This window comes from Nicotiana sylvestris, chromosome 1 (assembly GCF_000393655.2).
Source record: "Nicotiana sylvestris chromosome 1, ASM39365v2, whole genome shotgun sequence".
Taxonomy (NCBI): Eukaryota; Viridiplantae; Streptophyta; class Magnoliopsida; order Solanales; family Solanaceae; genus Nicotiana; species Nicotiana sylvestris.
In genome coordinates this window covers 1,632,718-1,690,193 of record NC_091057.1, presented here as the reverse complement: position 1 = coordinate 1,690,193, position 57,476 = coordinate 1,632,718, and the positions used below count along the sequence as shown (strand labels likewise).

General features: G+C 38.3%; 4 protein-coding genes across 6 annotated transcripts; 2 read left to right on the top strand and 2 right to left on the bottom strand.

Annotated features, from left to right (window-relative positions):
* The first annotated feature begins 21,549 nt into the window (after window positions 1-21,549).
* Window positions 21,550-21,942, top strand: LOC138886560 (uncharacterized). Its single transcript, XM_070168505.1, has one exon. It carries the CDS (start codon window positions 21,550-21,552, stop codon window positions 21,940-21,942), a length of 393 nt encoding a protein of 130 aa, XP_070024606.1.
* A 171-nt stretch (window positions 21,943-22,113) lies between these two features.
* LOC104225398 (uncharacterized) lies at window positions 22,114-25,093 on the top strand. The gene is made up of 4 exons (XM_009777177.2): window positions 22,114-22,626; window positions 22,675-22,744; window positions 22,906-23,545; window positions 24,286-25,093. The coding sequence occupies exons 1-4, from the start codon at window positions 22,114-22,116 to the stop codon at window positions 25,091-25,093; spliced, it is 2,031 nt and encodes a 676-aa protein (XP_009775479.2).
* Window positions 25,094-26,308: 1,215 nt separating this feature from the next.
* Window positions 26,309-30,192, bottom strand: LOC138885505 (uncharacterized mitochondrial protein AtMg00860-like). Its single transcript, XM_070166471.1, has 3 exons — window positions 29,854-30,192; window positions 26,488-26,604; window positions 26,309-26,347 (listed from the first exon to the last, which is right to left on the bottom strand). Exons 1-3 carry the CDS (start codon window positions 30,190-30,192, stop codon window positions 26,309-26,311), a joined length of 495 nt encoding a protein of 164 aa, XP_070022572.1.
* A 6,218-nt stretch (window positions 30,193-36,410) lies between these two features.
* On the bottom strand, window positions 36,411-43,493 carry LOC104225397 (uncharacterized WD repeat-containing protein C2A9.03-like). 3 transcript variants are annotated; one of them, XM_009777174.2, is made up of 11 exons: window positions 43,305-43,435; window positions 43,118-43,182; window positions 41,986-42,110; window positions 41,423-41,590; window positions 41,225-41,311; window positions 39,531-39,665; window positions 39,094-39,204; window positions 38,826-38,917; window positions 38,640-38,745; window positions 37,609-37,695; window positions 36,411-37,177 (listed from the first exon to the last, which is right to left on the bottom strand). In XM_009777174.2, exons 3-11 carry the CDS (start codon window positions 42,106-42,108, stop codon window positions 36,764-36,766), a joined length of 1,323 nt encoding a protein of 440 aa, XP_009775476.1. In that variant the 5' UTR covers window positions 42,109-42,110; window positions 43,118-43,182; window positions 43,305-43,435; the 3' UTR covers window positions 36,411-36,763. The 3 variants fall into 3 exon arrangements, with proteins under 3 accessions (XP_009775476.1, XP_009775478.1, XP_009775477.1); XM_009777176.2 differs by lacking the exon at window positions 43,118-43,182 and having other exon boundaries at window positions 43,305-43,493; XM_009777175.2 differs by lacking the exons at window positions 43,118-43,182; window positions 43,305-43,435 and adding an exon at window positions 42,892-43,024.
* Window positions 43,494-57,476: the final 13,983 nt, after the last annotated feature.

Sequence of the window (57,476 nt, the reverse complement as noted above, 5' to 3'; positions counted from 1 at the left end):
TGGAGCAGTATAGGGAGAGGAAAAAAGACTTCAACATGATGTTCATTGGCCTTGAGAAGGCCTATGACAAAGTCCCGAGGGAGGTGCTATGGAGATGATGGGAGGTTAGCAGTGTCCCGATAGCGTATATTAGGGAGATTAAGGACATGTACGAGGGAGTTAAGACTTGGACGAGGACTGCATGTGGAGACTCATGTGCGAGGGAGTTAAGACTTGGGTGAAGACTGCATGTGGAGACTTGGAACATTTTCCAGTGGAGATGGGGTTGCAACAGGGATCGGTCCTTAGCCCGTTTTTGTTTGCCCTAGCATTGGATGTGCTGACCTGACACATACAAGAGGGGTGCCATGGTTTATGCTATTTGTTGATGACATAGTACTGATTGACGAGACGCGAGGTGGTGTTAACGCTAGGTTGGATGTTTGGAGACAGACGCTGGAGTCTAAAGGTTTCAAGTTGAGTAGGTCGAAACTGAATACTTGGAGTGCAAGTTCAGTAATGGGAAGCATGAAGCAGAAGTGGAAGTGAAGATTGATACCCAAGTCATTCCTAAAGAGATAGTTTCAACTATCTTGGATCTCTAATTCAAGGCAACAGGGAGATTGATGAGGATGTTTCTCATTGCATTGAAGCGGGGTGAATGAGATGGAGGCTAGCTTCCGGGGATTCTGTGCGATAAGAATGTGCCTCCTAGACTTAAGGGCAAGTTCTATAGGGTGGTGGTTAGAACGACTATATTACATGGAGCTCAGTGTTGGCCGATGAAGAAGTATCATGTCCAAAAGATGAAAGTAGTTGAAATGAGGATGTTAAGATGGCTGTGCGGGCATACCAGGAAAGACAAGATCATGAATGAAGTTATTAGGGATAAGGTGGGAGTGACCTCTATGGAGGACAAGTTGCGGGAATCGAGGATGCGATGGTTCGGGCATGCGAAGAGGAGAGACATAGATGCCCCGGTTAGGAGATGTGAGAGGTTGACCATGGCGGGCTTGCGGAAGGGCATGGGTAGGCAAAAGAACTACATTATTGTTGTTATTGCTTGTTGCTTTATTTTTATTGTTCCTTAAGTCGAGGTTTATCAACAACCTCTATGCCTTTATACGGTAGGGGTAAGGTTGCGTACACACTACCCTCCTCAGACCCCATATATGGGATTAAGCCGAGTTTTTTTGTTGTTGTAAAATACTAGAATTATTTCAGACAAAAAATAAATAACTAGAGAATGATATATTTAATAGTGTTTTAGGGTAATAGGAAATCTATGGATTGATATAATTAAGGGAATCTTAAGGAAATGTCCCAAATAAGCTCTAACTTACCAACCTCAAGCCATTAATTATAGACTTACCAAAACTAGCCAAGCATATACAAAAAATGAAAATCAAATAAATAAGGATTCTTTCTCCAAGAATCACACGCAAAGATCTCATTTCGTATTTTTAAGTGTGATCGTCAATATTAGATTCAAGACGGAAAGGAAATTTCATGGATGGGGTAAGGTGATGAAATACAAAAAAATGTATAAGATTCCAAAAATCCAAGCAAAATTGGACCCTTTTTCAAAGGGTATGGTTAAATTCATTTAAAACATATAGATGAGTCAATATACAAAATTTGAAGAAGATTGGAGGTGATTTGGACTGATTTGGTATCAAACTTTGTAGTTAAAATCAAGTAAAAAAAAATTTCCTGCGACACTTGTATCAAGCATGTTCTCACATGTATACATGGATATACATATGATACACATTTGATACAAATATGATACATATGTGATACACAGTGTGATACATATGTCTTTTTTTCATGTTCATCTTCTACTTCGAATTTTCAATTCAAACCATCCTCAAGCTCCACCAAATAATCCCAAAATTGAAATTTATGCTCTTTAAGATGTACCCAATCTATTCTAATAATACCCGCTCAAAAGAAAGCAAAAAATTTAACCTTTCTTGACTTTAAATAGCTAATTGGCTAATATTGATAATATTTTATGAATTGACCAATTTTTGTAATAAGCTATTTATAGATTGACATAGTTGGTAATTTCCCTATAATTAATACCGTGTTGTATGGAAAGAGGGAATTTCGGATGCAACGTGATTGGGTTAGTTGGAGTCCATTATGGAATGTAAAATTTTTGTTACCATGTTTTGTTAATTGATCATTGCTGCTAGGTTTATATAATTGTTCTTTAAATCTTGCACAATTATGTTTTTTCCCTCTCCCAAGCTGAGAAAAAAAAATATAGAAAAAATAATATTATATAACCGTTCTCAAAATATATAGTTAAACGGTCACCTTCATTAGTTACTTTATTTAAAAAAAAAAGAGAGTTAAAAAAAGACAATTTAAGTATTTAGCTAAACGAATCTCCTATGGCATCATGGATCACATGGAAACATGCTTGAGTTACTCAAGGGTGAGGCTATTAAAGCCTTTGCTTTAGGCTTCTAAAATTTGAGACCCCAAAAAGTATCAATGAATACACAATAATATTTTAACTCAGATAATATTGAAGTTTGTAAAAAAAAAAAGTACAAATTTTGTGTAAAAAAGAAAAAAATATGTTTTATATAGAAATATATTAGAACTTTGAATTAAATTACTCAAATCTCATATTAGCAAATAAAGTTTCTTACAACAGGATCCAAGGTGATGTTGCAAAACATGATTAACATATTATTCAGTCGAATTAACCATTGATAATATAAATAATAATTTTACTATTTGAAGTTAAAAGTCATATATCTTGTAAGAATAGTATAGCATAGATAAGTAAGCAGAAAATGAAAGACAATATTATTTTTTTCGCATATACTTGTATAGGAGTATAAAATTTAGAACCTCTGTGAGTGCAAGTACATGTATTGTAACCAAGTGGCATTGAACAATAAACAATTAAAAACTCTATTTTTCCAACAAATGTTATTTAAAAAAAGAAATGACTAGTCTCTATAGTTCACTTGGTAGATTCCCAAGATTTGACTTTTATACTAACAACACAAACTGTACTTTCTTTGTGCACATCATGATGCTCGAAGTTTAGGGTTCATATTGAAAGGTCATGTCATAAAACTTCATTTCCTAGACCAAAATGAAAGTAACACTGAAGAAGGGACACCCAAATCCAATTGTATTCTTTGTTTTGTAAAAACAAAATAACAAAAGAATGGTAACATCTCAGTAACAAGGAAAAATAGTTACTTTAGCAGGGGAAAGGCCCTGTAAACAGCAAGAACAAGAAAGCTTGTTACAATCACAATTTATTATGTCATGAAATTATATAATTAGACAACAATATATTTGCCTCGTAAGATAAAACTCAAGAGTTAATCGTTTCTTTATATATTTCAGCGAAGCAGAATCTCAATTGCATGATTGTAATATTCTTAACAATCGTAACAATGTATCATGCCACAATATACAAGTCAACCAATTCAGCAATCACACAACAAAATAAATTTAATGGAATATTAAATTGATATTCAACATTAGGGAAATACTCCAACTACAGTTGTGAATCTGAAGCAACAAATACTCTTCTAGGAACAGAATATAAGCAACAAACGAGTATAAGTGTACTCTAGCTAACTGAGATCGATCCAACACAACTCAATAATATCAATTGACACTTCAACCAACATATCTGAAAATGGTAGGCAAACGAGAGCTTAGAATTCGATCTATTCCATGAAAGAACCATCACTAGGATTTAGATATGAGAGTTGGTAATAAGGAGTGGTTGTGCATGCACGAGTAGGTTTTAGGTGGTTGTACGTAGTATTCTTATGATCCTAAAATGCCAAAAATAAAGTTAGTCATAATGAGTATTGCTCACAAGACCATATCTGATTGATTCACCAAATTTTAGTCCAATCGGAGTCTGTTAACCAAATCCAGGAAAATCATCATGTATATAATCACATGAAAAAATGGACATAATAATTAATTCCTGTTTCACGACTCCAAAATGACAAAAATGATGTTAGTCGTAGTGGATATTGCTCACAAGACCATATATGATGGATCCAGAATTTTCTAGGCTAATCAAATTCCATCAACCAAAGTCATGTATGTAACCACATGAAAAATGGACATAACCATTAATTTCTTTTCATGATCCCAAAATGCCAAAAAATAATATAAGTCATGGTGAGTATTGCTCATAAGACTGTTTTCAATCGACCCACCAAATTTTAGGTCAATCGGAGTTTGGCGAATATTTCAGCACCGATACTATCTAAGTGGCCATGCATAGAACGAATAGGTTCCACGTGGCCATCATAATATTTTTATGATCCCGAAATACCAAAAAATGATATTAGTCATGGTGAGTATTTCTCACAAGGCCGTATTCTATGGATCCACCAAATTTTAGGTCAATCAGAGTCTGTCAACCAAATTCATGAAAATCATGTATATAAACACACAAAATATGGACATAATCACTAATTTATATTTTACGAACCCAAATTACCAAAAAATGATGTTAGTCATGACGAATGTTGCTCACTAGGCCGTTTTCGATGGACCATCTAAATTACAAGTCAATCAGAGTCCGTCAACTTTTTGATCACTGGTAGGATCCAAGTAGCCGTACATATTTCTAAACGCCAAAATACAATGTTAGTCATGGTGAGTATTGCTCAGAATATCGTATCTGATAGATCCACCAAATTTTATGCTAATCGGAGTCCGTCAACCAAATTCAGAAAAATAATCATATATATAAACACAAGAAAATAAATATAATAATAATGTTAGTTATGGCGAGTATTTCTCACAAGACCGTTATCGGCGGACCCACCAAATTACAAGTTAATTGGACTTCATCAACTTTTTGAGCACCGATAGGATTCAATTTGTCACGCATAACACGGGTAGATTCCATATGACCGTGCAAAGTATTCTTATGACCTCGAAACGCCGGAACACAATGTTAATCACAATGAACATTTCTCACAAGGCCGTATCTGATGTATCTACAAAATTTTAGGGCAATCAGAGTCTGTTGATCAAATTTAGGAAAATTATCATGTAGCTAAACACAGGAAAAAATGGACATAAACATTAGTTCCTGTTTCATGACCTTAAAATTCCAAAAAATAATGTTAGTCATGGCAAAATAAAAATGAGCGTTAGTCATTATTATTCATTAGGTCGTGTCTGATGGGCCCACAAAATTTTAGGTGATTCGGAGCTCGTCGTTCGAATTCATGAAGATTCTGTGGACATTAGTACATAAAAAAATTGAAATCGTCCTAAATTCTTGTATTATGGCCCTAAAACAACAAAAAATAAGGAGCGGTTCATGGTGAAGCAATAATTATTGTTCATTAGGCTGTTTCTGATGCGCCCATAAAAGTTCAGGCGATTCAGAGTTCGCTGCCTGAATTCATGAAGATTGCGTGGAGATCAACACATGAAAAATTGAAAATCGTCCCGAATTCTTATGTTATGACCCTAAAATAGCAAAAATCAAGGAACGGTCATGCGATGTAATTATTATTATTTATTAGGTCATTTATGATGGGCCTAGAAAATTTTAGGCGATTCGGAGCCCGTCGCCCGAATTCTTAAAGATGACGCGGATATCAGCACATGAAAAAATGGAAAACGTCCTGAATTCATATTTTATGGTCGTAAAATGCCAAAACACGAGGAACGGTTAAGTCAAAACTATGACTATTTCTCATTATATCTTTTATGTATGGCCCACAAAATTTTAGACGATTTAGAGCCTGTGACCCGAATTCATGAAGAAGGCATAGATATTAGTACACAAATAATTGGAAATCGTTCGGAATTCTTGTTTTATGGCTCTAAAACGCTAAAAAAAAGAGGAACAGTCTTGGAAAAGAAATGATTATTGTTAATTATGTAGTTTCTGATGGGACAAAATATTTTAGGCGAATCGAAGCTCGTCGCCAGAATTCAGGAAGATGGCATTGGTATTAACACATGAAAAATTTGAAATTGTCCTAAATTTCTGTTTTATTGCCAAACAATGCCTAAAAATGTGAAACAATAATGCCAGAGCAATGACTATTATTCATTATGTTATTTATGATGGGCCCTCAAAAGTTTAGGCGATTTGGAGCCCGTCGCCCGAATTCATGTAGGTGGCGTGGACTATTGCATACGAAATCTAGGAATTGTCTTGAATTCCTATTTTAACGCACTAAAATGCCAAAAAACGAGGAATGGTCATGGAGAAGTGGGTCATTTTTATGGGCACACAAAATTTTAGGAGATTCGGGGCTAGTCGCTCGAATTCATGTAGGTGACGTGGACTATAGCATAAAAAAATCTGGAAATCATTCTGAATTCCTATTTTATGACCCTAAAAGGCCAAAAATATGGAATGGTCATGGCAAAGCGATGACTATTGTTCATTAGGTTGTTTCTGATGAGCCAAAAAAAATTAGGCAATTCAGAGCCCGCCGCTTGAATTCATGAAGATGGCGGGGACATTAACATACAATAAATTGGAAATTGTCTTGAATTTCTATTTTATGGCCCTATGGTAGAGCAATGACTATTATTCATTAGGTTGTTTCTAATAGGCTCTCAAAATATTAGGGGATTTGGAGTCCGTCGTTCGAATTCATATAGCTGGCGTGGATGATTGCAATGAAAAATTTGGGAATCGTCTTGAATTCATGTTTTATGGCCCTAAAATGTCAAAAACGAGGAACAATCATGTCGATACAATGACTATTGTTATTAGGTCGTTTTCGATGTGCCCAACCTTTTTTAGGAGATTCAGGTTGGTCGCCTAAATTCATGCAGATGGCATGGACTATATCACATGAAAATCTGGGAATCGTCGTGAATTCCTAGTTTATGGCCCTAAAACACCAAAAATGTGGAATGGTCATGAATAAGTAGCACTAAAATAGTAACAATAGGGAAATACGATAACTGGAACGAACTAAACAACATGACGTAATATAAATATGAGAATAAGAAAGTATATGTGTGCTAAGGGGGGAAAATCTCAGCTACCTATTAATATTCTATACTAATCCTCGATCTCCACACTCTCCTATCAAGGGTCATATCCTCAGCAAGTTGAAGCCGCGCCATGTCCTGCCTAATCTCCTCTCCCCAGTGCTTCTTAGGTCTGTTTCTACCTCTTCTCAATCCCGACATGACAACCTCTCACACCTCCTAGCGAGCGTCAATGCTTCTCCTCTTCACATGCCCGAACCATCTCAGCCTCAACTCTCGCATCTTGTCTTCCACGGAGGCCACCCTCACTTTGTCCCGACTAACTTCATTCTTAATCTTATTTCTTCTAGTACACCCACACATCCATCTCATCATCTTTATTTCTGCTACTTCTATCTTCTGCACATAAGAGCTCTTGACTGGCCAACACTCAGCCCTATACAACAGGATTGGTCGAACCACCACTCAGTAAAATTTACCCTTAAGTTTTGGTAGGACATTCTTATCACATAGAACACTGGATGCAAGCCTCCACTTCATCCATCTCGCTCCAGTACAATGTGGTACATACTCGTCAATCTCCCCATTACCCTGAATAGTAGATCCAAGATACTTGAAACTACTTCTCTTGGGGATGACTTGAGTATCGAGCTTTACATCCATGCCTGCTTCAAGATTCCCGTTACTGAATTTGCACTCCAAGTAGTCTGTTTTGGCCCTGCTCAATTTGAAACCTTTACACTCCAAGGTTTGTCTCCAAACCTCCAACCTTGTGTTATCTGTCTCGTGTCTCGTCGATCAACACTATATAATGGGCAAATAACATGCACCATGGAACCTCCCCTTGGATGTGCCTCTTCAGCACGACCATCGCTAGGGCAAATAGGAACGGGCTAAGAGTCGATCGCTAGTGCAATCACATAAAAACTGGAAAGTGTATTGAGTCTCCTCATACAGTCCTCACCCGAGTCTTAACACCATCGTAAATATCCTTAATCATCCTAATGTACGCTACCGGGATGCCACTAACCTCCAAGCACCTCCACGGAACCTTCGTTTCGACTTTATGTACGCCTTTTCAAGGTCAATGAACATCATATGCAAATCCTTCTTTCTCTCCCTAATCTCCTCAACAAATGGATAGATTTCTTCATCGAACGTCCCGGCATGAAGCCGAACTGGTTCTCGGAAATAGACACGCTCCTCCCCACCCTGGCTTCCACCACTCTTTGCCAAACTTTCGTAGAGTGACTCAACATCTTTAAACCCCTGTAGTAGTTGCTGTTTTGGATATCACTCTTGTTCTTGTACAGTGGAACCATCATACTCCACCTCCATTCTTCGGGCTTCCTCTTTGCTTAAAAATAACAATAAACAACCCAGTAAGCCACTCCAAGCCAGCTCGACCCTCATTCTTCTAAAATTCCATTGGGATTTCATCTGGTCTCGTCACTTTGCCCCTACTCATCTTACACATCTCTCTCCCCACTTTATCTACCTTAATACGCTTATAATACCCAAAATCATGTTGACTCTCGGAGTGCTCCAACTCACCCAACACGATGCTTTTGTTCCCATTGTTCATCAATTTATGGAAATATGTTTGCCATCTTCGTCTAATATATGCCTCATTCATCAATACTTTACTATCCTCGTCTTTAATGCACTTCATGTGGTTCAAGTCTCAGGCCTTTCTCTCCCTCACTTTGGCCAGCCGGTATAGCTTCTTGTCCCCGCCCTTGCCCCCGAGTTCCTCGTACAGACGTCCAATCGGTCTTGGCCGACATAGCTTCCAACTTCGCCTCTTTCTTTGCCTTCTTATAACACTCCCGATATGTCCTTTTCTCCTCCTCGTCTTACTCTCCACAAGCTTCAAATAAGCCGCTTTCTTGGTTTCCACCTTACCTTAGACCTCTCTATGCCATAACTGGTCCCCGTTATGACCCTAAGAATAACATTTCGTGACCCCTAAAATTTCTCTAGTAGCTTCCCTAATGCAATCTGCTGTTGTGGTCCACATCCTAGTCACGTCTCCCCTACTCCTCCATGATCTCATAGCTAACAACCTCTCCCCCAACTCTTGAGATTTGTCCTTAGTCAGGTTACCCCACTTGATCGTATGTTGCCTGCACACCGTCCTCTTCTTTCTGCTCATATTGATCACCAGGTCCTTAACCAAGAGCCTATGTTGGGTCGTGAGGTTCTCACTTGGATGACCTTGCAATCAATGCATAGACCTTTACCGCATTTCCCTGGCTATCAACAATGCAGTCTTCTAAAATTTTAGCAGGTTCAAAAGATCTTCAACTTCGCAGTCTTGCTAGAGAATTCTTCCCATGAGTTGTAGATGCCTCTCCATAGTCTTGAACCATATGGTATCTTGGTATCTGGAGAGGGGAGCTTTTTTGTACTCCAAAACCAATATTACAAGATGAAAAACAAGATAGAGATACAAGTATTAGCAATTAAAGAGAGATATTAGATTGGGAAGAGCAGAAAGTAGAAGAAAGAGGTTAATTCAACAATTAAATATTCATTTAATCACTAGATTAAGCCGTTGAAGAAGAGAATGAACTCATACAATGGAATTCTAACCAAGAATCCAAGAAGGGTTCATGGAGAGGTAGAAGGGAAAACCCTAAGCTCACCAATAGTATACAATGTCCAAACAAAGGAAGAAACCTTAAGTGTCATTATTTGTAGCCTGGTTATTACAAAGACGGCCACAAAAGCCTCCTATTACAGAAATAACTACATAGCTATAAAAATTGCATCGTTCTTGCAAATTTAATTTTCATCCTTGATCCTTTAAAGCACTTGACAAGAGGGGTTGCTCTCATGGTAAGCAACCTGCACTTCCAACCAAGAGGTTGTGAGTTCGAGTCTCCCCAACAGCAAGGTGGGAAGTTCTTGGAGGGAAGAATGTCGGGGGTCTATTTGGAAACAGCCTAGCCTCTCTACCCCAGGGTAGGGGTAAGGTCTGCGTACACACTACCCTTCTCAGACCCCACTAAATGAGATTATATTGGGTTGTTATTGTTGTTTGTTGTATCCTTTAAAGCACTTCATCAGTGGAAAGCTTCTCCTGCTTGGTGGCAAAATGTGCATGTCTTACTCATGATAATGTTCAGAAAAGGGTAATTAGCATATGCAACAGGTGCTTGCTTTGTGGAAAACAAATTGAAGATATCAATCACCTATTTCTCCATTGTTATGGAACCTTTTTCTCAACAATTTTGGGAAACAAAGGAGTTACTGCAGTGTTGGTATTTAAGAGGTTTAGTAAAGGCAAAAGGGAAAACTTGGAACACCATCTTTAATTTTCAGAGTTTTGGTGGATTATATAGAAAGAAAGGAATGCGAGAGTTTTTGAAAGCAAATCAAAATCTGTAATTAGCATTAAAAACAAAATGTATATCTTCTCTTTTTTCCTGGTGTAACATGGCTATTGCAAATGACATTGACACCATTGTTGACTTTTTGAGCTCATTACACAATTCGTAATGCAGCCCCCTCTTGTAATTATTCCACAGCACTTGATGTGGAAATCAATATACTACTTTTGACAATTAAAAAAAAGAAGCACTCCTCACTCTTCTTCTCTTTCTTTTTGGTGCAACATGGCTATTGCAAATGAGTTTGATCCATGGTTGACTTTTTGAGCTCATTACACAATTCGTAATGCAACCCCTTCTTGTAATTATTCCACAACACTTACTTGATGCTGAAAATAATATACTACTTTTAGCAATAAAAAAAAACACTCCTCACTCTTGATATCGACGTTGGTATCTTTAGTTTATCATTCTCTCCTCCTGAAAAGAATTCGTCCTCGAATTCAATCCTTGCAAAATAAAGAAGGAACGACAACTAGACAAAGATTATCACAGTTTTCCAAGTATAAGTACTTTTATGATATAGCCAAGCATCATCACTAAGTTGATGTTAACAAAATACATCATTAAAGTAATCAAACAAGTCACAAACCCTGTCAACTAGTGACTTTCATGTTCAAGTTGATCGTCATGAACATTTTCAATAAAGTCACAATCTTTCAATGCAAACGTTCTATTATCAAGTGAATTCTCAAAACTATCATCAATAACAAGAATATTCTTTTGACATAAATAAAATTCAAATTAAAAATTATCATTCTTGCCAAAGAATCACTCTTCAACTATAAGTAGATTAAGGACTTGGAAATCTTCCTGTTCCACCTCCCATAATTATGGACAGCTACACCTATTTTGATACCGTTAATATATATGCAACAATTGTTACCTTCTAAAACAAAATTACTCTTCAACTCTTCAATTCCAACACAAGTTTCAACACTAGTTGCAAACACATTATACTCAAAAGAATCATCAGCATAATATGCACAAGACAGTGCTAACACCATATCTATAGTAAGGTGCCTTTTTAATCCAATCTTCTACTTGATTTCGGATAGTCAAATATAAAGATTCCTTGTTAACTGTTCGTGACTCCTCAACTTTCACAATAAAGGATATTCATTAAGTTCAAAGGAAGAATGACTTTCACCTAAATTGGATTTTTCAAGCACTTGAAGGAAATGAAGTACTAGGATTAGTCATTTTACCTTGAAATGCTTCTAATATTCCCCTATTTACCTTATTTACCTTTTTCTTTTTTACTGAAGCTCATGTGACCATTTCGATAAAGATCTAAGGGTTTATAACCCCGAACCCTAAACCAATCCTCGGACTAATCATTCAAACGAAGTCTTCCATAAATAAAGACAATGTTAAATCCAGCATAAACCAAAGACAAGATAAGAGTTTCCCTAGTATTTCCAAAAGATGATTACAGGAAATATTTACACAAGGGAGGTTTACAAGGAAACAAAATAAAGTAACCTAAAACTACTTCGGGGTCACATCCTTAGCAGCTGCATCTTCAGGAGTCGCATCTTCAAGAGCCTTACCCTCAGGGACTTCATCCCCGTCTCCTTCATTCTCAGATACACCGGCTAAATCATCCTCATCGGAAAGCAGTCGGCTGCCTCTTCTTCCAAAATCTTCTCCGCTTCAATATCGGCTGGAAGATCAAAGTCGCGAGCATCTATCTCCTTGAGGGTTATCCTCCGGGATTGTCGCCTAGCATGGTCAAAGGTACTTGATAACTTAGCCTCCGTCGTAGAAGAGATCTCCCTTGCCCTAGAATTTGCTGCTTCGGCATCGGCTAGATACAAAGCCATAATTGTCGCAATATCAGATTTGGCCTTGGCCAGCTCAGCAGCAGATCTGGCTTTAAGCTCCTCGATTTCGAGGCCCCGATCTAGGCTCTCCTCCTTCACACCTCGAAGCTGGTGTTCGAGCAAAGCCAACTGCTCTCTTAGAGTTTCCTTCTCAGAGGCAAGATTGTCCATGCCTTGCCTCCACCCTAGGGTCTCTGCTTCTTTCATCTTAAGCTTCTCCTAAAGTTGCGCCTCCAAGTCGTCCTTCTGATGAAACTGCAAAATTAAAAGTGTCAGTCGCTAAAACAAACAAGTAAGTAACCGACCTTCAAGATCTATGTTACCTTCTCAACATACTCGGCTCGACCTTGGCATGCCTGCATCAGCTCAACTCGAAGATTGTAGATCTCCATCTCTTTCTTAGCATAGAGGGCTTTGACGACGTCCCTCTCATCCAAAGTCTACTTAAGCTCAGACTCGCATCGAGCAAGATCAACTTGGGACTGGGAAAATGCCATTTTATGGAGCACCACAGCCTTCATGAAAAAGGAAAAAAGATAGATTCAGAATAGCTAAAAATAAAGGCACAGGCATAAAAATAGAAAACTCACCTGTTTAAAGAGGCTACGAGCCTCATCAAAAATTAAAGAGGCACTACGGTCGGGACCATCTTCAAGCCCTGCGAGACATTCTCGAAAGATGTCATGCCCTTCGTGGCTTGCTTCCACTTCAGAACACCTCATATTATGGGCATCTCGGATTTGTCCCTCGGAGAAAGGCGAATCATCCATATCGATCACCTCAAGTGATCCACTTAGGGAATTTTCTCTTATCTGAAGAGGCTCGGGGTCAGGTTGTTCGGCCTTGCCCTCCAAATGATCTCCTAGGCGAGGTGCCTTCTTTCTAGATGATGGTTCGGGGACTTTGTTTGAACATTCCTCGGAAATTTCTTCGGCTATGGATTGAGCCACATCAACCGCCACCAGCTCGATAGGCTTCGAAGCATTGACATTTTTTTTTTCGCGGTTTACCAGCAGGCAGTCATCATTTTCTTCTTCCTCCTGATCCCGTAGGCATTGGGCCATTTTCGGAGATAAGGCCGTTGTATCGGCCTTAGGCCTTCGAGCCACGCTCTTCTTTGGCTTAGGGGGATTTTCAAATGTCTCTCTTCTTTTTTTTCTTTCTTTGGAAGGTTTCAGAACCTCCACTTCACCAGCCGGGGCCGGCCGCAAATCAATGGTGTCTCTAAGATCTACATGAAACCGAGGTCAGTATCCCGTAGTAGAAGCACAAGAAACAAATAAAAGATACTCACCATGGTTTTCGGCCTCCTATCAACCCTTGGCTAGATCTCGCCAGCAACGCTCTGAGTAAGAGGAGGCGGAGGCCAGCTTTCGGACCCAGCTCTCGAGGTTCGGGACCCCACCAGGAAACCAAGCAGCAATTGCACCATCGTAAAGGGATTAGACCAATGAAAAATATAAAGCCAGGGCAAAGAAAATAAAGCAGGGTATAAACCTGGTGCGTACTCACATTTCATGGTCCACTCCTCGGGGAACAACATCCAATCGGCAGGAATCAGATCGGAGGTCCTGACCCTGACAAACTGGCTCATCCACCCACTATTTTTGTTCTCATCGATACTAACAAAGAGAGATTTTAAGGATCGGCGTTGCAATTTTATCAAGAGCCCACGATAAAGTTGGGGACTGTACAGTCTGATCAGATGATCGAGGGTAAAGGACATCCCCTCGATTTGGCTTGAAAAGAACCTGATTAAGTAAACGATTCGCCAGAAGGAGGGGTAGATCTGGCCAAGCATAACTCGGTATCATTGGCAAAATTCAAGAATAACTGGATCTATGGGACCCTGAGCTGGAATTGCAGGGCCCAACATAAATGGGTAGGTGTATACGCTTAGCTACCCCGCTTTATACATGGTGATGTCCTCTTCGGAGGAAGAAATCACTATTTCTTTATCGTCACATTTACAGTCCTCATTTACTTTCTTAAGCTCAACCTTGGTCACCAAACAAACATATCAAGACGTGGGCTCGCATTGGCCAGGTGTCGAAATAGGTTTCTCAATTTTAAAATCGGATGTTATTTCACATGGCAGGGGAATACACTCCTCGATACAAGGAGGCACTACCGGTTTACCCTTAGTCGATTGAGAAGATGATGGAGCTTTTTCCTTTTGGGAAACCGGTTTAGAGGTTTTAGACATCGCAATACGAAAGATCCAAGAAAATGAAGAGTGTTGATAGTGAAGAGAAGAGAGAGCTCAAAGAGATTGAAGAAAGGGTAATGTGACTTTGAAAATAATATGGGAATAAAGTTTGTAAGGTTGTGGAATCTGTCTATTTATAAAGGTCATTTAAGCATGATGAAGAAGCCAAAAGGCCGACCATCAGACACCTCCAATTAATGATTTTGGAAATTATACAAAAAGCAACTTCTCAGTCGCTTCAACCGTTGACGTTACGATATTTGCGGCAGGACCAAGGCATCAAGGATTAATTCACCAAAAATCATAAAGGGCAGCCTATAAGTCAAATTCGAAGAGGGTATCCATTTGATCACTAAGCCCAAGGTCTATCCGAGTTTGAGGAATCACTCACTCAAAGACTGTGAAAAGGCCTAAGGGCTATCCTTATTACAAGTTCGAGCAAATGCCCACTCGACTGTAAAATCCTAAGGGCTAACCGAGGTGGAGAAATTTCCCACCCGGGGACTGCAATGAAATCTAAGGATTTACTTCATCTCGAGATCTTGCTCTCACTTAACTCGGGCTCGAGAATCCCGATGTTCCGAGTTCCATTCGAGCTGGCTTGAGGGTTAACGAAAACCTCGAGGTGTATTGTATTGATCAATTAATAACCTAAGGGTTTATTATGTCCTAAGCTCGATATTTGGAATAGTCATTGAAATAAAAAAAAATCGAGTCTTTTACGAATAAAGACAGAATAAAATTTAGCATGGGCCGAAAGGGATACAAAAAGATCCTTTTATACTTCCAAAAAATGATTACAAAGTATAACTATGGCATCCACGAAGGATACTTACAGAGGAATAAAGAAGCAAAAAACAAAAGCCTAAGGTCCTAATCCATTTTTAAGGCCGCGACCTCGAAAGCAGCATCTCCGAAAATCCTCTTCTCGGGGGCACCATTTTCGATTTTTGGAAACGTTTGGCAGAAAGCCTTCGATAAATGCAATTATATCTACGGTAGCCAAGATTGATAATTCAGTTGAAATTCTGGGCCATAATATATTAATAAATAACAAGCAAAAGGAAAAAAACAAAAGGGGTTGCAAGTTGCACGAGCAACAATCCAAGAGTGTTCATCCTCGGAACTCTGTTCCGGTGTGGGATGCAAAAGTTAGTAGATGATAGTGCCACCTCATTCCATGGAAAGGAAAAGTAATAAAGCTCTACACTAGGTTGAAGTTAAGAGAGATGAGCAGCAATGCAAAGTTCGCATATCCTCTGATACGGGAAGGATTTGGTGCCCTTCTCTCGTTGTCTCGAGCCAAAGCTTTGAAAAAGGAAGCCTTGGCATAGCTGGTAAAGTTGCTGCCATTTGACCTTGTGGTCACAGATTTGAACCATAGAAATAGGTGATTAGAGGAAGAGATAAAGTAAGGAAAGGGCTAAAAGTAGATGAAGAAGGAAGGAGTGTAGTTTTTGTTCAGCCAAGTAACCCCTTATTTATAGAAAGCCGACGACGGAACCGACGGCGCAAGTGGCCGACAAAGCTGAAACATATTTGCTATTTTGGGGAAGCATGCTGACATGACATTTTCGATCACTTCAATTGCCTACGTCAAGAGCATAACGTCATCACAAGAGGCTCGGGAAAGTCGAGGTTCAAATCGTTTCTTATCATCTTATTCTAAGAAACGCGGGGATTATATGTATACGGTCAAAATCAAGGAGCCCGATTTCGAAGTTTTGAATTGGGCTATGAGTTCGAGTTTGGGCGACTCGAAGTAGGGGTTGGACCCGACTGAGGGACATATCTCGAGGAAGCGAATCGAAGGCCCGGCACGACCGACATCGAGGACAGTACAATCTTAAAGACACTCAAGAAAGAGTGGGAATTTCTCAAGGCACGTGGGTTAGGGCATAAATTAAAGGAAAAGATTTGTACGAAATAGTACAGGTCTGTACTAGGTTATTGTACACCTGTACCAATAGAATTCTTTATTACAATTAGGAATGTACTTTATTGGATTTTCTCCTCCTATACAAAGGGGGCCTCAATCATTTTGTAACGATCATCTCATATTATTCACTGCAATAGAATATTCTACTCTGCTTTTCTTGTTTACCGTGCTCAACAAGTATTTTTTAGCTTTATTATTTTTACTTTATTATTCATACTTCATTGCTCTTAGCTGACCTCGAGGCCACCAAAAAAGTCGAGCTCGAGGTCCTCGTTGTTGTAGCAACACTAGTTTGGTTCATCAATTCTTCTTATTCAAACTCGATATTACTTGTATATTCACTAGTATTAGAATAAATCACATATCTTTAAAATCACAAATTATCTTTAATTGTTACCCCATTTTTAGAGGTAAACAAGTTCCATAGTCCATTAACTCCATAACCATCATCTCCATAGTAGCTCTCGTCATCATAGCTATAATCTTCAAAGTTCTTCATCCGAAGGTATGGGAGACATCCAATTAGCATTAAAGAGAAAAGGACCTCACTAAATTCACTCCCTCAAATGTATCACTCAACACTCGTGTTTGCACTCTTGGTCAAAAGCTTTTGTGACCACTCTCAAACAGACTCGCCACTCTTGCCTTCTTCCACACATGGGATTTTCCTTTAACCTCTTCATTGACCAACAACTTGAATTTCCAATTAAGTATCGGTTTGGAATGGAGTTGATAGTTAAGCAAAGATGGACTTTGCTTTGTGCACTTCCAGTAATTAGTCCAACTACAGATATTAAAAAAGTATATTTCTGGGACAAAAAAAAGCAACAGATTCAAAGAACCCAATTAACCAATAATGGCGACTCCTCCTTTCTTCATTTGCAGCTCACAAACCCGGACCAAATAGCCCCAAAATTGAAATAAAACTCCAAAAGTCAGCTTTGTACAAGTATTCACAAAAATAGTCTACACCACTCAGTCGAAGGTTGAGCACCAAATTTTCAGATCTGCAAGCTTGAGTTCATCAATGGCCATTTCGAATTTGATTCCACCTATTACTAATTTGAACCCGCAAGCGTGAGAAAAATAAAGTAAAGTTGATTTTGTGGAAAAATATAGAATTCTCTAGAATGTCCTAGTGTAGTATCTTTGATATTTATTTAGTAAACATATCTAGATGTTCTAGAATGTTGTGGGAAGATAAGACATATCTGGATATTCTAGAGTGTTGTTAGAAGATAAGATTGCTAGAATCTTCTTTGTACATTATCTAGAATCATCATAGGCTAGTATAAATAGGGGGTGTCTTGTTCATTTGTAATGAAGCTAAAATCAAGAAAGCCTTCTTTCCAAAACAAGTTCTCCTATCTAAAATTTATCTTCTCTTTTCAAGCTTCCTCTTCTTTAATTGAATCCTCCAATCTTAGTTAACGATCTTGGGCTAGCAGAAGGTCTCCAAATAATACTTTTCTTCTACTATTCTTTACATGGTATCAGAGTCATAAGTCGGCTTCTGGATTTCAAGGTCGGGCTAGTGGTTGATTCAATTGGTTTCTCTAAATGGATCTGGGTGGTCGTGCTAATGGACTGGGGATGGAGTTATTGAACCAGTCTAACTACAAGGTATGGAAGACTTGTATGGAGTCATACCTTGTTGGTGAGGATTTGTGGGAAGTTGTCAATGGGAGTAACACAAATACTCCTGATGACGCACCGGAAAACAGCAATGCACGTAAGAAGTGGAAGCAGATTAATTCTAAGGCGGAGTTTATCCTAAAGAGGTCTATCTGACCTAATTTATTTGATCATATTATAAGGAGTAAATCAGCTTATGAAATATGGAGGACCTTCGATCGGTTGTTCAACAAGAAAGATGAAGCTCGACTGTAGATTTTAGAGAATGAGTTAACTAATACCACTCAAGGTAATCTCTCTATCGCCGAGTATTTTTTAAAGGTTAACAATCTGTGTTTCGAAATTTCTCTATTGAATCCGGATGAAGCTATCTCTGAAACACGAATAAGAAGAATTATTATTCGTAGTTTAAAGCCAGAATATATTCCCTTTGAAACATCAATTCAAGGATGGGTTCAACAACCATCATTGGAAGAATTTGAGAATTTGTTGTCGTCACAAGAGCTATTAGCCAAACATATGGCTGGTGTATCTATCAAAGAAGGGGAAGGAAATGCTCTTCTCGCCGATAAGAGGAATTTTAAAGGAAAATTAAGAGATAGCATGCACTTTCGATCCTCAAGTGGTTCAAGCTCGCCAAGAAAGAAGGGGGAGTCTTTCAGTAACGGTAAAAAGCTTTTAAAATATTACCGTTGTGGCAAAGTTGGACACATAAAAAGATATTTTCGAGCCATAGAGATCAACATGGCTCAAACCAAGGAAGTTGCTGAACAAGAAGAAAAAGAAGAAGATTGGGGAAAGTGCTTCGCAGCGGAGACTCGAGCAATAAATGTCATGGCTTCCATAAATTTTGAAAGAGATTGGATCGTAGATTCAGGATGTGGGCACCATCTTACTGGAGATCAATCCAAATTCTCCACCTTTCGCGAATACAACGGACGTGATGTCATTGTTAAAGCTAATAATACAGTACATAATGTTGAGAAAGAATGCACTGTTATGATCAACGAGAAGCAAAAAGACACTATCACCCTCAATAGTGTCTTTCATGTTCCAGGAATGAAGAAAAATCTATTCTCAGTTGCAAATGCTGTAAATGCTGAAAACTATTTGCTATTTGGCCCACGTTATGTGAAGTTCCTCCACAATATCAAGGTGCTCAAGGCAGATATCGTTCACTCAGGTAAAAGAGTTAACGATTTATATGTCTTATCTACCTCTAATTCATATATTGAGAAGATGAGTAGCAATGATAATGCACATCTTTGGCATGCTAGACTTGGACATCTAAGCATGGATAAATTAAAATCCATGGTAAAGTTGAATCTAGTAAAAGGTTTGCCTAACTTAAAAAATTTTGGTGGAGGAGAGGTTTGTGAAGGATGTCAATATGGAAGGCACATCATATTCCATTCAACAGATCATGTTCAAGGTACAATGCCCCACAAGAACTTATTCACAGTGACTTGATGGGGCCAACGATAACTTCTTCATTTTCAGGCTATTCTTATATGCTGATTTTCATTGATGATTTTACTAGATTCACTTGGGTTTATTTTGTGAAGCACAAGTCAGAAGTTTTCAGTAAGTTTGTAGAGTTCAAAGAAACAGTTGAAGGTGAACTCGATTCCAGAATAAGGCGGCTGCAAATTGATAATGGCGGTGAGTTCACATCATATGAGTTTCTTTCCTTTTGTCGTCAGCATGGCATTAAACGAGAGCTGACATGTGCTGATACGCTAGAAAAAACTCATCTCTTCATTGTTTCAAGGGATGTCATATTTTATGAAGTCTCTTTGTATTATGGAGTTGCAGAAGAATGGGCAGGTTCTAAACCCGTGAACCTTGAAGCATCAAATCTGCTCATCATAGGTACTTTCTTAGATAATGCAATTATCGAGGAGCTAAGAGACAGGGGGAGACCGAGATCTCAAAAAAATGAAACTCAGCAAGGAGATGATTCAAGTATTTTAGGAAGACCAAAAAGAATTATTGTAAAGCCAGCTCGTTTCAGAGATAAAAATTTTGGAGCACATACTCATGTCTCTTTGCAGGACCAACTAAAGAACTTTCAATTTTTGGGGAAGCAAGAGGAGCCAGAAAAATAGTGCTGAGATCTTCACAAAGACATGTCCTAAAGCATCGGTTGAGTTCTTCCGCGACAAGCGTGGGGTAGCTTCTAAAAAATCACTTTAAGGGGGAGTGTGAGAAAACTAAAGTAAAGTTGATTTTTTGGAAAAATATAGAATTCTCTATAATGTCCTAGAGTAGTATCCTTGATATTTATCTAGTAGACATATTTAGATGTTCTAGAATATTGTGGGAAGATAAGACATATCTAGATATTCTAAAGTGTTGTTAGAAGATAAGGTTGCTAGAATCTTCTTTGTACATTATCTAGAATCATCCATAGGCTAGTATAAATAGGGGTGTCTTGTTCATTTGTAATGAAGCCAAAATCAAGAAAGTCTTCTTTCCTAAACAAGTTCTCCTATCTAAAATCTATCTTCTCTTTTCAAGTTTTCTCTTCTTTAGTTGAATCCTCCAATCTTAGTTAACGATCTTGGGCTAGCAGAAGGTCTCCGAAAAATACTCTTCTTCTGCTATTCTTTACAATAAGAACACAACTCCAATCTAACTTCAATCTCCTTCTTCGTTAGGATCCCTCTTCCAAATTCCAAGTCTAGGTGCAATAATGGTGATGAATTTTAGCTCCTATCATAAAGTCAACAATACCAACCAAATCTCACAAACTTCACTAAGTGGAGTTTCAGAATACCACAGTTAACAGTAACTAGAAGTTGAAGAGCAGAGTAGAAAATGGAACAGATAAAAAAGTTGTGAATAAGTAACAGTGAGAAGTTTAATAGAATTCTTGTTTGTGACAGCAATGAGACACATAGAGAAAATGTATCACTTACTTCCACAAATAAAAGAATCTTCTTCTCATAGCCACTACGCCTACTACAGATATCAAAAAAATAAATTCACAAAAATTATCTTATAAAATTCAACTAAGATCACTGAAAGTCCTAGATAGAAAAGGCTATGAAGCCTCGTACTGAGATAAAATTGTATTTGTCCTTTTCTGTATATATTTTGTATGTTAGTTAAGAGATAGTATTAGTTAGTTGATTAGTTAATTGTGATACAACAGGCAGTAGTTAGTGGTTGAGATACACAGCGATCAGTTACGTGTATATATATACTATTGTATAGATTCAATACGAGTTGAGGTTCATTCTTCAACAAAAGTGTTCTTCTTCTGCTCTCATCTTTCTCCTCTTTCACAATAGCTCTACAGAAACTTCCAGATTCAGCCATTGGAGCTGAAGTTGAGCTCCACTGAGCTCATTTCAATCGCAATCTTATCATGGTATCAGAGCAAGGTTAATCCTTCTCGTATCTTCTCATTCATTTCCTAATCCTCTTTTTCCCTTTTCTCTTTTCTGATTTTGACCTAATTTGATCGATTTGCCCTAATTCGATCAGTTTTTCGAATCTCATTAACCTATCACGTAGAAATCTATGAGTTTTTGGTTCAATTGCTTTTTCCCTATCAAATTCAACTAATTTAGTATTCTAATGGTTGTTACTGATCAACAAGATGCGACTACTACCGGTACGAGTGTCGCGGTACCTCCGAGCACGGGAATTGATCCAAGTAATCCTCTGTATCTGCATCCATCCGATAATACTGGTGCGATGCTTGTGTCTGTCCCATTTGATGGGATAGGGTATAGATCCTGGAGACGTAGAGTTCTTCGTGGACTGTTCGTAAAGAACAAATTAGGCTTTGTGAGTAGGGAATGCAAACAACTAAATTCCCAATCCCCAACTTATTGGCAGTGGGAACGATGTGACAACATGGTAACTTTATGGATTCTAAATTCTCTTTCCAAAGAAATTGTGGATAGTGTGGAATATATGAGTGATGTTGTTGTGTTATGGAAGGAGCTGGAAGATCGCTATGAATAAACCAATGGAGCTAGATTGTATCAAATTTAGGAAGAAACCAACGATCTCTCTCAAGGAGCCCTTGATAACACTGGCTATTATACTAAGCTGAAAAATCTATAGGAAGAATTAAATACTCTGAACAAGAGGACTCAGTGTAGTTGTGTTTGTAATTGTGGGGCAAAGGAAAGCATGTACAAAGATGAACAAGATAGAAGATTGATACAGTTTATCATGGGACTCAATGAAGTGTATATTGTAGTTCGGGGAAGTATTCTTATGATGAACCCACTACCTACAATGGCTCAAGCCTTCTCCTTACTTATCCAGGATGAAAAGCAGAGGGAGATCAAACCAAATAATCAATTGTCAATTGAGTCCACTTCTTTGAATGTGAACAGTTCAGGACCAAGTCCTTTTAGAACCAATTTCTCACCAAGCTACAATTACTCTGGGAATAACAGAGATCGTCCTATGTGTGATTTTTGCAAAAGTCCAGGCCACACTAGGTATAAGTGTTACAAACTACATGGTTATCCGCAAAATGGACAAAATTCTGCACGATATCCTCAGAATGCGCATAACTCCAATCAAAACTTTAGACACAATAGAGGAAAGAGGATGGTAGAAAATGTACAAGGAGTGTCAATTGATGCAATGACAAGCAAGCTTGATGAGTGTGATACCCAAGATGAGAATCAAAATGTAAACTTGACTAAGGAATAGTATGGACAACTTGTTAACCTGCATCAGCATTTTCAACTTGGCAATGATGGAGAGAACTCTAACAATTCAAATCCTACCAATGCTGTAAACTTTACAGGTATTGTTGTTTGCACATCTTCTATTGATTTTGGTAAACTATCATGTAGATGCTTTGAATCAAAGATTGACACATGGATACTAGACTCATGAGCCTCAAACCATATCACCTTAACAAATCCCTATTGTCTGACATTATAATCCTGTCTTATCCCATGTTAGTTGTTTTACCAAATGGATATAAAGTGATGGTGACAAAAATTGAAAATGTAAAACTTGCACATGAGATCACTCTGTATAAAGTTCTTCACATTCCTTCATTCAAATTCAATCTTATTTCTGTCTATTGGTTGAGCAAACACCTAAGGGGTATGACTTCTTTCACTGACAATACTTGCCTTCTGCATGCCTCTTCACTGAAGAGGCCTCTGGAGATTGGTAAAGGGCCTCTAGAGATTGGTAAAGTCAAGGATGGGTTGTACCTGTTGTGTTCTCAATGTCTGAGAAACAAAAGTTTGGCTAACAAAACTGATGTTTGTTCTTCTACTCATTCCTGTGATGTAAATAGTCATTTTATGAATAACCTACATCCTCATGCATCTCCATATGTAAATAGGTCATCATTGAGTCATCTACAGAGTCATCAATGTCCAGATGTAAATAATTCATCTCTGAATAATAAGACTCACTGTTCTGTTTCCAATTCCTACATATTTCAAGCCAATGATGTTAACCTTCTATGGCATAACAGGCTAGGACATGTACCTTTTGTGAAAATGAGGGGAATATCCCCCATACCAGTTTCTTTCTCTTCTAGACAACCTTTTGTTTGTTCAATTTTCCCTATAGCAAGACAGGCTAGGTTTCCCTTTCCTCAAAGGACCAGCACTTCAAATAAAAATTTTGAACTCTTGCATGTGGATAAGTGGGGTCCTTACCATGAGTGCACACATGACAAGTAAAAATATTTTATTACTATGGTTGACGATTTTAGCAGGTCCACTTGGACTCACCTACTAGCATGTAAAAGCAATGTCCTCCAGACTATCAAAGCTTTTGTTTTCTTAGTTGAAAGCCAATTTAAGACCTCCATCAGGTCCATAAGGTCTGATAATGGACTGGAATTTGTTAACACTGAAGCTACCTTGTTCTTTCAATCAAAAATGATCATTCACCAAAAAATTTGCCCCTATACACCCCAACAAAATGTAGTAGTAGAGGGGAAGCACAAATACCTTCTTGAAATAGCCAGAGCCTTATTATTTCAGTCCAAACTACCTTTGAAGTACCGGGGGGAATGTATTCTAACAACCACTTACATCATAAATAGGCTACCTACTACCTATCTCAAGAACAGGTCTCCTTTTGAAGCCTTGTACAATAGCAAACTAGATTACTCTCGATTGAGAAGTTTTGGTTGCCTATGTTTCCCAACAATGCCATAGATCTATAGAGATAAGTTTGAACCAAGGACAACACCACATGTCTTTATAGGCTATCCCTTTGGCACAAGAGTCTACAAAGTGCTGAATTTAGCTACCAAAAGAATTTACATTTCCTGGATGTAGTGTTTCATAAGTCTATTTTCCCCTTCAATTTTAGTTCCAAATCTTCCTCCTTTCCTTCAGCTCTTTATCCACTCCCTCTTAGTCCCACAGTTGATACCAACACAGAGTCATTCTCAGAAGAAACTGTGAGTGATCAAAGGAATGCATGCAATACACCCAATGTTATGTCACTTTCCCCTGCTAGTTCTTCTTCTTCCTCTGATCATTTACCCCTTTCACCCGCATCTATCACTACGGGCTCACCACCAACACAAAATACCAATATCCCACACATCTCTAATTCACCTCTAACACATCACACACCTGACCCGATTCCAAGTTTGAAAAGGTCACTAAGAGAACACAGAACACCTGTATACCTGAAAGATTACCTATATTTTGTGCATCAACCAACCTTTCATCGACATACAAATAACCTTAAACATTCTGATTTCTCTCGGAATGCCTTATTTTCTAAACATCATCATATTCCTGTTAATGTTTCGGTTCATGATAGTCAATCTTTGGTAAGTAGCATATGCAATGATAGTGAACCATCTTCATTTGAGGAAGCTACCATCAATCCTGCTTGGCAAACAGCTATGGTTCAGGAATTTGAAGCTCTTTATTCCAACAACACATGGGACCTAATACCACCGCCTCCTGGAAAGAAGGCAATTGAATGTAGATGGGTTTATAAAGTGAAACACAAAGCAGATGGAACCATTGAGAGATTTAAGGATAGGTTAGTAGTGAAAGGCTACACACAACAAGTAGGAGTGGATTACACAGAAACATTTTCCCCTGTGGTGAAGATGACTACAGTTAGGAAACTTATTGCAGTTGTAGTAAAGAGTGGGTGAAACATCTTTCAATTGGATGTAAACAATGCATTTCTTCATGGTGATTTGTATAAAGAATTGTACATGGAAGTCCCTCAAGGACTTTTGGTGGATAGCCAAGGTTTGGTCTGTAAATTGAATAAATCTCTATATGAACTAAATCAGGCAAGCAGACAATGGTATGAAAAATTTACTGAGGCATTGTATTCAAGGGGATATGAATATTTTATGAATAACTACTACCTGTTTTCTAAGAGGAAGGGGGACTCAGTTGTATATGTAGCAGTTTATGTTAATGATGTACTACTTACAGGGACAGACCAATTAGAAATGGACTAGCGGAAAACCTTCCTACATAACAAATTCAAAATCAAGGATCTCAGAAAGTTATACTATTTCTTAGGCTTAGAGGTTCTATACAAGACAAATGGTGTCATTATTTCGCAAAGGAAATTTCTCCTTGACTTACTTAAGGAGTATGATTGCCTGGAGTACAGTACTCTTGCTTTACCCCTTGATCCCAATGTAAAACTAAGAGCAAAAGAGGGGGTGCCTTTGACAGATCCCACTTATTACAGAAAGCTGGTTGGAAAATTGAACTTTATCACAAACACAAGGTTAGATATTGCTTTTAGTGTGCAACATCTTAGCCAGTTTATGCAGGACCCTAGGAAACCCCATTTGAAAGTTTCCTTCCATTTGTTGAGGTACCTTAAGGGTGATCCTACTCTAGGTGTGTTTATGTCCAATGATACAGTGGTCAATCAAGGCCTATTGTGACTCTGACTGGGCAGCTTGTCCAGACTCAAGGAAGTCTGTTAGTGGTTATATTGTATTACTGGGAAGTAGTCCTATTAGCTGGAAATCCAAGAAGCAAGAGACAGTTTCACTGTCTTCAGTAGAAGCTGAGTACAGATTTTTGAGAAAAGTGGTTGGGGAGTTAGTTTGGTTGAAAAGGTTACTTGATGAACTAACAGTTCCCTCTCCTACTCATGTTAGAGTGTTTTGTGATAGTGAATCAGCTTTAAATATAGCAAGGAACCCAATGTTTCATGAACGCACCAAACATATCGAGGTGGACTGCCACTTTGTTCGAAAACAACTACAGGAAAGTCTGGTTTCCTTACATCACATTGCCACCAATGACCAGCTTGTAGACATTCTTACCAAGGCACTCACATGCATCAAGCACTCTACTGTTCTGAGCAAGTTGGTTGTGCTTTTCCCACCTCTAACTTAAGGGGGGTATTGAGATAAAATTGTATTTGTCCTTTTCTGTATATATTTTGTATGTTAGTTAAGAGATAGTTTTAGTTAGTTGATTAGTTAGTTGTGATACAGTTGGCAGTAGTTAGTGGTTGAGATACACAACTATCAATTACGTGTATATATATATTGTTGTATAGATTCAATACGAGCTGAGCTTCATTCTTCAACAAAACTGTTCTTCTTCTGTTCTCATCTTTCTCCTCTTTCACAATAGCACTATAGAAGCTTCCAGATTCAGCCATTGGAGCTGAAGTTGAGCTCCACTGAGCTCATTTCAATAGCAATCTTATCACCCTGGAATATTATCACTCACTCGCATAAGTAAAAGCATCTTCTTGTCATGGCCACTGCCCCTACCACAAAGATCAAAAACATAAAATTGTCTAAAACGTTTTCCAACTAAGATCAATAAAGTTATGTAAATTGAAAGGAAGAAGTGATTTAATAGTTGATATTCCAACTTTCAGTTTTTTCCATAACGATCGAAAACAGAAAATTCATCAAAGTTCAAGAAAATAGGAAAAGATAAAAAAGGTGATTATCGGTTGTGAAGCTCCTCGCCATTTGCTTTTGTTTTCTATTGCAAATTTGGCCTTTGAGATTGAGTAATATTGAGCAAAGAAATTTAGCAGTGTTTGAGCAAATAATTGCTAAACTAATTAATAACAAACTAATGGAGTGAATCCTAGTTGAACTCAATAATTTCTAGATCAAGTGGAGCGAGATTCTACTATAATGAGAACGATTTAGGAGCGTTAAATGATATGCTCAACGAGTTATGATTAACAAAAATATAATACCCTGGAAATGCAATAAATATAAGAAATGACGATGATTATAGCACGAGGGAATTGCCACCTATTGATTGTGTGATTGGATGCCTCCACTCTCTGATGATGTGTGCACGAGGGAACTACCGTTACTATCTTATTTCGGCTGACCGCTCTTGGTCGTCGTCCTTTGTCACGATAACCATCAATCATTGTGTTGTGGTGACCTCGTTCCATGTCTTGCTTATCTGCTATCTTGGTTACCAAATTTAGACCTATACAGTTAGTCTCTCCGCTTGTTGAGTTCATGGCCCTGCACGTCCTTGATAAGCGGACATGATCCGTTTCCGTTGGAGAATTTGGCTGTTGAATTATGCCAGTTTGGCCAAGGCTGAGAGAGTGACGCATTCCACGGAACCCTGGCTGGTGTAGGTTATTGAGATGTGATGTCACTCCCACGCGCATCATCATTACGCACCTTCCCGAGACAGCGTCTGGTTGCTTGTCGCTTTGGTTTTAGCATCGTTGGCAGACTTCCGCTTCGATTCTCGCGCTACCCAACCCTATAAATATGCGAAGATTTTGTTTTTTCAAGAACTTTTAGCTATTTCCTTTCTTGTGTATGTATTTCCTCCTTTGGTCATCGTCTTTGGTTCTTTTAGCTCAATTTCGGTAGCTCTATTTCTTGTCTTTCCGTTCAGTCACCGTTATTTGTTCTAGGTTCGCCAGCACACCCTTTATTTACCAAGATGCCCCGAACCCACCATGCACGTGATGAGGTTTTCAACATCACGTCGTTGTCTATAGACCCTCCTTCCGGTAGCGAGGGTGAAGCGGTTGAGGAAGGAGAGAGTTTCCCCAGGAGATACTCCCTAGAAACCCGATGACCAGGAACGATTTCCACAAGGATCCTGGCCCTTCCCCTACTTCGGTGATCTCTGAGACCAGGCAAACACACATAAATGAACTCCGGTCCACGTACAATATTCCTTCTCATGTCGAGATGGTTCTAGCTTGGGGGGACCTTGTGGAGGTCCACAGACTAGGATACTGTGCTTTTTATGTGTATCCTTTTGTTATCGGTCATACCCTCCCTCTTCTTCCATTGGTGGAGGAGTTCTATGGATTTTACAAAGTCTGCCCAGCGCAGCTATCTCCGTATACATATAAGATTTTTATAGTACTAACGAAATACGCGAAGTTAGTTGGGTGTGAGGTCAGCATTCACCATCTTTTATATTTATTTTCCCCGGGTTTTCATAGGGGTACCATGATACATCTGCGACATCGTGGTACCAGGGGGTTGGTGGTTGGAACTGATGATAGGGCAAGACGAAAGTTTTGGCATAAATATTTCTTCATCAAAACGTAGCACTTGGTGTCAGACCCCGCTGGATTTCCAAAGAAGTGGAATCATAACCGTAGGTGTTAGTGGTGTAAGCCTATTGTTTACTTTCATTCTTTCTAATTTTTATTTACTTGTGACTTTTCTGTGCAGCTGAGAGGCGTGCACCCTTTCGCGTCGTCTACATCGAGTATTGGGTAGTTCATGTGTTATCTCATGCGATGGGGACTCGAGATTGGCCCGCCTTTCTCAAATATTTTGGGCCGAAAGTTCTTTCTGGTAAGTATTCCTTTTGTTCTGACCTTTGGCTGTTTGCCATCGTTTATTGGTACGACCTCTTCGTGGTGATAGGTTGTAGGACTTCTAAGAAGAAGGCTCTGGTCCCAGCATTTTGCCAGGTTGTCGCATCGCGGGGATGCAATTTACCTTGGCTGAGTCCGTTAGAGGGTGTCATACTCAAACTATACCAACAAGGGACTCTCCTCATGACGTTGTTATACGGGATAAGATCTCCTCTAGGCCTATCTACCACCTTATGGATGAGCCTTCCAACAGGGATGAATCATCATCAAGGAAAAGGAGGGGGGTGGAGCTCGGGAAGTCCATCGCCACCGATATTGAAAAGAAAAGAGTTGTTGCTTCGGGAGTGGCATCCTCGCCTAGGCCAGGCACATGAGCCGTTTTTATAGCGGACTCCATTTTGGCGGGGAGGTCCCCTAGGGTTGAAGGGGTATGTCAAGGTGAGGGATCTATACGATCTGCTGAGGGGGGTGTCATCTGTTGTTGGAGGGGGTAGAGTGGTGTATGCCGAGGACGACGGTTCAGGTTCGGACATCGCTCCCGAATATGTGCTAGCTTTCTTGGAGCGACATACTCGTGTGGAAGTGAGGACGGAGGGTCCTGAACGCCACATAGTTATCCCCGTGGATTACAACTTGTTGGCGAATTCCAAGAAGGCAGTGTCGGTGTTTGCCCATTTATGTGCTGCTTCCGAGAATGCGGAGCTTAAGGCAATGAGTGATGCAGAGCTATCGTAGAGTATTTCCGGCATGGCTTTGCAGGTAAGCATTTTCCTTTCTTCATTTTGTTTTTGAGTTCATTGTATATGCCTTATCTATTTAAGCTGGCTTTCTTTCCTCTGCATGTTAGACCTCATCATGGAGATCAAGCTCGATCGGAGGGATAGGCGGAAGATGGCCGTTTTTGGGAAAGTGGCCTCTAAATACAAGGAGTACCGCACCAAGCATCGTACATTGGCCGATCTCTTTACTGCAGCCAATTCCAAATCATGAGTCGGGTAATTCTTTTTATGCTTTTTCAATTGTCTTGATGCGTAAGCAATCAACTTCCTACCATCAATACACACCCAAACATATATCTGAGGCATCACAATATACCATATAACCTTCTGTTCCTTCTAGGAGAGTGAGCACTAGTGCGGATGTCAGTCGATTCTTTAGCTCCTGAAAATTACGTTCATTAACGCCAGACCAATGGAACTTGTTAGCTTTCTGTGTAAACTTAGTCAATGGTACTGATATAGAGGAAAACCCTTCTACAAACCGCCTATAATATCCTGCTAGCCCCAGGAAGCTTCGGACTTCTGATAGTGTTGTAGGTCTTAGCCAATTCTTTACTGCATCGATCTTCTGAGTGTCGACACTAATACCCTTGTCAGATATCACATGGCTGAGGAATGCTACTGAATTCAGCCAGAATTCACATTTGGAGAGCATAGCATACAACTTACGATCCTGAAGGGTCTGTAATACTATCCTTAAGTGGATCGTATGTTCCGCCTCCGAATGAGAATACACCAGAATGTCATCAATGAATACGATCACGAACACATCAAGATAGGGCCTGAATACACTATTCATGAGATCCATAAAAGATGTTGGGTCATTTGTTAGCCCGAACGACATCACCAAGAACTCAATAGCCCATATCTTATCCGGAAGGCCGTCTTTGGAATATCCTTCTCCTTAACCCTCACCTGATGATACCCTGAATGCAAGTCAATCTTGGAGAAATACTTGGCACCCTGGATTTGGTCAAACAGGTCGTCAATCCTTTGAAGTTGATACTTGTTCTTTATAGTAAACTTATTCAACTGTCGATAATCGATACACATCCTTAACAACCTATCTTTCTTCCGCACGAACAAGACTGACGCACCCCTAGGTGAAGTGCTAGGCCTAATGAAGCCCTTATCCAGCAAGTCCTTCAACTGCTCCTTCAACTCTCGCAACTCTGTTGGGGCAATCCTGTATGGAGGGATAGAGATCGGTTGAGTGTCCGAAAACATATCAATGCTAAACTTAATCTCCTTTTCAAGAGGAAGGCCTGGGAGTTCATCTGGGAAAACATCTAGAAATTCGTTGACCACGGGGATTGATTGTAGAGTAGGCGGCTTCGTCTCCGCATACCTAACGCGAACGAGATGATAAATGTAACCTTTTGAGATCATCTTCTTTGCCTTAAGATAGGAAATAAACCTACCTTCGGCATAGCAGTATTCCCCTTCCAGTCAATGACGGGTTCACTAGGAAATTGAAACCTAGCCATTTTCGTACAACAATCAACATTTGTATAGCATGAGGCCAACCAATCCATTCCTATTATTACATCGAACTCAACCATTTCTAACTCAAATAAATTTGCCAAGGTTTGACAACTACAAATCATCACTGTGCAACCTTTATATACCCTTCTAGCAATTATAGAATCTCTTATCGGAGTAGATATCGCAAGTGGTTTACTTATCAATTCAGGTTCAAAGCCAAACTTATTAGCCACAAAGGGTGTAACATATGATAATGTAGATCCCGTATCAATCAGCACATATATTGTAAGAAAACACAGAAAATATACTTGTAACAACATTCGGAGATGACTCGAGATCTTGTCGACCTACTAGAGCATAGGTTTGATTTTGAGCACCACTCGAACTCGGCACTACACCTCTACCTCTACCACGACCTGCCCACTGCTGAAAATCCGCGCAGGAGGTCAAACTGATGAAGAAGAACAAGACACAGATCTAGTCGGCTGAGCCATACCACCACCTGCTCTATTAGGATATCCCACATCATATGGCTAGGCTGCCCGCAAGAATAGCACACATCAGAACCTCGACGGCACAGTCCAAAGTGGGCCTTACCGCGCTGATCACAATGGGGTGTTGGGGGTCTCGTCTGATTAGTATCCCTATGATATTGCGAGCCCGATGCCCGCGACTCAGACCTGGACCAGAATAGGTAAATCGATCATACTGGGGCCTCTGAAATTATGGAGGAGCACTAGCTACAGGTGGCACCGAACTCCTCGAAGACTAGGGCCTGATACTACCTCTGAAGTCATCAGAATATCCTACAAATCTCGCCCTCTTATGTTATCCCCTATCCTACTCCCTATCTGCCCTTTGATGGTGCTTACGATCCTCTAGGGTCTGGGCATAAGCCTGAGTACAGGAAATATCCATGCCCTCTACCAAGGAGGTTGTCGTGCACTTATTTATCAGATGTGGTTCCAACCCGTTCACGAATAGGTGCACCCTATCGCTCATCTCGGCCTCCATATGGGGAGCATACCTTTCTAAAGAATCAAATTGCATACTATACTCTCGCACACTCATATTACCCTGTTGAAGGTTTAAGAACTTATCAGCTCTAGCTCGTCGTATCTCAACTGGCAAGTAGTGACGAAGAAAGGCCTCAGAAAATTCCTTCCACACAACTAGAGGAGCGTTCAGACCCCTGGATCTTTCCCAACTATCTTACCAGAAAATCGCTAAATCCCGTAACCGATAAGAAGCCAACTCTACTGCCTCCGTATCACTAGCATGCATAAACCGCAGTGTACGATAAACCTGATCAATAAAAGTTTGCGGGTCCTCCTTGAGGTCTGATCCGGTAAACACCGGAGGGTCTAGATTAATAAAATCACGAATTCTTGCACTAATTGGTTTATCAGTAGCACTGGTATTCTGCCTCTGTGCCTGAGCAGCTACCAAGCTAGTCAACAACTGCACCGCGCTCCGCAAATGTATTTCTAAACATGTGTACTATTTATGAAATGGCCATTCGGTATGAACTCTGAACTCCATGAATCATATATATATATATATATATAAAAGAAATGCACAATGTGCGGTTAGTATACAAGCCAAAGCTTGGGACTCTTGACAAGTGAATTGTAGAGAGTATACATTTGTTTGAAAAATAGAGTTTTTAATTGGTTGTTGTTCAATGTCACTTTGTTGTAGTGCTTCTATTTGCACTCGTAATGGTTCTGGCATAATCTGGTCTGACGGTAATATCATTATTACCTGTTTTCATGTTATCCACAATACCATTGGAGTTATTCAGTTAGTTAAATACTTACATTGTCTCTTTTTTAACTTTCTCTTTTTTAAAGCAACTCATGAAATTGACATTCTTTTGATCTCAACGTGGGTCTTTATGATCAAACTTGGCACGCTACTATGTTGATCAATGCAAAACCTATCAATGATATTGCTGTTCTACGCATCAAGGATCCAAAATTGGAGTTAAACCCCGTCAAGCTCCGAAAAGCTGCCAACGTAGTCATTGGCGAAAAAGTTTATTATATTGGAACTCCCGTAATAGCTTTTACTTCACTTTTATGTTTCTGAATCACAAGTTATTTCTAATATAAAATTAATTTGTTTGCAGTATGCTATAACACATTCCTTCGGTGGTGGAATAGTCAGGTGTTGAATACATATGTCATTTCTTTATCAGTTAATTGTATCATAGAGTTAGTAGTTTAGCCATATATCTTAATTTTGTCTTTAAATTTTGCAAAGCAGATTCAATAGTTTTTAGAGTTGTGGACTTATTAAAGATATTGAGCAACCTGTGCACTTTACTCAAAAACTAGAAGTTGCTTTGAGTAAATTTATGTGTGATTTCTGCTTCTAGTAAATTTGAAAATCACATTTAACTTAGGCCCCTAAGGGTCAAAAGCCCCCCTAAACTTTTTTTATTAATTATAATTATTTATATTAGTAAAAAAAATTTAAGTTAACAAGATATTAACATTTTGTCTCAATACACTACCTTAGTTGTAGTTATCAAATATTTTATTAGTAGATATGAATATTTAAATAATTTAGCTCAAATTCTTAAAATATTAGACAATGTTACATTGTGGAATACTTAAAAGAGAACTTACAACCTGAAAGAAAATTTTTTAAGACCATACAATTTTTTCTTGGTTACCTAAATTAATTGTATCTATTTGTGCAACCGTTGTCACATTATTAATACTATTTCCTCACATCTTCTTAATTTTTTGTCTGAGGCCTCCGGTTTCATTGAGCCGCCCCTGCACGCAATTACCCAAAATGATGCAACCTCCTCTGATCTTTGAGTTTGACATATTGTAAAGAGCAAAATAAAGAAGGACAAGGGGGTTTGAACACCAAAATATGCCAAAGAAGTCTGTGGAGAGAGGCAAATTTTGCAGTAAAAGGGATGAACAAAATTCTGATATTGCTTGATGAAAAGGCTGAAAATTACTCAAAAATGGCAATGGGGAGAAGAGCACTGCTGGACAGAGAGGAGTCAAATGGCTGAAAATCCTAGAATTATGTGAGAAAAAGAATGGGTTAATTTTTTCACTTTTTGTTTCCCGACATTTTATCACCTTTCGAAATCAATATTTGAATATGAATTTTAAAATATTTTCAAAATTTTATTTTTTAAAATTTTAACTAACATTGCTCATAAAAATTCAAAAACGACCTAAAATTATATTTTTATCCAAACACAACTTTAATTTTAAAATATATTTTCACTTGAATTTTTTTATAATGTTTTTCGGATTTTTACAATTCCTTATGTCCAAAGACCCACTTAAACTGTTGGCCCTCGCGTGGCGCTTATATGGCGCGCGTGGCAATTATGTGACAGAAGACGAAACCTGATAGAGCAAGATGGATTGGGCTTTCTTTGTGGGCTCTTGTAACCTTAATTTGGGGTATTTGCATCTATACTCCCTTTTTGGGTCACGTTAGGGATGACAAATGGTGCGGTTGCAGGGATAAGTTTTTTTCTTCATTTTGTTTGTTGGTTTTTTCTTTTGAGATTTTGGATGGAATTTTCAGTTTACTAAAACTAAATTGATCTTGCAATGTTTCATCAATTAGAAAAAAAAAAATAAGTCTTTGTTGCTCATTGTAAACATCTTGCCCTTTTCCCCAAACATTTTTGTGTTAAGTTGTATTAACAAAAGCATTATTAGAATGGAAGCAAATCCAGAAAATTAAGGGGGTAAAATGTTTTGTTATTACCCTACTGATCATATTCAAACTTAATAAATCCCATTTTCTGTAGATGATCAAGCAATACAGTATACCAAGCCCGAGATACTTGTTCAAGTCCATAAACGGCTTTCTTCAATCTGCATACATGAGAAAGAATTGGGAATCAATAAAGCCCCGAGGTTGATACATTAAAACTTGTTTAGTGAACTAGCTCTATAAGAAGCATTATTGACGTCGAGTTGATGCATTGGTCAACTATGTTGCACGGCTCTGGTTAACACTAGCCGCATCGTCGTTGATTTGGCAACCGAACTAGATATTTTGTGAAAATCCAAGTCAGAGCGTAACGTGAACCCCTTTGCAACTAGGCGAGCTTTGTAGCGATCTATAGAGTCATCTGCTTTTCTCTTTATGCGATACAATCATTTGTAGTCCACAACATTTTTCGTTGGGTCTCTCGGCACTAATTCCTAAGTTTGATTCTAGAGATGCTTTCTTAATATTTTGCAATTGGTGATAAGACAAGGATGCTTAATATTTACAAGTCCAATCTGCATCAACAATACCAAATAAAAAGGTATATAATTATTTTCTTATTTTATCAACAAATATGCTGTAACACCTAATACATCATGTCTAGCCTAATATGGAAACTAAATAATGATGGTTGTCAACTAGCTCACTCATCTTTTGAAGTTTCATGCTGAAAAGAACTAGTACTAATTTTGATGTCAATACTCGTAAAAAGTCATTTATAAGGGAGTTATAGCTTTTTAATTTTATGTATTACTTAGTGCCAAAAGAATTATTAATCAGGTGTCATTTTATTTGTTCTTGGATTTTAAGAAATAAAGAATGAATAGAAAGAAGAAAAAAAAGATTGTAGTGTGTGGAAAAGGCTTCTTGAGTTGAGTAAGACAACACCATTTTATTAAAACCAAATTATGAATCAAGTTTTTTCTCCGAATAACTGATACAATTCTCGAGGATCACTGCTACACGATTCAAATTTTGGTGACAATGAACCAACCTTTACTCTTTTCTGCTTAAATATCAAGATTTTGTCATGTGGGAGAGTTAGAACATATAACATGCGCCTAATCCACATATCACAAGTTGTACTCTTACCGCTAAACCAAAGCCCACATAATTAAGGGAGCCATTGAAAGGTGCCTAAAACACTAGAAATGGGGACTCTTGCTTTTCCTTTTTTTCGTCGAGATTGGATTGGTGTTTCGTGCACCACTTGTGACGCCACTTAAGTCTTTCTCTCTTCGTACAGTCATGGCTCGGATTAGTCGACAGGAATGAAGTCTAAGAAAGCCGGTAGCTCGAGCGAGGAGCGGAGCCTGCCATCCTGAGAAGCTGGTATCCTCACACCCCTTGAAGATCACTTACCCAGCTCTGGAGGACATAGAGAATTGTCACCAGATTTGATCCAAAAATCACAGGGCAGAGTTACCTTATAGGTGGGTGGGAAAAACAATCCTCCTTGCTCGTTCCTTGAGGAAGACAGCACGGGGCAAAGCAAAGGGCAGAGGGGGTAATCGCCGCGCGTCCTTCCCATGCCCCGTGACAATGTCGGTACCCCGAAACTTGCAGCCAACTGAGATTTGATTTCAAGCTTTCGAATGTGAAAGTCTGAAACTAATTGATCTATCCTAAAGCATACAATAATGTATCTCTAAAGATCAAGAAGCAAACAAGAAACATTACATGTTTTGTGACATCTTTTTCCTTATCACTAACTTTAGTGTTCCTCTACCAATTACAGCAATATGTTGTTCTTTTTTCTCTTTTTAACCCAAATAAAAGTACAACACAATTAAAATGGTACATCAGAGAGATTGTATATAAGCAGAAATACAGCTTGCTCTTAAGGAAACTATACATAGTATGCCAAGATCAAAAACTGGTACCATATGCCTTGAACTAATCGGACGAATTTGCGCAAAATATTTGGGCTTGATGTGAATAAACTGCAAAACCAATTTTTTTCCTAAATCGTCGAAGAATTATGTGAACAAATCGAGATATCTACAAGAACGCCTTCGGTTGTATTCTAGCAAGCTTGCATACGTTCGATCCCAGATTCCAATGTAAAGAGACTCATCATCCGGACTCAGAGCTACCCCTGATATCTCGCCGAAAATATCAATTTCCTGACGTTTCTTGTAATCTGAATCAGTACTATAAATGTGGACAAAATCTGCAGGTTCAGCCACTACCAGGAACCGTCCATCAGATGAGAAACGGATAGATCGTGCAGCACCCATGTTTCCCTTCAAAATGGCCATAGACGAGGAGAGGTTTCTCAAGTCCCAAATCCGACAGGTCTTATCTTGATTCCCAGTGGCAAATGTACGGCCATCTGGGTGCCATGCAGAAGCAAAAGAGTAGTCTAAATGACCCGCAATTGAGGCCACCGTCTGATACAGTAGCAAAGAAGTTCAATTGTAAGTTCAGCAAATGGAGAAAGTCATCAGGATAAACAAAAATATAGAGGGGGAAATAGACATGTTCGACCAAAAACATAGTCTAAAATTCACATAAACTTTAAGACTTGTAGTTCAGTGGAGGACAATTATGGATCAGCAATGACCGAGTTCAAACACGTTTTGCTCCCATAAAAAGATCTATATGAGAAAATATTAGAAACAAAAGCACGCTGCAATTCTTTGCAAAAAAAATTCCGGAATACTTTCGCCAAATAATCACCTCATCGTAAGTGCAGTAACCATAACAACCTAACCTGCTCCAGAGTGCGCTTCTGAACTAAGAAACTAACATTATGTATTTACATAACCAAAAAATTGCATTCCATCTGATGTAGAAGGTAATGACTAAAAATTTAAAATACCTTTCCATTGCAGGAATCAACAAGTAAACCATCTAGATCATCCCCAACAACAGTAAAAAGCTTGCTATCTGGGCTCATCGAGGTGTGCTGCATTAATTACCAGTGAAATTCTAAATACATAAGCTCCTGAAAGATGCAGCTTTGAACAGAATCAAAGTATTTGTGCAACATAAAGCATGTAGACAGCAAGAAAGAAATTTTTTAATCCAGATGAAAATTGAAGCGAATGTGAACTAGCAATTTGGACATATAAAGAATATCCCTACTTATTACTTTTGTATCCGAAAACCTCAAAGGAAATGCAATTCAAACTGGATAATGGACTAGGTCCTGAGCCCAAAGAACTAAATCCTTGCCTACCAATAACAAAATCTCATACTAGATCTGAAGAAACTAGTAGAAGGTTGATGGAACTTCTTGATTGCGGACAACAGCTTATGCATTTTCACTATCTACATGCCAGTTGAATTTTAGTAGGGATATCTTTTTTACGATGGCATCGGGGCCAGCTTGCGAACACCTCGAGTAATTCCACCGAGTACCTGATACCTCCCACCAGCACAGGTATCCGGTAACTCTGCCCACCAAAGGCTTGGGCAGATGCGAAGAAATCTAGTACGTAATTTTTGCCACCGCTATTAAAAGCTCTTTGTTGGGCTGTCACGAGGTCCTGAATCACATAGGTTAAATAAGAAAGAGATTATAGAATAATCTCTTCCACTCAATTAAAATCAGAAAGTTGAAGTCCATCAACACAACAGATAATGATGATGATGAAGGGGAGGAGGAGGATAACAATGACAATTCACCTGTATAACAAATTATATTTATACTTCATGAACAACCAAATAATACTATGGTAAGTAGTAACTAATGTAACAACAACAAACCCAGTGTATAGTGTATTCCCATAAATGGGGTCTGGGTAGTAACTAATGCAAAGAAGTTTAAAAAAAATAAAAAGGGGGGGGGGGGGGGGCAAAGAAAAGGGAAGAACAAAAAGAGCAGAAAAAGCATGTGAAAAGACTGACATTCACTGGCCAAGGGAAGCGGAAGTGGTTCATTTGCTGAAACTTTTCCATGTCGTACTCTCTCACACCACAGTCGTTGTTGGATGCCATAAAACGAGGCCCACCACTGCAATAATGTTTACACTTTACTTTCATTAGTTGAAACTTCAAACTAGCTCAACAACTAACTCTGAGGTCACACTCTACCTGACGCTTTCGTATATCTCTATGGCATTTGTGATAGCATTATCCTCATAAGTGGTCCTTGCACAGAAGCTGACTCCCGGCTTGTCCAAACTCTGCAATATTATTTGAAGCATTGTTAAGCAAGCACCACAAAGAAACCAAAGTTTAGCTGAAAGGATTTCTTTTTTTTTTTTTTAAACTAAGAATCCACCAACACCATGTCAGCTTTTTCTTTACTGACCCAGCTAATCTCAGTGATTAAGAGATGAAGGAAAATATCCACACTGACCTTACAAATGAGTTCTCCTTGGAAGCCCCCAGCAACCACAAAACGGTTCTTCACTGCCATCGTGCTGATTTGGGTTTGTGTCAGACCCTCTAACAAACTTCCTGCATGTTTCTGGAGGCCCAAAACAACAAAAAAGAATAGGTAAAACATAAGCAAGAGAAGAAATAGTTATATCCCTAAAAAGCAAAGAGAAAAATGTTAAAGAGGAAAAATTCAAGTGGAACTTCTTTCTTTTTCGCCCCTGTTTTGTGGCGGGGAATGGTGCAGGATATTTCTGTCAATACCCACCACAAAGCCAAGAAATCAGAGAACTGAAACGCATATATGCACACAAGAGTAAATTTCCAGGCTATGTCACGCCTAAGAGGAGGAAAAAAGAAGCAAGAGCATTACAGGAAACTAAAGTAGGGGACCATCACTAAATACTTTTCAATTACCTCCGTCGGTGCTATGTGTCCAGAGAAGTTGATAACTTCTGAGAGGTTGCGAGAAATGGATGACCAATGCATAAGTGAATAGTTCGAAATCATATACACGTCATGCTTTGAAGTTGCCCACACCAAGTTCCTTAGCTGCTTAAGAGGCAAAAGAAGTCATTAAAAGATCTCCACTCAGCAAATTGACCACACCAAAAAAAAAAAGCAAAGATCACAGAATAAATCCAAACTTTGAAACTGCAATTAAGAGATACCCCCCCCCCCCCACAATAACATCGCATATGTTATCTCACCTACTTACAAAATAAGAAATTAGAGATAATTCATTCGGCAACCAAATAATTTTTGTTCATTACTGGAGGAACAAAAATATGCTTTGTTTTTTAATTTATTTCAATATTTCAACATGAAAGGGAAAAGAAAAACGAAACACACGAAAATTGGGTCGGTGAGCGGAAATGTTAAAAAGAGGATGAGGTAGACCTAAAATCATTTGGAAGGAAGTTGTCTCGAATGACCTACAATTTCTAGGGATTCACACACACATAGCAAAAGATAGGGCACGCTGGAAGAAAAAGATCTATAAATGCGATATATATTAGTTGAGAATATATTATTTATGTCAGCACTTTTACTATGTGTCCTATGCTTTCTAGGAGTGGTTTAGCCTTTCATAGATTCATACGTTTAGAAAATACACATAACTTATGATACTTTTTGTCTGTATTTGCATAACATTGACATGAGGATGTAGCAGAAATGAGAATGTTGCGATGGATAATTGTGCATACCAGAAAAGATAAGATTAGGAATGAATATATTAGGGACAAAGTGGGTGTGGCCCCTCTGGAGGAGAAGTTGAGGGAATCAAGGCTGAGATGGTTTGGTCATGTGAAGAGGAAAGACGTTGATGCTCCGGTTAGGAGGTGCGAGAGGTTGCCTGTGGCGAGTCAGAGGAGGGGTAGAGGGAGGCCTAAGAAGAACTGGGGTGAGGTGATTAGGCAGGACATGGATCTGCTCCAGCTTACCGAGGACATGACCCTCGATAGAAAGGTGTGGAGGTCGAAAATTAGGGTGGTGGGTTGATAGACAGTCTAGAGCTTGCCTTGTCTTACTAGTAGTAGTTGTACTAGTGGGGTACCTTCCTATCCCTAGTCCCTTGTTTATATACGGTATGTCAGTATTAGCAGTGAGAGTGGCACTATTCTTGTTGTTCATTTCCTTGTATCTATGTCATTATTCGTTGTATTATTTGCTTACACTGTCTTATTACATTGTTGATGCTATTGTTTCTATATTGCTCCATTTGTTTTACGTTCTTGAGGCCAGGGTCTTTCGGAAACAGCCTCTCTACCTTCATAGGTAGGGGTAAGTGTGCGTACACACTACTCTCTCCAGACCCCACTTGTGGGATTCCACTGGGCTGTTGTTGTTGTTGCATAACATTGACATAAGATGAGTTTAAATCGAGTAACGTGGTCAGTTAGGTGATTCATATAGCTGGCCCCAACTTGTTTGGGACTGAGCCGTAGTTGTAGTAGTATGCCGATTGTCACAGGAGTAGTCCAAAAGAAGTCTCTGCTGTTGTAGCATTAGGAATTCAATGTTTTTAGACATTTGGCAGGTCAACTTTAAGTAGGTGAGTAAAACACAAATTATCATCGTGTATGCAGAATCTGCAGAATAAAGCAGACCTGAAAATGTAGTATTGTAGGCTTAACGGATCTTGCATTATAAAAGAATTCGTAGTAGTTGGCACCCTTCTCCACTTGTTCGCATTCCTGAAAATGCAATCACGTAAATGACCAGCAAAGATGAGAATCTTACTGTGGTCGCAGCGAAGTGACCCAAATGGAAGTCTTTAAACTAGAAAAGAACTGCAGTGCACATACCTTATCGACAGCTTCCCCTGACAAAGGAATGTTCTCATAATTTCTATACTGTTCGAGCCTTGTTAATCTGTAACTTTGCCTGGTTACATTCAACCTCTCCCATGGGATACCTTGTATATCCTTCCCTTTTCTTGCTTGTGCAGCCGATGTATCAGTCACTTTTGTTGGCTAACCAAATATCACAAAAATTGATGGTGACAATTTAGAACACTAAAGTAATCATGTCTCGTGTAACCCATAATGATATCAATAGTTCCAGGTAACTCAAAAATTGATGGTGACAATTTAGAACCAGACGACAAGTGATCCATCAGAAAATAGATAAATTTGACTAGATAAAATCCAGTAAAACTACATTAGTTCTCGAGTGAATCAAGTTACTATATTTTCAAAAGGATGAGCATTCCAAACCATGGACCTTTCGCTGCGATATTATAACATAATTATCAACAAGAGCGTCGAGCCTAAAATGGATATAGAATAAGGAACAAATTACAAAAAACAAAGAAAATTATAGAGGCTAAAGCGGGAAGAAGTGAGGCAAGTTACTATATTTTACTAACCATATCATAGTCATCAAGATTTGTCTCCTCATTATAGAATTCGCCCTCAAATTCATCAGCTGAATCATTCACCTCTCTGTGGTCTGCCATGTAATCCAATTGGTCAACCCTTTCAACAGACATGCCTTGAAAAATAGATGAAAATTGCAGATTAAAGGTTGCCCCAAAAAGAACAAAGAACAAAGAAAGAAAGGGGGGATATTAAAAATCTTCATTACAAAAATGCACTCAAAAATTCCAAATAAGCAAATCAATGAAAAAAGTTTAACATCTCCTATAAAACAACCACTAGCCAGAATAAGTTCTCCAATAACAAAAAATAAAAAACTTCATTTTAATTACCAAGAAACTCCTAAAACTGAACTACCATTAAAGAACATAATGATGTGACTATCATCAATTCTACTAGGACAATTACCAATCTTTTTGCCACAAATAGCAAATCCCAGAAAATAACAACAACAAAAAACCCAGTGAAATATCACAAGGTGGTATGTACGCAGACCTTACCCCTACCTGGGGAGGTAAGAGACTATTTCCGATAAACCAGTGGCAAATCCTAGAAAATCATTTCACAAAAAAAATATACAGAAATAAAAAGCCATTCTTGAATTACCCACAACAGCTCCTCATACTAAACAACATTCAAAGCTTTAATGCTGAGATTACAATTGCTAATATAACTCCATAAACCCAACAAAATTATTACAACAAACAAAGAAATAGTAAAAACTAATTCTTGGAACCTGAAAAAGCTTTAATGCTGAGATTATTGCTAATAACTGCATAAACCCAAGAAAATATTACAACAAACCAAGAAATAGTAAAACATATAATCTTTGCACACACACACACACACACAAAAAAAAAAAAAAGAGGCAGCAAAAGAGAGTTGCAAGAACTAACCAGCAAATTTCCCTTTTTCTTTGTGGGGGAGAAAACAGCTTTTTAAAAAAAAATACCCAGATGTATATATTTATGTAAGAGCCACTTTTGTAGGCAAGGAAAAATGGAAATTTTTTTTTCCAGCATTAAAGCCAAGAAAATATTACTACAACAAACAAAGATATAATCTTTGCATAAGTACAGCACTTACAAAAAAGGCCATCAAAAGAGAATTGCAAGAACTAACCAGAAAATTGTCTTTTTTCAAGAATAACCAGATTTTTTTTTCTTCAACTTCTTCTACTTCTTGTGCTGCAATGTCAATGTGCAGATTGAATGATACTTAGCTTCTACACCCCCCCCCCCCCCAAAAAAAAAAAAAACCCAACACATACACACAGAGAGGGCAGCAAAAGAGAATTGCAAAAACTAACCAGAAAATCTTCTTTTTTTCTGGACGAAAACAGCTTTTTTCAAAAATAACCAAATGTATATATGCAAGAGGCTTAAGCTTCTAGTTTTTGGTGTGAAAAATGTGAATGTGCAGGTAGCTGTATGATATGCTTCTATGGTCTATTTGTCTTGTTTGTAGCTATGATATGATGCTACCCATTTCTTGGAATTTGGGGTTATAATTTTTGTGAAATATAAATGCACGCGCCCAAGTATCAAGATAGAGAAAGAGTCACCTTCTTTCTTTATCAGAAAATGACAAAATGGTCCTTGTCATATATATATTCAATAAGCTCTAGCTGTCTAGATTTACAGCTTGTTCGGATGATATTACGTATCGTTTCGTATCGTATTGTATTATATTATATAGTTTAATAAATATAATGTTTGGGTAGATTATGTCGTTTGCTATTATTTCTTGATATTACGCACCAATATTATGAAGAATAAATTTGTCATATTATAAAAAAAAATTATGATACAAGGTAAAATTATTATATAAAAAGATAGAGTAAATGATAAAATAAAATAATTTAATAATAATAAAAGGTGATATTGAGAGAAAAAGACAAGGTAACGACGCGACCACACCAAATCGGTCGTTACATAAAATGGCACATTTCATCGTTATGTAACGACGGATTTAACGATACGATACAATAAAATTTAAATAACAATCAAAACAAATATTGCATTTAAAGTAACAATACGATATGATATAATGCGTAACAACCATCCAAACAAGCTGTTAATGCAAATTATGAAGGAAAAAATAATGAAAAATAATAAGAAAATTCCATTCCATCTCAAAAATTAAAACACAAATATGGCTCTAGATATCATAAATAGACCAACATTAATAGTAATTAAAATTGCCCCATACGACAGAAAATAGACCCAAAAAAAACAAAAATTACAAAATTGCACCTTCAAATATGAGCTCATGTTCGATCTTTGTTAAAAATTCAGTGGGCATTTGGACATAAGAATCGTAAAATTCCGAAAAATAAAGTGAATTTTTTTAAAGTAAAAATAGTATTGAAAAATTAGAGTTGTGTTTGGACATAAATATAATTTTGTGTTATTTTTAAATTTTTATAAGTAATCTGAGTGAAAAAATTTGAAAAACGGCTTTTTGGAGTTTTTCAAGTTTTTGAAAATTTTCAAAATTGATCTTCGTGTGAAAGTTGAAATTTTATGGTCAAACACTTATTTTGAAAAAAAAAAAAAAATCTAAAAAAAATTCATGGCCAAACACGCTCTTAATGAAAACTAAAATTGCTCCTTTATTTAATAAAATCGCACCTCGAACGTATATTTAAAAAGTTTCTTTTAAACATACCCAAAAGGAAGACGATCATTTTTGCAATTTTCTCCATTTCTTACTTCTCTCTTTCTTTTTATGTACTTTTTGACTTTTTAAATTTCTTTTGATTTATTGCAGAATTAGAACTAAAATACTGGGGAAATCTATTAAAGGGGAATTTTGACCAAGAAATTCTTCAATGGAACAAAGAAGATTTTGAAGAGAACACTAGTGAAATGTTTTGTATATTAAAAAGTAATTAAATAAACCTTTGAAGCACCAACACCAACTTTGTCATATTGTATTTATTTATTTTTTGGTCAAAGCATAATATAAATATATATGAGTCCAAATGACTCGATCAACACTAGTTTAGAAGTCCAACAAAGAAGAAAAATTGAGGATCGAGCACTAAAGGATGCAACTATATTATGAGAGTAAGTATTCAATTTAAGTTGGCAAAATACATACTTTACCCATCGATCTTGTCCCCAAATCCCGCTTACACACCTGTTAAAGACGGGAATTATATTACACACCAAAACTTTTAAAGGTGTGTCAATTACACACCACTTCGGTGTTTGACCATATCTGCTTAAAGATTGCTATTACACGCGCCAATCAGCATCTGACACGTGTCATAAATCGGAAAAAGAAAAAAAACTGAACCCCCCACCCCACCCCCTCTCCTCGTCTTCCCAAAGAAAAAAATACAGAAAAGAAAAAAACCCACCCCCTCCTCGTCCCCCCAACCCCATCATCTTCTCCACTACCACCATAATGTCACCAACCCTTCCACTACAAACACCTTCTTCCCTAACTATAGATTCAACTTTTTACCCGATTTTGAACAAGTTTTAACAACATTCATCACTATCCTTATACAAATTTCAAATTCAAGCTCAAACCCAAAGCTGCAAACTTGTTAATGGAGTTTTTTGAATTTTATCAAAATTAATCACCTAAGTAAATTTTTATTCAACAATAATTACGAATTTAAACTAATTTTCTAGGTCATGAAATACCAAAACCAACAAGACCCAATTAAATTTTCAAGTTTTTCCAAAAGGTCAATAATGGTGATTTTTACAAGACCCAATAGCTCCTCTTTTCTTTTTCTTCTTATTCATGGGGTTGGCTGGAAAGACGAAACATGAGGGGACTAGGCTAAACTAGGATGGAAGTTGGGAAAGAAGACCGGTGGGGACGCTGGGGTGTGGGTTGGGGAAGAAGACATGAGTTATTTTTTTCTTTAATTTGGAAAGAAAATAGTTAAAAAAGGGAAAAACAAAAAAAATTAATTTCAGATGAATTTTGTAGTTTTTACGCGCATCTTTTATGTGTAATACACGCGTATGACACATGGCAACAGAGGTGTGTAATTGACCTACTTTTAAAAGTTTTGGTGTGTAATATTATTCCCATATTTAACAGGTGCGTAAGAGGAATTTGAGTACAAGATCGATGAGTAAACTATGTATTTTGCCATTTAAGTTCTAAATCGAATTTAGTAAATTAATAGAATTATGATAGAATTTTAAACTCGAACTCATGGAATTTAAATTCTGAATTTATCTTTTATTTTGACAAAGAGATTGTCTATGATTACAATTACAAGCTCCAAGTGGGCACGAAATGGAGACTATTCAAAAATGGCATAACATGAATAACAAACACAAGGCACAAATAATAAAATAGGACACAAACACAAAAAATAGAGAGATTTACAATTATATATATGCATGTAGGAAGATAATTTTATGAGCTTTATCTATTTAAGTTCTTAGTGCTTTTTCTTGTTCTTTCTCAATAGAGTATTCAAATCGAACCGAAAAATTGTATCAAACAAAAAAATCAAATCAAACCGATTAAAAAATCCGACTAGGTTTAGTTTGGTTTGATTTGGTATTGAGTAAAAAACTCTGAACCAATCCGACACACACACATACACAGAATACACACACACACACACATACTTTTAAGACTTTATATTGAATTTTCTTTAAAAAATATAGAAATATTTGGGATCCTCTCATGTATTAACCTTGAAAGCGTACATCGGCGGAAAATTATTGATAAACGACTAAAAAAACTATGTGTTACTAATAAAATTCTCCCATTGGAATATTTTAATAAATCATATGTTTGTCAAATTTTCAATATTTATTAAACTTATATTCACTTATCAAAACTTTAACAAAGTAAGATCTGAATAATATTCATGTAACAAAATAAAAATCCCAAAAAAACTGAAAACCCCGACAAAACCAAATCAATCCAAACCGATATAATAGGTTTGGTTCGATTTTAATAAAAACTGAACCAATCCGATCCATGTACACCCCTATTCTCAATCATCAACATGGCGAAATTAGAAGCTTAATATACAAAAATACTGATAGAATTTTGCTCAACGGAGTTGAATATGTGACCTAAAGTGAGTTTTGAACTCCTAGCCTCTCTCACTTCACTAGACTTTTTTTTTAATATATATTAAAGGAATTCAACAATTTATATGTTAAAGAAAAATCATTCAACTGTTATAAATATATTATATTATGGATGTTCATTTAGTACTCCGTTGTAAATAAGCTTCTTGAAGAAGCTTATCCATATGAGAATCCACCGTAAATATGTTTATCTATTTAGTATTCTATTGGAAATAAGCTTCCTGAAGAAGCTTATCACTTCGGTACCCAATTATGGATAAACATTATCCCCGGTAGAAGATTATCCATACCGGGTATAATAAATTTATCCTTTCAGTACCCAGTTATGGATAAACATTACCCCCGGTAGAAGATTATCCATACCGGGTATAATAAGCTTATCCTTTCAGTACCCAGTTATGGATAAACATTACCCCCGGTAGAAGATTATCCATATCGGGTATAATAAGCTTATCCTTTCAGTACTCCGTTATGGATAAACATTGCTCTCAGTAGAAGATTATCCATATCTGGTATAGTAGCAGCTTACACAACAGCTTCCTTTCTTCTATAAATAGAAGAGATTTCAGTTCATTATGTACATCAGTTTGAATTCGAATAATATAACAGTTTCTCTCTATACTTGTCTTTACTTTACAGTCTTTATTTTATAACACGTTATCAGCACGAGACTCTGACATCTCAAGCAAATACTTTGAAAGTATTAGAGGTAAGAACTTTCTTTTCCTAAATAATGTCAAATCTTTCTAAACTTGAATTTGTAGCCCTGGATATATCGGGCAAAAGCTACATGTCTTGGGTGTTTGATGCTGAAATTCATCTTGATGCGATGGGTCTGGCAGACACCATCAAAGACAAAAATCAGGCATCAAACCAAGACCGTGCCAAAGCAATGATATTCCTACGCCATCACCTTGATGAGGGCCTGAAAATGGAATATCTCACTATTAAAGATCCAGTCATACTGTGGAATAATTTGAAAGATAGATATGACCACCTGAAGATGGTCGTTCTTCCACAGGCACGTTATGATTGGACTCATCTAAGGCTACAAGATTTTAAATCTATCAGTGAGTATAATTCTGCTATGTTCAGAATTATTTCCCAATTGAAATTATGTGGTGATAATATTACTGATCATGATATGTTGGAGAAAACTTTCACCACTTTTCATGCCTCGAATATGCTCCTGCAGCAGTATAGAGAGATGGGATTTAAAAAGTATTCTGAACTTATCTCACATCTTCTTATAGCAGAGCAACATAATAGGCTATTAATAAAAAATCATGAAAGCCGACCTATTGGTTCTTGTCCATTCCCTGAAGTGAATGAGACGAACTTCCACCAAGCTAAACGTGGAAGAGGTCGTGGCCCCAGTCGTGGTCATGGCCGTGATCGGGGAAGAAACCCCAATCATGGTAATAATAATGCACCAAAGAAGCCTCCTCACCACCAGCAGTGGAAAAGGAAGGAACAAAAGCATGAAGTGGTGCAAGCACCAAATGCAGAAAATGCATGCTATAGATGTGGAGGAAAAGGGCACTGGTCACGTACCTGTCGTACGCCAAAGCACCTGGTTGAGCTTTATCAAGCCTCCCTGAAGAAGACAGAGAAAAATGTTGAAGCAAATTTTATTTCTGAAGATAATTTAAACTTCATGCATTTGGATGTAGCTGATTACTTTGCACTTCCAGAAGGAGAAACAAGTCATGTAATCGGTAGTGAATCTGTAGAAATGTAAATATTTTAATTTTTGTTGTTTGTAATAGATAGTATGGTTATGTAATTGTTGTACATAAATAAAAGTTATGCTTTGATAATGATGTTTACTATAATATATTTTATTTATGTTATTTTGAAGAATATGGATAACCCTCAAATTATGTTTGGATCAAAGACAAATCATGAAGATATTTGTGTTATTGATAGTGGAACAACTCATGCCATATTCAACGATCAGAAATACTTTTCTTATTTGCATAAGGAAAAAGCAAATGTTTCAACAATTTCTGGTAATATAAGTTTGATTGAAGGCTCCGGAAGAGCCATAATATTTCTGTCTAAGGGAACAAAACTTATTATAGACAATGCATTGTTCTCCTCCAAGTCCCGAAGAAACTTGTTGAGTTTTATAGATATCCGCCGAAATGGGTATCATGTTGAGACAATAGATGAAATGAACAGGGAATATCTTTGTATTACAAAGAATATTTCTGGCCAGAAATGCATTGTAGAAAAGTTACCAACTTTATCTTCTGGCTTATACTATTCAAAAATTAGTACAATTGAAGCACACTCTATCGTAAACCAGAAGTTTACGGATTCAAATACTTTTGTGCTTTGGCATGGCCGTTTGGGCCATCCCGGATCAATAATGATGAGATGATACTGAAAATTCGAGTGGGCATCCATTAAACAACTTGAAGATTCTTACAAATGACGAATTTTCTTGTGATGCTTGTTGTCACACCTCCTTTTTCCGCGCCCGGGGGGCGCAGAGGGAGTTTTTTCCAATTAAAGGACAATCGAAACGGGATATGCTTATTTATTTCAGAGTCGCCACTTGGGAGATTTAGGGTGTCCCAAGTCACCAATTTTAATCCCGAATCGAGGAAAATAATGACTCTATATTACAGTCTGCGTACCAGAAATCTAGATAAGGAATTCTGTTAACCCGGGAGAAGGTGTTAGGCATTCCCGAGTTCCGTGGTTCTAGCACGGTCGCTCAACTGTTATATTTGGCTTATTTATCTGATTTTTAATACAATATGAACTTATGTGCAAATTTTAACTTTTAACCGCTTTATTATTATTGTTTTTACAAGAATGTGAACATCGCTTAAAACACGTCTTTGGACTGCGTCACATGAAATGCACCCACAATCCGGAACGCATTTTATTTGATGTTTTGAGATTTGGATTTGGGTCGCATGAAATGCGCACCCGAGTTTAAGAAAGTAAATTATTAAACGCGCGCCTAAAGAGACTATCGCGTTATTATTTTGCGGAGGCCGTGAAATTCGCTAAACGACCCTCCCGAATTCTAAGTAATTTTAAACAAGTATTTACTGAGGGCCCCGCAATTTGTATTTTTATTCGGCGAGGCTCATCTCATTCTTATTATTTTATTTATTTATTTATTTATTATTATTTTTTTATATATTTTAAAGGGATGCCATTTTTACGCTTTTAACCATACTAAACCTTACAACTTCTTTACAACTAAAATCTCATAACTTGTTAGAAGTTTAATAAAAGATTTTTAGCGAATGAGTATTTCGGGAGTAGTAATAACATGTACTAATAATAAATTTTTTTTTTGGATGAACTAAGCGAAGGAATGGACGAACAAATTAACGGCAAACTTGTGTCATAGAACAACTAGTCAAACTTAATTAAATGACATCAAATAAACAAGAATCACATAACGCAAAATGAGCAAAAATGCATACGATGAAAACATAAGCAGAAAATTATCATACCAATTTCTATATTGCATTTTTTGAACTTTTGACATAACATTTCCTTATTTAATGCTCGAGGTTTACTAACCTTTGAACCTCGGCCAACTTAGGACGACAAACACGATTCCGACGGAACTCAAGCCGGACCTCTCTAAATGAAGAACAACGACGGAACCTCGGACAGCGCCTCGACGAACCAAAGTCGACCTCGACGGAAAAACAGAAAACTCGGCCAAGCAAGATCGCAGCAACCCACCGCTGCTCGGAAACGCAGCTACGACTGCCTGGCATGCAGCGATAGCTGCTCGTCGGACTGAAAATGGCGGACTGGTTCGTTAGAGCTAGGAGGAGGAGGGGTGGTTGCCGGTGTTTGGTGGTCGAAGGGACTGGGGCTGCGACGGGGTGGGTTGTTGACGTTGGTCGTGGTGCTGGGGTGACAGTGACGGGGGGTCAGCTGGGTAGGTTTTGGAAGTGGTTTTGAGGCGTCAATGGTGGTTTTGGTCGGAGTCGTTTGGGTGTGTTCGTTGGTGGTGTCGGACGGTGGTGATGGGGTGGTGTTTGGTCGTTGGTTATGTTGGTCCGGTGCTCGGGGGGGAAAGTCCGGTCAGTAAGGTCGTTTACAGTAGGTGTTTGGACGTTGCGAGGAGGAGGAGGGTCGTCGTGGGTTGAAGAGCGATGGTCTGTTTGGACAGTAGGAGGAGGTTGGTTGTTTGGACAGGAGGAGGAGGTTGTCGGTGCTGGGGGGGCTGTTTGTTGATGGAGGGGGGCTCCTTTCTTTTTTTTTTTTTTTTTTTAGGTTTTTGCTTCTTCTTCTTTTATGAAGAAGAAGCGTCAACAGTAGCTGTTTTCTTTTTCTTTTTTTTTTTTTTTTTTTTTTTAAATTCCAAAATTCCCAAAAATCCCCCCCTTTGTCAAATGTGTAGTCCGTGTATTTGACATGGTTTGCCCCGAAAAATGAGCCCACGTGTGGTGGGGTTCAAGGCATATGTCCCCCACGCGTGGTGGGGTTCCCCACGTGTCCTGGACACGGTTTATTATGGGCTAGGTCCGAAAATTAGGCCTAAAACCGGGTAGTTTGAACCCGAATATTATTCTTTTGCCCGGACCCGAGAAATAGGAACACGTTGCTTAACTAGTCCTATGTAAGCAAAATAACTACCAAAAATAAGACTAGTATTTAAACAAAACTATATATTTTTAAATATTTTTCAAGATTTTAAAATAGCTACAAAAATATTAATAAAACTATTTTTTTGTAATTTTCGTAAATATTAAGATAAAATATGAAGTACTATTTTTGTATTTTTTCAAAGTTAAAATGACTATAAAATATTAATAAAACCATTTTTTGTAATTTTCGTAAATATTAAGATAAAATATGAAGTAATATTTTTTGTATTTTTCAAAGTTAAAATAACTATAACATATTAATAAAACTATTTTTTGTAATTTTCGTTTTTTTTAATAAAGACAAAAATATGAAATAATATTTTTTGTATTAAAATGACTTCAAAACATTAATAGAATTATATATATATTTTTTGTTAATTTTCGAATTTATATAAAGTACCAAAATAAAGTGCAATTTTTGATTTTTTTCAAGTTTATGAGGGATACATAAACTAAAATTTATATATATACTTTTTTTTGTAATTTTTCTTTTTGCAATGAAATAAAGTAAAAATAGTTAAAATAGCTATACTAGACCCAATTTCACATATTCACACTAAAAATGTGAAAATTCTCGGGGAGGGTCAAAAATCACGTGCTTACAGCTGCCCCTCTTTGACTGGAAACACGAAGAGTTTTCCGACAAAGAACGACTAGCCGTGTTTTTGACCCGACCATTACTTGGACGGACTACACTTCAGGAAAGGGAGGGAATGTGACCGAGCCCTGGTATCCGAGCTGCCTACATATCCTTGGTTATACAGGAATCAGGCCACGTGTAGTTCGGGAATGAGAGAGATAGTGAAGTGTACCGAGGTGGAGAGCCGATCGAGGTGCCGTTCCGTTGAGGTTCCGGTCCGCGGTCCTGTCGTTACAACAAAAATGAAAACTGAAAAAGACTAACTAAGCCTATCAGCTACTAGTTACAAGGATTCCTATCTCTTAAGTCTTCTGAAACTTGGTCTTGAGTCTTGAATGGTGCTTCATACAGACTTTGGATTTGAACCTTGATACTTGCTAGTTGTAGGCGCTAGTTCTTGAGCAGATCACATCCGTTCTCCACTTCCGTGCTTCGGATTCATTCATTTTTTTTTTTTTTTTTGTTTTTGTGACTAGCTTTTGTTGACCCTCTCAGACTGTTGACTCGCATTCTTGGGGCGAGATTCTTGTTGCTTATATCTTGGATTGAGTGCTGGGATTTTTGTTGTGGCTTCCTGCCTTCCAATGGGTTACGGCTTGACTTTGAACGATCCCGCTGTTCTACAGGCGGACCCCTAACTTCTTCAATCTTTGACATATAACAATCTTCTGCTCTACAGGCAGGCCCCTGACAATCAAAACAAACAAAACAAACAAAATTTCCTAACCCAGTTTGCACTGGGAAGGTTTGTGAGTCGTTAGCAAAATCGTAGCCCACTGATACTACTGGTGCAGTGCTGAGAGTGAACTAAACACTAGATTAGGATGTATTCCCTTGTTATGCAGGTGGGCGCCTAACTTCAATGCTTGAAATGTAAGGACTGAAATGTATTCCTCCGTTCTATGGGCGGGCTCCCAACCTCAACACTTGTAATTCATCAGACTAAGATTTTGATCCTAGGAGAAGGTTCATCAGACTAGGTCATTTTTTGTTTTTTGGTTATCTTAGGAGAAAGATTCATCAGACTAAGATTTTGATCCTAGGAGAAGGTTCATCAGACTAGGTCATTTTTTGTTTTTTGGTTATCTTAGGAGAAAGATTCATCAGACTAAGATTTTGATCCTAGGAGAAGGTTCATCAGACTAGGTCATTTTTGTTTTTGGTATCTTAGGAGAAAGATTCATCAGACTAAGATTTTGATCCTAGGAGAAGGTTCGTCAGACTAGGTCTCTATCTTAGGAGAAAAATTCATCGGACTAAGATTTTGATCCTAGGAGAAAGATTCATCAGACTAAGATTTTGATCCTAGGAGAAGGTTCGTCAGACTAGGTCTCTATCTTAGGAAAAAAATTCATCGGACTAAGATTTTGATCCTAGGAGAAGGTTCATCAGACTAGGTCATTTTTTTTTGGTTATCTTAGGAGAAAGATTCATCAGACTAAGATTTTGATCCTAGGAGAAGGTTCATCAGACTAGGTCATTTTTTTTGGTTATCTTAGGAGAAAGATTCATCAGACTAAGATTTTGATCCTAGGAGAAGGTTCGTCAGACTAGGTCTCTATCTTAGGAGAAAAATTCATCGGACTAAGATTTTGATCCTAGGAGAAGGTTCATCGGACTAGGTCATTTTTTTTTTTTTTTTTTGGTTATCTTAGGAGAAAGATTCATCAGACTAAGATTTTGATCCTAGGAGAAGGTTCGTCAGACTAGGTCTCTATCTTAGGAGAAAAATTCATCGGACTAAGATTTTGATCCTAGGAGAAGGTTCATCGGACTAGGTCACTAGGTCATTTTTTTTTTTGGTTATCTTAGGAGAAAGATTCATCAGACTAAGATTTTGATCCTAGGAGAAGGTTCGTCAGACTAGGTCTCTATCTCAGGAGAAAAATTCATCGGACTAAGATTTTGATCCTAGGAGAAAGTTCATCAGACTAGGTCTCTATCTTAGGAGAAAAATTCATCGGACTAAGATTTTGATCCTAGGAGAAAGTTCATCAGACTAGGTCTCTATCTTAGGAGAAAAATTCATCGGACTAAGATTTTGATCCTAGGAGAAAGTTCATCAGACTAGGTCATTCTTTTTTTTTTTTTTTTTTTCTTCAAAAGCAACTTGGGAGGAAATGCATCTCCTATGGGTAAACTTAACTTTGAGGAAGTGCGTCTCCTGTGGGTACAATAAACTTAGGAAGTGCGTCTCCTATTGGGGATAACTGTTCTTAGGAAGTGCGTCTCCTACTGGGTGAAACTAAACTTTAGGAAGTGCGTCTCCTATGGTGAAACTCGCTTAGGAAGTGCGTCTCCTATTGGTGAAACTTGCTTTAGGACGTGCGTCTCCTATTGGGTGCAATAAACTTAGGAAGTGCGTCTCCTATTGGTAGAACTGAACTTAGGAAGTGCGTCTCCTATGGGTGAAATGAACTTAGGAAGTGTGTCTCCTATGGTGAAACTCGCTTAGGAAGTGCGTCTCCTATTGGTAAAACTTGCTTTAGGAAGTGCGTCTCCTATGGTGAAACTGAACTTTAGGAAGTGCGTCTCCTATGGTGAAACTGACTTAGGAAGTGCGTCTCCTATTGGTGAAACTTGCTTTAGGAAGTGCGTCTCCTATGGTGAAACTGAACTTTAGGAAGTGCGTCTCCTATGGTGAAACTGACTTAGGAAGTGCGTCTCCTATTGGTAAAACTGAAACTTAGGAAGTGCGTCTCCTATGGTGAAACATATAAACTTTAGGAAGTGCGTCTCCTATGGTGAAACTGAACTTTAGGAAGTGCGTCTCCTATGGTGAAACTGAACTTTAGGAAGTGCGTCTCCTATGGTGAAACTGACTTAGGAAGTGCGTCTCCTATTGGTAAAACTGAAACTTAGGAAGTGCGTCTCCTATTGGTGAAACTTGCTTTAGGAAGTGCGTCTCCTATGGTGAAACTGAACTTTAGGAAGTGCGTCTCCTATGGTGAAAACTAAAACTTAGGAGGAAATGCATCTCCTATGGGTAAGACGTGGAATGTATGCCTCTATTATCTGGGCGGGCTCCCAATTTCAACACTTGAAATTAAAGACTGAATGTATGCCTCTGTTATCTGGGCGGGCTCCCAATTTCAACACTTAAAATAAAAGACTGAATGTATGCCTCTATTATCTGGGCGGGCTCCCAACTTCGACACTTGAAAATAAAAAGACTGAATTTATGCCTCTGTTATCTGGGCGGGCTCCCAATTTCAACACTTAAAAGTAAAGACTGAAACCAACATATCCTATTTGAGGGCGGATGAACCCAACATATCCTATTTGAGGGCGGATGAACCCAACAGATCCTATTTGAGGGCGGATGAACCCGACAGATCCTATTTGAGGGCGGATGAACCCGACAGATCCTATTTGAGGGCGGATTAACCCGACAGATCCTATTTGAGGGCGGATGAACCCAACAGATCCTATTTGAGGGCGGATGAACCCAACAGATCCTATTTGAGGGCGGATGAACCCGACAGATCCTATTTGAGGGCGGATTAACCCGACAGATCCTATTTGAGGGCGGATTAACCCAACATATCCTATTTGAGGGCGGATGAACCCAACATATCCTATTTGAGGGCGGATGAACCCGACATATCCTATTTGAGGGCGGATTAACCCGACAGATCCTATTTGAGGGCGGATTAACCCGACAGATCCTATTTGAGGGCGGATGAACCCAACAGATCCTATTTGAGGGCGGATTAACCCGACAGATCCTATTTGAGGGCGGATTAACCCGACAGATCCTATTTGAGGGCGGATTAACCCGACAGATCCTATTTGAGGGCGGATGAACCCGACAGATCCTATTTGAGGGCGGATTAACCCGACAGATCCTATTTGAGGGCGGATTAACCCGACAGATCCTATTTGAGGGCGGATTAACCCGACAGATCCTATTTGAGGGCGGATGAACCCGACAGATCCTATTTGAGGGCGGATTAACCCGACAGATCCTATTTGAGGGCGGATTAACCCAACAGATCCTATTTGAGGGTGGATGAACCCGACAGATCCTATTTGAGGGCGGATGAACCCGACAGATCCTATTTGAGGGCGGATTAACCCGACAGATCCTATTTGAGGGCGGATTAACCCAACAGATCCTATTTGAGGGTGGATGAACCCAACAGATCCTATTTGAGGGCGGATGAACCCGACAGATCCTATTTGAGGGCGGATTAACCCGACAGATCCTATTTGAGGGCGGATGAACCCGACATATCCTATTTGAGGGCGGATGAACCCAACATATCCTATTTGAGGGCGGATGAACCCAAAAATATCCTATTCGAGGGCGGATGAACCCAAACATATCCTATTTGAGGGCGGATGAACCCAACATATCCTTCAGATTTGAAAATGTCTCACCTTGAATACTTGCTGGGGGTTGGGATGAATTTTCCTTTTCTACCTTCCCCATTTTTATTATTATTCTCTTTTCTCTTTTTTTTTTATTCCTTTTTTTTTTGTTTTTGTTTTGTTTTTGCATAGCTTCTTCCTTCAAAGACTACCTCCCTTGATTTACTTACCTGTTGGGGGGTAAATGTTATCAGCTGGGGGTACCCGACTTCCAGAAAATTTTCTAAATGGAAGGAAAATTTTCTGCCCCAGTTTGATAATATCCCTTGTGGCACGCAGTTCTGGCATCAATGCCATTTCCTTTACCTGTTTCAAATCAAACAAAATTTGTTAGTTTAAAACATGGTGGTTGGCTGTGATACTCCTACTGGGATGGCTTTCCCTTTCTCCTGCCTTTCTCTGTGCTCCACAACTTGTTGGGGATGATATCGTGTGCTGGGGATAATCCCTTCCTGCTGGGGATATCCCTCTTCTTTTGTGGCATAGCTCGGAAACTGGCATTTTCCCGACCTTAGTCTAGTATGGATTTCGCCCAATCATGCTCACTGCTCTCCTTGCTCTGTTCATGGGCCTTGACCTTTGAGGTTTATAAGAGGTTTATAACCTTGGTTTTGGCAAGGATATCTCTCTTGACGCTCGTCAATCTTTCTGTCAATTCCCTTTGCTGGGGATATCTCTTGACACTGGCCTCGCGCTTGTTCCTTGCTGACTATACCATTTGGATATACTAGTCAGATCTCATCTTGGAA

Excerpts from the sequence above, each read along its gene's own strand:
- LOC104225397 (XM_009777176.2), bottom strand. The coding sequence starts at position 42,108 with ATGTCTGTTGAAAGGGTTGACCAATTGGATTACATGGCAGACCACAGA. Across the intron at positions 41,312-41,422 it reads CAGGGGAAGCTGTCGATAAG|GAATGCGAACAAGTGGAGAA; the intron begins GTATGTGCACTG and ends TTGCATTTTCAG. Across the intron at positions 39,666-41,224 it reads CTACAATACTACATTTTCAG|CTAAGGAACTTGGTGTGGGC; the intron begins GTCTGCTTTATT and ends CCTCTTAAGCAG.
- LOC138885505 (XM_070166471.1), bottom strand. The coding sequence starts at position 30,192 with ATGCTCTCCAAATGTGAATTCTGGCTGAATTCAGTAGCATTCCTCAGC. Across the intron at positions 26,605-29,853 it reads AAGGAACAGAAGGTTATATG|TGGAGCTCAACTTCAGCTCC; the intron begins GTATATTGTGAT and ends AAATGAGCTCAG. Across the intron at positions 26,348-26,487 it reads TGAAGAATGAAGCTCAGCTC|AAAAGGACAAATACAATTTT; the intron begins GTATTGAATCTA and ends AAATATATACAG.
- LOC138886560 (XM_070168505.1), top strand. The coding sequence starts at position 21,550 with ATGGTTGTTACTGATCAACAAGATGCGACTACTACCGGTACGAGTGTC.
- LOC104225398 (XM_009777177.2), top strand. The coding sequence starts at position 22,114 with ATGTACAAAGATGAACAAGATAGAAGATTGATACAGTTTATCATGGGA. Across the intron at positions 22,627-22,674 it reads CCCAAGATGAGAATCAAAAT|CATTTTCAACTTGGCAATGA; the intron begins GTAAACTTGACT and ends AACCTGCATCAG. Across the intron at positions 23,546-24,285 it reads CCTATAGCAAGACAGGCTAG|TTCCAAATCTTCCTCCTTTC; the intron begins GTTTCCCTTTCC and ends CTTCAATTTTAG.